This window comes from Haliotis rubra, unplaced genomic scaffold (assembly GCF_003918875.1).
Source record: "Haliotis rubra isolate DU_JTF1 unplaced genomic scaffold, ASM391887v1 Scf541, whole genome shotgun sequence".
Taxonomy (NCBI): domain Eukaryota; kingdom Metazoa; phylum Mollusca; class Gastropoda; order Lepetellida; family Haliotidae; genus Haliotis; species Haliotis rubra.
Genome location: NW_025767237.1, coordinates 48,414 through 117,913, shown reverse-complemented (window position 1 = coordinate 117,913; position 69,500 = coordinate 48,414). Strand labels below are relative to the sequence as shown.

Here is a 69,500-nt window from a genome sequence, read left to right as displayed (position 1 = left end):
CCACCACCACCACCATCATCATCATCATCATCATCACCATCACCACCATCATCATCATCATCATCATCACCATCACCACCACCATCACCACCATCATCATCATCATCATCATCATCATCATCATCATCATCATCATCATCACCACCATCACCACCACCACCACCATCATCACCACCATCATCATCATCATCATCACCACCACCATCACCACCACCACCACCACCATCATCATCATCATCCTTTATTACGTATATATGGCAATAAGGCCAACAGTACAACATGTGTAAAACAGTAAGGCGCACACACTCAGACTGTAGATCTTATTACAACTGATACGATTATGTGTTCACAGAGATTTCTTGGTTCGATCGAAGTACAAACACTTTTTTAAGAAAGTGACAAATTTACGAGTCTATTCTTATCGCTTGGAATCCTTTTCCAGTACTTTCAAGTTGGAAATGACACTTCGGACCATATACATCGTCCTATCATTCGGAATGCTGATGATTCAAGGGGAGATAACCTACTGTCCTTGTGCCAGAATGAGGACAACTCCGGAGGCCAAGACGGAGCAGATCACAACCACCCAAAGCACGAAGGATGTGACTGAGCCAAAACTGAAACCGAACTTAACTTTCTCAGATCGGCCACCCCTGCAGTTTGTTGGGCTTGAAGGAGAAACCCACGAGTTCTTCTGTTCGGGAGAGTCACCAATCACCATGAATACCACGACTTGGCAAGTACCAGATCATGTGACAATCTCCATGACGAACGATACATCAACACTGCGAAGTGGAGTATATATAACACATAATAACTCGATGGTGATATACAAAATGTCGACCAAACACTGGGGGCGTTACATCTGCCGGTTGACCTTCGATGACGTCATAGCTGAAGCTCCGATGCAACTTGTGGTTGTACCGGCGTTGGTGTCGACGTGGACGTCGAGGATGATAATAGGTGCAGCCTCCCTGACTGGATTCCTTGTGACGTATGGTGTGATCCACCTCGGATACAAAGTGTACCTGTGTAAAGTCAGTGGTCAGTATCGTGACCCCGACTTTGGTGCACAAGTGCCTCTGCGACAGTTGTAGTGCTCACAGTTAACCTTGTAATCCTATTGGTTCCCTCAACTCCACACGGGGTATGACATACAGTACATTATACTCCGGCGTCCATGGAGTAATCGTATTGGTTCCCTCAACTCCACACGGGGTATGACATACAGTACATTATACTCCGGCGTCCATGGAGTAATCGTATTGGTTCCCTCAACTCCACACGGGGTATGACATACAGTACATTATACTCCGGCGTCCATGGAGTAATCGTATTGGTTCCCTCAACTCCACACGGGGTATGACATACAGTACATTATACTCCGGCGTCCATGGAGTAATCCCCCTATTGGTTCCCTCAACTCCAACACGGGGGTATGACATACAGTACATTATACTCCGGCGTCCATGGAGTAATCCTATTGGTTCCTCAACTCCACACGGGTATGACATACAGTACATTATACTCCGGCGTCCATGGAGTAATCGTATTGGTTCCCTCAACTCCACACGGGGTATGACATACAGTACATTATACTCCGGCGTCCATGGAGTAATCGTATTGGTTCCCTCAACTCCACACGGGGTATGACATACAGTACATTATACTCCGGCATCCATGGAGTAATCCTATTGGTTCCCTCAACTCCACACGGGGTATGACATACAGTACATTATACTCCGGCGTCCATGGAGTAATCCTATTGGTTCCCTCAACTCCACACGGGGTATGACATACAGTACATTATACTCCGGCGTCCATGGAGTAATCGTATTGGTTCCCTCAACTCCACACGGGGTATGACATACAGTACATTATACTCCGGCGTCCATGGAGTAATCGTATTGGTTCCCTCAACTCCACGGGGTATGACATACAGTACATTATACTCCGGCGTCCATGGGTAATCGATTGGTTCCCTCAACTCCACATGACATACAGTACATTATACTCCGGCATCCATGGAGTAATCCTATTGGTTCCCTCAACTCCACACGGGGTATGACATACAGTACATTATACTCCGGCATCCATGGAGTAATCCTATTGGTTCCCTCAACTCCACACGGGTATGACATACAGTACCTTATACTCCGGCGTCCATGGAGTAATCCTATTGGTCCCCTCAACTCCACACGGGGTATGACATACAGTACCTTATACTCCGGCGTCCATGGAGTAATCCTATTGGTCCCCTCAACTCCACACGGGGTATGACATACAGTACATTATACTCCGGCGTCCATGGAGTAATCCTATTGGTCCCCTCAACTCCACACGGGGTATGACATACAGTACCTTATACTCCGGCGTCCATGGAGTAATCCTATTGGTTCCCTCAACTCCACACGGGGTATGACATACAGTACATTATACTCCGGCGTCCATGGAGTAATCCTATTGGTTCCCTCAACTCCACACGGGGTATGACATACAGTACATTATACTCCGGCGTCCATGGAGTAATATCATATTGCATGAATACGTCGAATAAAGTTCGCTATAACACTGGCTACCTTTCAAAAATGATTTTCTGTGTTTAAGTAATTAGGAATATACATTCATTGGTAAACGATGCAGTCTGAACAGTTATATATGGATCCCAACGCGGTCAGGCTAATTGTCACACGCGCTACACATTTTCTGCAAAAACTTACCCAGTGCCTTTGTTTATCCCGAGAAAACGTGTACAAGTGGAGAATGAACCTAAACTACCCAGCTACACATTTTATTGAACTTTGCAGATATCGATAGAAGAACTGATTACAATATGTAATCCTTATTAATCAGCACTGTGAGTATGACCATTAATACAGTCTACTGAATTTAATCCATATCGTTTTCAAGACGTGTAAATGCCAAATAACGCAAACTCCCAACCCCCCACCCCCAATAATTATTTTTTTTTATTAAAATCAAGAAATTTATTCACCTCTTGGAAGTACACACTAAAATACTTGTAAGTGTATACTACCCGATAGACTTTGGAATCTGATTTTTAGACCTCATCTCATGACAAATGTACTGTAAGCATATTTCATGATCTCTACTAACCTATACTGTATACTGTGACACATCCGGGTCATATCTAGTCACCAGTGTATGTACAAAGGGTTTTAAATTCTAGACGTACGACGTTATATTCTCACTTCGCTTTCCCAACCAGTGCAACCAACATTGACAGCTGATCAAAACCAGTGACTCAGGAAGGAGTTGTGTGGCAGTGATAAGGAAATGTCCCGCTTGTCTTCAAGGCGCCTGCCAAATTAAAAGGCAGAATTTCGGAGTGGAAAAATGCCTCAAAGGCACCTCGGTAACCGAGCTTAGCATGCAAAAATGTATTTAGGATCCTTGTGTTGTGAAGGCCAACACCAAGGAGACGGGAACTGGTCACTTACACACCAGGGAACGTTTCATTGCAGAGAGTGGGTGAGTGAGTGTGGTATTATGCCGCTTTTGTAGCAATAACCCAGCAGTAACACGGCCAATGAACCAGACATAGGCTTCACGTGTATTTATGTAGGGAATCGGGTCTTCAACGTGACGCCACTGGGCCACCCCAGCGCCTGAATGCAGAGAAATCTGAGACGTGACCCCAATAAGTGGAGACTTGTCAGGTGTGGGTAGAGATTGTTGTTGCATATTAACTATCACTGACACCTCCGCGGTAGACACAATGCATAATCTTGGTGGAAAAATGTCTGACTGAATGTGGTTATTATTACACAATGAAACCTCTTTAGTGAAGAGATCTCCTTTTCATGACAGTTATTTGAGAATGTCTGAACATAGTAAGCATACATGTTTGCTTGCTGCAGGTTGGTACCGAGAATCACCGGATCATCTAATGACTCAGGTGAAAGTACATGTGACGAGTTATCTGCAGATCCCAGATAATGGTTTTATTATATGACTCCGATTTTCTGGTACATGGAGGGGATAATCGTGATAAAATGTCCGTAATGGGTATACGCCTTGTCACACAAAAACGTAAGATGAGAGAAGGGTCGAGGAAAGCCGCCATCAGATGCTACTGCTCCAAGACAACGCGCTGTGCATACGTCACTCGTTGCAGTGGGTGCAGCTGTAGATCGTGGTATTGAGTTACCTCCCTTACTCTTCAAGCCCAGCACATATTTGTTTTTAATAGTTACGTTTGTATCTTTCACGAATTCATCAAACCTGCTTGGTAGAGTGTGTACAGTAACCGTGCAATGATTATGGCCGTGGATGACTTTTCGAGTTGACCAAGATAAAGACTTCTATAAGAGAGATCAGGATGGCTTAACAAGCGTTTGAAGTGAAAGATTATATTGAAAAATAAATTTCGGACAATTTTGATGTCTACATGAGGCTACGTAGGGCTACTTCCGGTACTAAGCTGGTTCCCTGTGCCAACTTGCGATGTTCGAGACTGGGCCCAGCTTACTTCCGGTACCAGATGTCCGGTGACAAGCGTATATTCAAGAACCAGTTCAAATTGCGCGACCGCCAAATATGAATTTACTAAATCGACCAATTTTGGGATGGTTAGATCAGAAATTTGTAATTCCTGCAATGATTATCGGTTCCTTACTGTCATCTGACAACCATGAGACCATTCGAAACGGTATGAAACGTCGTTTGTCACCGGAAGTACTAACGTCTCGCGAAGTACCGTGGCCTACTTACCGGCCCTATTCTGAACTGTCGGGAAAGAGAAAAAGGTTGTCAGTGGCAAAAATGAATGAAACACTAAATGCATATTTAGTAATGTATTTGGCCATCATAGTTATATTTAAAACATTGGCTTTGTAGTGTTTCGGCAACATTTTTCAGACTAGTAACTTTTCGATATGGTTTATATTTTTTGGTCAAGACCTGTTTTCAAGTGTGTACTTTCTTTGGCCCAGCAGTTTATATATTGTGTAATGAACATTATCTGTATATTCCTTACACACTAGAATAAAATAAACCCCCCTGAACAGGCACGGGCTGTCAAGTGATCAGAAGAAGCCGTACATCAAATTGGAGAGTTCCGTCCCTTGGCCCCCTTCAGGTTCTCCTGCACCAACAGAATCCGCTGTTGATGGCTCAGTTAATTAACAAAACTGAAATTAGTAGATGATGAACTTTGCTCATTTTGTAATTTAATGTCAGAAAATGTGATACATGTTTATTGGGAATGTGAGTGTGTGAAAACGTTCTGGCCGAAACTGAAAGAATATATTGAAGATAAATCATCAGAAAATTTTACCCTGACAAAATATAATCTTAATTGGCGGAAATAATAACGACCTTATGAATCACAAACTTCTTGCCAGTCAAAAATATATCCATATATCAAGTATTAGAAAAAACTGTTATCACTGGATACATTTGTAAATATATTGAGTGATATTTTCAAGACAGAAAAGTTTATTGCCAGTAAGAATCAAAACATATTACAATTTGACAGAAAATGGTCATCCCTACTGCACACATTCCCAGCTTAATGAAGATTCCAATATGTGTAATGCCAACCCATATGAATTTCTGTTTTACGGTGTACAAGTGGTGTTACATCATGTAGTTTGTATATTTGTATCTACTGATTCTGAATGAATAAAAAAAATAAAAAAATAAAAAAATAATAATAATAATTAACAAAAATACATATTGATCAAATAAAATGATACAATAAGACATGTCCTGGTTGCCTAGGGCGCCAGAATTTGAGTTAAAGAGTTGCTTCCCTTGTCCCACTTGGACCAGACAATCTAAAATGGAGGGACCGAATCACAAATCCACCCTGATAACGTTTCTGGGTTGGGTAGCACCATAGTTGCGGTTGATAGTTCATCAAGGTCTTCCGTTTCCAAGCTGTACATAGTCTTGGACTTTCTCCCACATCATGTTGACGCGTCCTTATGTGACAACAATACTTTTCAAAGCGGCATGAACCAACCTCACTCACTTACTCAAATCCAAGATCACACCCCCAGCCCATCCATCATAGTTCTTAGTTGGTCGTGAACCCCCCACAATTTAAAAACATTCTCTCCCAGTAGAACTACCCGTGAAGATCCGGGTTAGAATTGGTCTTCAGCAACCCATGCTTGTCGTAAGAGGCGACTATGGTCAGACTCGCTGACTAGGTTGTCTCATGTCATCGGGGCCCAATTGCGTAGATCGAAGCTCATGATGTTGATCACTTGCTTGTCTGGTCCAGACTCGATTATTAACAGACCGCTGCCATATAGCCGGAATATTACCGTGTGCGGCGTTAAACAACAAACCAACCCCGTAGAAATGACGCAAAGCGACTTTCAATCCCTAACTCACTCACTCCATATTGTCAAGGAGTATGTCTCAGTGTCCTGCTGCCAGAACACGAGTTGTTGTATTGTTCGTGGCTGCCTTTACACTTCCACTAACAAGTTAACATGGAAAGTGTGTATCGATTCAGCCACTATAGCTGTCAGGTATCTATGGTTTAAAGTTTACACGTGTGCGTGTTTATAGCCTTGAAACTACCGCTTGTGTATCAATGAAGGCAACTTAACAATGGCAGCCGCATAATGCAACACGCTCAGAAATATAAAATCGACATTTCTTGTTCAAACACCTTGCAGCTGGGAAGACATTTAGATTATGGATTTCAACTTGAGGGTTATTGTACAACTCGGACATACGTCGTGAATACATAATGATGTAACAACATGGCGGCCGTGGCTAACAGCTGATGACCTGATAGTGATCTCTATAGCATCCCGTGTTACAACAACAGACTTGAAGCAAACATTGGACGATCTACGGGAGGGAAATACAGGATATATGGCATACTGTCAGCTTGGACAAGGTAGGTTGGTGCGTTGTATCGTGATGTTCTGCTGTGGAACATCGAGAAGTATCGTGATGTATATATCCGCGGGAGATGAAATGGGTTAGGCGGCTGACTTTGTGTGTTGGCGATTGGGTGCCTGACTCTGAGCTGTTCGAATCCCGGATGGGACTCAACGCTAAAACGTTCTAGAATCTGTACTTTACTGAAATACATGTATTATAATCCCAAATATAACATGTGTTACATTTGACCACTTTCTAAATGCAATTGTGTGTTCATTACTTGAAAGTGGTAGAAATGAAATATCTTTGTCCCTTAGAGCATCGTGTCTGATGGCTTTCATAATATTATTTCAAAATGTTACATCACTTTAAACTTGATACGTTTGATGGTCAAAAGAGCGTTCTCAACATTCATAACTTGCACTCCACAGAATTGAACAAAAACATCAATTACTCATTCTTGACTGTACAGCGTTCTTAAAACAGGAAGTTAATGACCTATCAAACGATATCGTCCCCTGCCTTGTTAGCATACACTCTGAGTGATGTGAAGTACACCCTGCCTTGTTAGCATACACTCTGAGTGATGTGAAGTACACCTCCCTGCCTTGTTAGCATACACTCTGAGTGATGTGAAGTACACCTCCCTGCCTTGTTAGCATACACTCTGAGTGATGTGAAGTACACCCTGACTTGTTAGCATACACTCTGAGTGATGTGAAGTACACCTCCCTGCCTTGTCAGCATACACTCTGAGTGATGTGAAGTACACCTCCCTGCCTTGTTAGCATACGCTCTGAGTGATGTGAAGATCACCTCCCTGTCTTGTTAGCATATACTTTGAGTGATGTGAAGTACACCTCCCTGCCTTGTTAGCATACACTCTGAGTGATGTGAAGTACACCTCCCTGCCTTGTTAGCATACACTCTGAGTGATGTGAAGTACGCCTCCCTGCCTTGTTAGCATACGCTCTGAGTTATGTGAAGTACACCTCCCTGCCTTTTTAGCATACACTCTGAGTGATGTCAAGTACATACCCCTGCCTTGTTAGCATACACTCTGAGTGATGTCAAGTACACCTCCCTGCCTTGTTAGCTTACTCTCTGAGTGATGTCAAGTACACCTCCCTGCCTTTTTAGCATACACTCTGAGTGATGTCAAGTACATACCCCTGCCTTGTTAGCATACACTCTGAGTGATGTGAAGTACACATCCCTGCCTTGTTAGCATACACTCTGAGTGATGTCAAGTACACCGCCCCTGCCTTGTTAGCATACACTCTGAGTGATGTCAAGTACACCACCCCTGCCTTGTTGGCATACACTCTGAGTGATGTCAAGTACACCACCCCTGCCTTGTTAGCATACACTCTGAGTGATGTCAAGTACACCACCTCTGCCTTGTTAGCATACACTCTGAGTGATGTCAAGTACACCACCCCTGCCTTGTTAGCATACACTCTGAGTGATGTCAAGTACACCACCCCTGCCTTGTTAGCATACACTCTGAGTGATGTCAAGTACACCGCCTCTGCCTTGTTAGCATACACTCTGAGTGATGTGAAGTACACCTCCCTGCCTTGTTAGCATGCACTCTGAGTGATGTCAAGTTCACCTCCCTGCCTTGTTAGCATGCACTCTGAGTGATGTCAAGTACACCTCCCTGCCTTGTTAGCATGCACCCTGAGTGATGTGAAGTACACCACCCTGCCTTGTTAGCATGCACTCTGATTGATGTCAAGTACACCTCCCTGCCTTGTTAGCATACACTCTGAGTGATGTGAAGTACACCACCGCTGCCTTGTTAGCATGCACTCTGAGTGATGTCAAGTACACCACCCCTGCCTTGTTAGCATACACTCTGAGTGATGTCAAGTACACCACCCCTGCCTTGTTAGCATACACTCTGAGTGATGTGAAGTACACCACCCCTGCCTTGTTAGCATACACTCTGAGTGATGTGAAGTACACCGCCTCTGCCTTGTTAGCATACACTCTGAGTGATGTGAAGTACACCTCCCTGCCTTTTTAGCATGCACTCTTAGTGATGTCAAGTTCACCTCCCTGCCTTGTTAGCATGCACTCTGAGTGATGTCAAGTACACCTCCCTGCCTTGTTAGCATGCACCCTGAGTGATGTGAAGTACACCACCCCTGCCTTGTTAGCATGCACTCTGATTGATGTCAAGTACACCTCCCTGCCTTGTTAGCATACACTCTGAGTGATGTGAAGTACACCACCCCTGCCTTGTTTGCATACACTCTGAGTGATGTCAAGTACACCGCCTCTGCCCATCTTACTGCAGCTGAATCATGCGAAATTTGCTATGTCATGTTACTATGAAGCACACGCTGAGTGACAAAGCGGGTATGTTCACCCCCAGGAATTCCCCACATTCTACGAGTGTGAGGGTGGTCTAGCGGCAGTCCCGGTCAGATGTGACGACGGTAGTACATTGTGTACCGACCTTCTCCAGTAACACCCGGGATAAGCCTGGCCGCTGGACTGTGACACCAGACTCCCCTGTGTTGACCAGCTTTATATCACAGAGTCAAGTTGACCAGCTTTATATCACAGAGTCAAGCTGGCGGTCAGTGGCGAGCGGACGTTTAACGGGCGGAGGTCCATGTGTTGTAGGTGAGTGTTCAGTATGAGGAAATGTTGTTATAGTGTGTTTAAACGAGGCTGGTAATCACTGTATGTCCCACGTATGTTATGTGCATTTGTGTTAGTATCTGTAATTATTAAATACATGTATGTTATAATGCCTTTAGTGGTTGGTTGTGGTAGCGGGAGGCAATAACTGGTTATAGAAAACAACTCCTACCTCCATACGAAGACTGTTCTATACGAAGAAAGTGACTTCCAGAGGTAGGAGAGAAGCTGGGAAGGTCATTTGAATGTGTTTAGGTTATAAGGTTTGAACAAGGGGCCCAGATCTCCCTCCATTTGGAATATTATTGTACCTACACACATACAGATGGGTTTACACCTTATATAATGAAATGATAGCAAACATGCACTATGCATCAACGTATATCTTCAAGTGCCCCCTTTCCCAAAACGCGTTCTAACCACCCATCCCACCCCTTTCGACGTGGATCATCCATCCGTCCATCAACCCACCCATCCACCCACCCCCTGTGCCGGGGAACGCCCACAGACAATGTGAGCATCATGTGTCGCAGAGTTCACTTACAACACTCAGTGTGCCTCAAAACGCGAGTCACATGCATAAACTCCACCAAACAATTACTTTTAAATTTAGCCGTAAAATGAGTAATATCCTTAAAACGCCCCACACGGACATAATTGGTGTACATATAGACACGACAAGGTGTGCATATATTTGCCGAGGCCCACGCGAATCCTGTCATAGTGAAACTGTAGAGGAAGGGCGTTACGTCATATTGGCTGGAGGAAAAGTAGGCAAATAGTTTGATATGACGATTAAATATAAATTACGTATTCAGCGAAGTTGTAATGATAAAAGGTGTTAGTTTCGGTTTTTGTAAATATTTGAAGTGTTTAATCAAAACAGAAAATCTGCATTTTATTTTGCACTGTGGGGTGAGCTCTCTTTAGCACGATAGACTGAGCGACCAAAACCTTCATCCTTCATCTGAAAGCGGAAGGTTAATACTTTCAATGCAGTGTACTACTAAACCGGGTTAATCCGGTACAAATCAAGGTGAAATGCCTGGATTAAAGCGTCATAGTTACATAACAGTAAGTATTACCCATGCAACATGTGTGGCAATGACTTCATGCACCTTATGACGCTGTCTAAATGTGTTAACACTTGTACCATTGATACCGTAACACAAATATTGACGTCATGAGAACACATGCTTACGTAATACAGACACTGTTGATGTAGAGACCTATATATTGATGTTGACGTCATACAGATTCGTGCATACGTTCACCTATGATGACGTAATGTAGACACCATTCACGTGCAAACATATGCACACCTGATGATCTGATACAGTCACTGTTGACGTCGCACAAATACGTGCACCCCTCGTGTATCAACGTGCACCGATGTTGACGTCATAAACTCTGATGACGTCATACCTATTTTCGTGATTATGTTTCCATACCGCACCAGAGTAGCCTATCAACTAAAGGCAACACTACTGGTTATACATCGGGATCTGAACTGAGGCAAATCTCGTGATGTCTATTTGGGAAGCTTATGCACTACTTTTGGCGATGCAGCTGACTTCACGTGAAACACCAAAGTGAACGGACAGTAACATAAAAGCAAATGTTTTTAAGATTCCCGTTTATGTTTGACTGCGTATCAAAAGTGGAATTTTGACAACACAACTATTCATAGCCACGGCTATTGATTACACTGTTGAATTTATTGTTCACATGGACGCATTCGAGCGGGAAGGGTCAGCTACAATGTTTTGAGTATTGATCTGTTGTGTACCTCCCACTGCAAGGAGCGCTTTGATACTATGTATCTTTACAAGCGTATGTCCATTCAAGCCGGAAGGGGTAATGTTGGGTGAGCTCAAGCCACACGCGATGTCTAGCTATGTGTTGTACCGTTCACATGCGATGCAATGATTTCCTCTCTTCATAAAATCGGGTGAATAAGATTTATCAATACATCAATTCAATATTTTAGTGGGATATAAGGTCACGTGACGTGCTCAGTATCGCCGGAATCGTTAAGCGTCTCTACAAGATTAGCAAAGCATTAACGCTTAAATGATCCATCCATGTTTGGAAACGATCCAAAAGATCTGTAGATTGGTGTACTGCGTTCCACTTCTCCGTGATATATGAAGTTCGGGGCTCCCAGTCATCCAGGCCGCCACAATTCGTGCTGATGAGTTGTGTCCCTTGTCTGTGCCAGAAGCCGACGATCGATGTGTTGGAATCCCATTTTCGCTCTGTTTATTGTGTTTTTGTTAGTAACTTCTTCATGCAAGTCGGTGCTTGCTCGTAATATAAATCACGGGTTTGTCAGATTCAGACTCCATTATTTACAGATGTGTTCCTTATGTGTCACTGTGCTCTGTTGTCATGCTCATGTCGTCAGTCATCGGATTATCTGATTCAGACCGGACTGCTCGTCCTGGTATCGCCCAACACGGCGTAAAACAACATGTCTCACCTTTTGACGTTTCGAATGAAAGGAATTAGTTTATATTTATATCTTACATGCCTTTACAAATGTTTTTTTCACACAGTGATACATACAATGATTCAAACAGCACAAGTGCAAGAGAGTCATACGCAACATACTCATTCATTGCTGTAAATGCCTCTTGTCATAATGTAAACAGATTAGGTTTGAGTCAGGAATATACATGAGTACAATAATACTATCCCGTAGCACACTTTCATACTGGACAATGGACGGCATGCGCACACCATTAGTCACCGCGCTGGTTATAACTTTACTTTCAACTGCTTGAAAACATCTGATGATCTCCAGACAACCGGGTGTGTTCTCAATGCACAGCTTTACAACTGCTTCTATATGCGGGTGTTGAGTATGTACTTTGTACACGCATGCGCAGATGCGTGGTAGGATTAGTTGACATTCATGGCAGTGCGTGCAGTTCTCACAGACTACAGCGGTGTTGGCGGATTATTGTCGGTCCACGAGTTCTACTGTGTAGAGTCAGTAAGTTATATATCGCCCTTCATTATCCATCGGAGTACACAATTCATTCAGATTTCTTTATGACAAACACTCTGGACCTTTCTCTGGACTGTTATTGTGTTTTTCGTTGGGTGGGATCTGTCTAGCTCAGTTTTTCAAGTACGGTGTGACAGCCTAACGCTGAAGTAGTGACTAGTTTGTGCAGGTTATATCAATTTACACCCACGAGGACAGGTGCGTTGCTGACAAACGAAGACTAACGAGCAGGGCGCGCCTGGGATTCGAACCCAGGATCATCGGATTCTTGCACGGCTAATCAACTCAAGTCTACATAATGCTAATGGGCTGGACGTAACACTGTAAGTAACGTGTCACAGTTGTCTGCCTTTGTGTGATCAGGATGTCATGTATCTAAGGATGTGTTATATATAGAAAACAAAGCCTTAGTCAGTTCTATGAAGGATGCTTGTCAGTACAAACAGACGTTCGATCTGTTGAAGAAGGAAGACCGGGCTTATCATTGGTGCAGATGCATTTGCTTTCCACTTCCTGCAATTCTCCTAGAGAGACGAAAGTATGATTCAACCAACTTCCTTGTGCAGCGTTGTTGAATGATACCGCCAGACACAGGATATATTACAATAAACAAAGCCGTTTACAGGTCATAACATATGTATCACACCCTTATCTTCCGACTTTCCATGATATAATACAAACAATAAGCGGTTAAAAACTATCATAAATATCCATCTTCATCATCGGGTGTTACTGTTTAACCGTTGAATATGACTTGAAGTTATATGATGTTTATAAGAATACGAATGTTGAAGGAACAGTATGTGTTAAAAATAACACTTTTGAGTAAAAGTTATGTGTTAAACTAAGACTGTTGCGGTAATATTATGTTTTAAACTAAGTGTTGTGGTAATATTATGTGTTAAACTAAGAGTGTTGCGGTAATATTATGTGTTAAACTACGAGTGTTGCGGTAATATTATGTGTTAAACTAAGTGTTGTGGTAATATTATGTGTTAAACTAAGAGTGTTGCGGTAATATTATGTGTTAAACTAAGAGTGTTGTGGTAATATTATGTGTTAAACTAAGTGTTGTGGTAATATTATGTGTTAAACTAAGAGTGTTGCGGTAATATTATGTGTTAAACTAAGACTGTTGCGGTAATATTATGTGTTAAACTAAGAGTGTTGTGGTGATATTATGTGCTAAAATAAGAGTGTTGCGGTAATATTATGTGTTAAAATAAGAGTGTTGTGGTAATATTATGTGTTAAACTAAGAGTGTTGCGGTAATATTATGTGTTAAACTAAGAGTGTTGCGGTAATATTATGTGTTAAACTAAGAGTGTTGCGGGAATTATATGTGTTAAAATAAGAGTGTTGTGGTAGTATCATGTGTTAAACTAAGACTGTTGCGGTAATATTTTGTGTTAAAATAAGAGTGTTGGGGTAATATTATGTGTTAAAATAAGAGTGTTGTGATGATATTATGTGTTAAAATAAGAGTGTTGCGGTAATATTATATGTTAAACTAAGAGTGTTGTGGTGACATTATGTGTTAAAATAAAAGTGTTGCGGTAATATTATGTGTTAAACTAAGAGTGTTGCGGTAATTATATGTGTTAAACTAAGACTGTTGAGGTAATATTATGTGTTAAAATAAGAGTGTTGCGGTAATATTATGTGTTAAACTAAGAGTGTTGTGATGATATTATGTGTTAAACTAAGAGTGTTGTGCTGATATTATGTGTTAAACTAAGAGTGTTGCGGTAATATTATGTGTTAAACTAAGAGTGTTGCGGTAATATTATGTGTTAAACTAAGAGTGTTGCGGTAATATTATGTGTTAAACTAAGACTGTTGCGGTAATATTATGTGTTAAAATAAGAGTTGCGTGCGGTGATATTATGTGTTAAACTAAGAGCGTTGCGGTGATATTATGTGTTAAAATAAGAGTGTTGTGGTGATATTATGTGTTAAAATAAGAGTGTTGCGGTAATATTATGTGTTAAAATAAGAGTGTTGCGGTAGTATTATGTGTTAAAATAAGAGTGTTGCGGTAATGATATGTGTTAAAATAAGAGCGTTGCGGTAATATTATGTGTTAAACTAAGAGTGTTGCGGTAATATTATGTGTTAAACTAAGACTGTTGTGGTGATATTATGTGTTAAAATAAGAGTGTTGCGGTAATTATATGTGTCAAAATAAGAGTGTTACGGTGATATTATGTGTTAAACTAAGAGTGTTGCGGTAATATTATGTGTTAACATAAGAGTGTTGCGGTAATATTATGTGTTAAAATAAGAGTGTTGCGGTAATATTATGTGTTAAACTAAGAGTGTTGCGGTAATTATATGTGTTAAACTAAGAGTGTTGCGGTAATTATATGTGTTAAAATAAGAGTGTTGCGGTAATATTATGTGTTAAACTAAGAGTGTTGCGGTAATATTATGTGTTAAACTAAGAGTGTTGCGGTAATTATATGTGTTAAACTAAGAGTGTTGCGGTAATATTATGTGTTAAACTAAGAGTGTTGCGGTAATATTATGTGTTAAACTAAGAGTGTTGCGGTAATATTATGTGTTAAACTAAGAGTGTTGCGGTAATATTATGTGTCAAAATAAGAGTGTTGCGGTAATGATATGTGTTAAACTAAGACTGTTGCGGTAATATTATGTGTTAAAATAAGAGTGTTGCGGTAATTATATGTGTTAAACTAAGAGTGTTGCGGTAATTATATGTGTTAAAATAAGAGTGTTGCGGTAATATTATATGTTAAACTAAGAGTGTTGTGGTGACATTATGTGTTAAAATAAAAGTGTTGCGGTAATATTATGTGTTAAACTAAGAGTGTTGCGGTAATTATATGTGTTAAACTAATAGTGTTGCGGTAATTATATGTGTTAAACTAAGAGTGTTGTGCTGATATTATGTGTTAAACTAAGAGTGTTGCGGTAATATTATGTGTTAAACTAAGAGTGTTGCGGTAATATTATGTGTTAAACTAAGAGTGTTGCGGTAATATTATGTGTTAAACTAAGACTGTTGCGGTGATATTATGTGTTAAACTAAGAGCGTTGCGGTGATATTATGTGTTAAAATAAGAGTGTTGTGGTGATATTATGTGTTAAAATAAGAGTGTTGCGGTAATATTATGTGTTAAAATAAGAGTGTTGCGGTAATATTATGTGTTAAAATAAGAGTGTTGCGGTAATATTATGTGTTAAACTAAGAGTGTTGTGGTAATATTATGTGTTAAACTAAGAGTGTTGTGGGAATTATATGTGTTAAAATAAGAGTGTTGTGGTAGTATCATGTGTTAAACTAAGACTGTTGCGGTAATATTTTGTGTTAAAATAAGAGTGTTGCGGTAATATTATGTGTTAAACTAAGAGTGTTGTGGTGATATTATGTGTTAAACTAAGAGTGTTGCGGTAATTATATGTGTTACAATAAGAGTGTTACGGTGATATTATGTGTTAAAATAAGAGTGTTGCGGTAATGATATGTGTTAAAATAAGAGTGTTGCGGTAATACGATGTGTTAAACTAAGAGTGTTGCGGTAATATTATGTGTTAAACTAAGAGTGTTGTGATGATATTATGTGTTAAAATAAGAGTGTTGCGGTAATATTATGTGTTAAACTAAGAGTGTTGTGGTAATATTATGTGTTAAACTAAGAGTGTTGCGGTAATATTATGTGTTAAACTAAGAGTGTTGCGGTAATTATATGTGTTAAACTAAGAGTGTTGTGCTGATATTATGTGTTAAACTAAGAGTGTTGCGGTAATATTATGTGTTAAACTAATAGTGTTGCGGTAATTATATGTGTTAAAGTAAGAGTGTTGCGGTAATATTATGTGTTAAACTAAGAGCGTTGCGGTAATATTATGTGTTAAACTAAGAGTGTTGCGGTAATTATATGTGTTAAACTAAGAGTGTTGCGGTAATTATATGTGTTAAACTAAGACTGTTGTGGTGATATTATGTGTTAAAATAAGAGCGTTGCGGTAATATTATGTGTTGAAATAAGAGTCTTACGGTGATATTATGTGTTAAACTAAGAGTGTTGCGGTAATTATATGTGTTAAACTAAAAGTGTTGTGGTGATGTTATGTGTTAAAATAAAACTGTTGCCGTAATGCATGTAGGATGTTTTAGAAAATGACTTGAAGTAATATGATTTGATAAGAAAATGTCTTGAAGTAATATACATGTATATCATGTAAAAAGAATGCTTTTGAAGTATTATCTTGGTATAAAAGTATGATAAAGTAATATCATGACTTTTGAGGTAGTGCCATGAGGTAATATCGTTTTATACAATTATGACTTGAAGCAATAAGATCGTGGCTGCTGATGTTAAATCGTGCTATAGGAATAACTGAGATGAGAATATGCCATAGGAATATGGCTACAGAGGGAATGTCTTATTAAAGAATGTGAACTAAGGTAATATCAGAAACAAAACATCAAACAAACCAGACATTTTACCATTTCCCGAGACACTTTATGGCCAGTTTATATACATGGATGGGGAAATGTGTGTGCCCATGACGTCTAGTTAACGCCCTCCCCCAGCCCGGCGCCATGTTGACATGTACCAACTGTCGCAGAAAGTATACACCCTCCATTGGTGGTGTCTCCAAGTGAAACAAACACAAATGGTTATTCGACCAGAGACCATATCATAGAGCCTCTAGTATATGGTCTCTGATTCCATGGTGATGTTTTTGATCCGGGTGTCATGGAGGTATTTAGAACCTTAAAGTTACAGTGTTTCGGTGACAGTTTTCAGGCAAATGACGTTTTGATAACATGTGTAATATTTGGGTCACATTCAAGTCCCATTTGCATACTTCGTACCGCCCGTCAGTTAAGTATGCGTTTTATGGCAGCTGAGAAGTGACACATTGGTCTGACCTAGGGGAACATGCACTACATCCCCAGTGGTGGGGTGGGCTGCGGAAACACACTGGGACTCATGGCATGCTCATCTTGCTGAGAATCAACCAGCATGCTTCCCCTTAAACTTGGCACCTGTCTATCGACAATGCCGACTGAGACAGTTAAACCAGTTCTAAATGTATCGCAGTAAGGAGTTTATATAAGCAATATAAGCAATGTGTGGAGCTTATTGCGCAACATTCTGCGCGGGCAGAGCCGGAATCTCTCTTAACTAAACAATTGTCAGGCTCCTTTGGCGTTTACTTCCAGTGACTCATTTTCTCCATTCTTTGATTAAACTATTGCCGACTTCAAGTAAGTCGTTGTGTAAAACTGAACCAGTGATACGTGGTTGTGTGACAGGAGCAAGTGATCCGTCAGTTTCCCCCCCGGGCGACAGTTACCCTCCAGAAATGTGACTTGGAACCAGGACATACTTGTGGATACATCTGATAAAAAACCCAACTGTTTTTGTGAAATCGCCCGGTGAAGAGCATCACAGCGGTATGGTATGACAAACTGTCCTACAGATGTTATTCTGTACTAGTCGTTATTACGTCGATATAGAGACTCACAAATGAATGTAAGCTATTTATAGCCATTGTGTCTACAACAGGTGATGTAGATTCTTAATGTCGGGCGCTCGTATACATCACACTCTGCACGTCTTGATAACACTGTTATTACGTGGATTAAACCCGAATTGATCGCATGGCTACAGTAAGGTGAGCTATGTTACTGTATGATGAACTAATAGGTAAAATATTTAGCATTGGGATAGCGCGTTGTCTTTAGCAGTGACGTTTATGTTGCGTCGCACTATTCAGCAATATATGTTTGTATAAAAAATATACAATAGTGTCTACAGGTGTCCCCCCAAATAGTTTGGTTTCATGGTAACATGCTGACCATTCGCTGTATAACCAGCGCCGTATAGAGAGGGCTGGTTGAAGCAGGAAGTGTATAAAGGTTTGTACACTCCCTGGATGCAGGTTTTCGCGGGAGTATACACGCCTACACGTGCTGTGCTATAACTGTTGATTTCTTGCCACGCGCTGCCTGATTTATTTTCGTTTTACATCACGCCTTCGGCTTATAATCTTTTGCTTTTATTTGTTTTGTCAAAGTATATATGTAGAACAGCATGGCTGCCAACTTGGATTAACTATATGATTATCATTGACCACTGAATTTTTTGTACAAACTGACCAGCGTCAACTTTGACCGGTGTCTGTTCGCCATTTTGATCACTTTGAAGAGACCAGGTTAGAAGTCTTTAACAACACATGCTTATCATGATAAACGACTTACGGGATCTGGTTGGCAGACTCGCTGACTTGGTTGATGCATGTCATCGTAACCCAGGAGCGTAGATCAATGCTCATGATATTAATCACTGGATTGTGTGATCCAGACTGGATTATGTGTATACCACAGTAGGTGGAATATTGTGAAGTACAGCATTAGGCAACAAAAAGCTTGCCAGGTCTCAGTAGAACTGAGATTGACCTAAGTAAGAAAAACCCACACTTAGGGACCGTTCATAATTTATTCCTTGGTAGTGTGTGTGTGGGGGTGGGGTGAATGATGATGATTTTAAGGGTGGGGGTGGGTGTCCACCCATTTTATTCTGGTGAGGTAGGGGGTCATCAATTTTGTACACATGTACTGGGGGTCATCAATTTTGTACACAACATTATTAAATGGTTATGCTTAAAAAATATGGGAAGGGGAGGGGGGTCATTGATTTTGTACATGACATGCAGGGGTGTCACTTACTTTGTACATAAAGTTTAGGGGGGTGGGTTCACTCACATTGTAAATGCTTCTCCATAAAAATCATCATCACCACCCCCAACTCCCCAACCCCCCAGCCATAAATTATGAACGGTCCCTTAAGATGATTCGAACTCTGAACTCTGTGTTGGTGTGCTACACATTACCTCCAGTTTCTACGGAACTAATGTTGGGGCCGAATATTGCTTTTAGCGCATTTTCTGTAAATTATCGATCAGGACCATCCATGGGGTCATTATGTTTGCAACCAAGAGATATTGGGAAACGATGTAAGGTTTGACACCCACGTGGTCAAGGTATGGGTAGTTGCTTAAGAAATACATTTCACTCTATCCCCATGCTTGCGTCCGAGTGCTTTAACGTTATAATAGTTCAGGGAAAAAGTGTACTTTATTACGCTATACATGGGGGTAGAGCGAACTGTATTTCTTTTCTAAGATGCCAAATTTAATACTTAAAGACGATAAATCTAAATGATAAACAGTTTGATGACAGTTTACGTTCGGGTTAAATATCTTCTCTAAATTATTTTAATTACATCTGTGATTAACGTATACCATATTGGCCAATATGAACGTCGTATTTCTACTACCAACGTAAGTTTAGTTCAGGACATGGAGATGAACCTGACTTGTCACGCGACATTCCACGGCTGCATTGTGGAAGTGTAAACATTGCGAACGTTGAACTGTCGCCGTTTAAAAATTATATCCGTCGAAATATATTAACGTAATGTTTCCACCAGCGCTGTTAGCCGAGTGAAGCAACTGCAAACCAAGAAACGGGGTGTTACGAAGTAGTTTCCTGCAGGAGGCTGTACGAGGCGATGACAACTGACATGCATCGTGAGTCGGTTACCATACGTTTGATAACAAGGTGTCAGACTAGAATGGCGTAGTTACGTCAATACATTGTGACGTAATTCAAAAAGTGTACATTATCGTCTGAGAAAGTACTATCGGCGCATTTGATCTTTCACCGAAGCATCTTAGAATATTCTATAATGAGAAATATTTGCCTCTTTTGAAGCTGGTGTTTGCTGTTGTTAAAATTTTAAAGCGTTTCAACATCTTAAGAACTATATTCAATTGCGCATATTCAAGAAGTGCAAAGGTTAGTCCTCAACACAATTCTTTATTTCTTTAATTTAGCAACCTCTTTTTGAAACCGGTTTCGTTTGAAACCATAAAAATAACAAAAATAAGCTATTTTGTCAATTTTATGCAGGTAAGACGTGGGTAATAAATAAAATACCACACTCAGTCTCATTACATACCAATTATACGAAACGAGTGTCCTTCCTATAGCTAGTATTCTCTATGGAGGCTTTGTGGTAACTCCTCTACCTTATCGTGACTGTCATCATCACTTCCATACCTTAACATAGACTCATGACTGTCTTAGCATTAAAGTGATCATCACTTCCATACCTTAACATAGACTCATGACTGTCTTAGCGTTAAAGTGATCATCACTTCCATACCTTAACATAGACTTATGACTGTCTTAGCGTTAAAGTGATCATCACTTCCATACCTAAACATAGACTCATGACTGTCTTAGCGTTAAAGTGATCATCACTTCCATACCTTAACATAGACTCATGACTGTCTTAGCGTTAAAGTGATCATCACTTCCATACCTTAACATAGACTCATGACTGTCTTAGCATTAAAGTGATCATCACTTCCATACCTTAACATAGACTCATGACTGTCTTAGCATTAAAGTGATAATCACTTCCATACCTTAACATAGACTTACAACTTTCTTAGCGTTAAAGTGATCATCACTTCCATACCTTAACATAGACCTACGGCTGTTTTAGCGTTAAAGTGATCATCACTTCCATACCTTAACATAGACTCATGACTGTCTTAGCATTAAAGTGATCATCACTTCCATACCTTAACATAGACTCATGACTGTCTTAGCATTAAAGTGATCATCACTTCCATACCTTAACATAGACTTACGACTGTCTTAGCATTAAAGTGATCATCACTTCCATACCTTAACATAGACTCATGACTGTCTTAGCATTAAAGTGATCATCACTTCCATACCTTAACATAGACTCAGGACTGTCTTAGCGTGAAGGTGATCATCACTTCCATACCTTAACATAGACTTACGACTCTCTTAGCGTGAAGGTGGTCGTCACTTCCATACCTTAACATAGACTTACGACTCTCTTAGCGTGAAGGTGATCATCACTTCCATACCTTAACATAGACTTACGACTGTCTTAGCGTCAAGGTGATCATCACTTCCATACCTTAACATAGACTTACGACTCTCTTAGCGTTAAGGTGATCGTCACTTCCATACCTTAACATAGACTCATGACTGTCTTAGCGTTAAAGTGATCATCACTTCCATACCTTAACATAGACTCATGACTGTCTTAGCGTTAAAGTGATCATCACTTCCATACCTTAACATAGACTCATGACTGTCTTAGCATTAAAGTGGTCATCACTTCCATACCTTAACATAGACTCATGACTGTCTTAGCGTTAAAGTGATCATCACTTCCATACCTTAACATAGACTCATGACTGTCTTAGCATTAAAGTGATCATCACTTCCATACCTTAACATAGACTCATGACTGTCTTAGCATTAAAGTGATCATCACTTCCATACCTTAACATAGACTTACAACTTTCTTAGCGTTAAAGTGATCATCACTGCCATACCTTAACATAGACCTACGACTGTCTTAGCGTTAAAGTGATCATCACTTCCATACCTTAACATAGACTCATGACTGTCTTAGCGTTAAAGTGATCATCACTTCCATACCTTAACATAGACTCATGACTGTCTTAGCGTTAAAGTGATCATCACTTCCATACCTTAACATAGACTCATGACTGTCTTAGCATTAAAGTGATCATCACTTCCATACCTTAACATAGACTCATTACTGTCTTAGCATTAAAGTGATCATCACTTCCATACCTTAACATAGACTTACAACTTTCTTAGCGTTAAAGTGATCATCACTGCCATACCTTAACATAGACCTACGACTGTCTTAGCGTTAAAGTGATCATCACTTCCATACCTTAACATAGACTCATGACTGTCTTAGCGTTAAAGTGATCATCACTTCCATACCTTAACATAGACTCATGACTGTCTTAGCGTTAAAGTGATCATCACTTCCATACCTTAACATAGACTCATGACTGTCTTAGCGTTAAAGTGATCATCCCTTCCATACCTTAACATAGACTCATGACTGTCTTAGCATTAAAGTGATCATCACTTCCATACCTAAACATAGACTCATGACTGTCTTAGCGTTAAAGTGATCATCACTTCCATACCTTAACATAGACTCATGACTGTCTTAGCGTTAAAGTGATCATCACTTCCATACCTTAACATAGACTCATGACTGTCTTAGCATTAAAGTGATCATCACTTCCATACCTAAACATAGACTCATGACTGTCTTAGCGTTAAAGTGATCATCAATTCCATACCTTAACATAGACTCATTACTGTCTTAGCATTAAAGTGATCATCACTTCCATACCTTAACATAGACTCATGACTGTCTTAGCATTAAAGTGATCATCACTTCCATACCTTAACATAAACTTACGACTGTCTTAGCATTAAAGTGATCATCACTTCCATACCTTAACATAGACTCATGACTGTCTTAGCGTGAAGGTGATCATCACTGCCATACCTTATCATAGACTCATGACTGTCTTAGCGTTAAGGTGATCGTCACTTCTATACCTTAACATAGACTTACAACTGTCTTAGCGTTAAAGTGATCATCACTTCCATACCTTAACATAGTCTCATAACTGTCTTAGCATTAAAGTGATCATCACTTCCATACCTTAACATAGACTCATGACTGGCTTAGCATTAAAGTGATCATCACTTCATTACCTTAACATAGACTCATGACTGGCTTAGCATTAAAGTGATCATCACTTCCATACCTTAACATAGACTCAGGACTGTCTTAGCGTCAAGGTGATAATCACTTCCATACCTTAACATAGACTAATGACTGTCTTAGCATTAAAGTGATCATCACTTCCATACCTTAACATAGACTCATGACTTGCTTAGCGTTAAAGTGATCATCACTTCCATACCTTAACATAGACTTACGACTGTCTTAGCATTAAAGTGATCATCACTTCCATACCTTAACATAGACTCATGACTGTCTTAGCATTAAAGTGATCATCACTTCCATACCTTAACATAGACTCATGACTGTCTTAGCATTAAAGTGATCATCACTTCCATACCTTAACATAGACTTACGACTGTCTTAGCATTAAAGTGATCATCACTTCCATACCTTAACATAGACTCATGACTGTCTTAGCGTCAAGGTGATCATCACTTCCATACCTTAACATAGACTTACGACTCTCTTAGCGTTAAGGTGATCGTCACTTCCATACCTTAACATAGACTTACGAATCTCTTAGCGTCAAGGTGATCGTCACTTCCATACCTTAACTTAGACTTACGAATCTCTTAGCGTCAAGGTGATCATCACTTCCATACCTTAACATAGACTTACGAATCTCTTAGCGTTAAGGTGGTCGTCATTTCCATACCTTAACATAGACTTACGACTCTCTTAGCGTTAAGGTGATCGTAACTCCCATACCTTACCACAGGCTCGTCACTGTCTTAGCTCTAAGGTACAACGACACCCTGGCAGTTATGAAACCTTAAATTTCCTGTGTAGTTCGCACACATTCACCACTTTGCTGAAAGCATCAGCAGGTTCGCCTCAAAAGTGACCCGTATCATGTATTCGTTGTTTGTTTACGTTACATTATGACGTCACGTGAAGGGGAATGTGTGATAACGGTGGTGTTGTCAGCTGCCTACAGATGAAGTGGGTACAGGGTCCGGGTAGACAGTCCGAGAAACGTCCCCTCTGACCTAATCTTATCACGAACATTGACTCGCATACCGGTGGTGACACCTAGGCCCCTTCCCACAAAGCATCTTCGCGATACGACTGTCCTAAATATTGATATGCAGGCTTACCCTTGTCGTGTATTGTGGATCGGGCACCTGTGCTTAACAGAGTTTTGAGTGAGGTTCATTTATATCAGATAATGTGTAAAAATTCTATTTTGCATTTTTGTACCATGCAGTTTTATCATATTCTGTTATTTATTATGCACCGGGGGTATCACTTCAGTGATATCTTGCCATGAGCACGGCGTGAAACAACAAACCAACCTTTTCCAGATCTATCTGCACTGATCTCAGCGTCACTGAAGATGTCTTTAAGATTCTAGTACAAATCTAAATTTAGTATAGGTCTAAATATACCTCTGCCCCTCACTAACTATGACATGTACATTGTATTACACTTGGAACACTGAACAGTACACTATAACACTGCGACATGGCAGTCGTCTCTCATTACTTTATATAAGTAGCTTTGTGGAGTCTCCTGCACATAAACTCGGGTTTTATGAGTGTTTTTGTCCTGTATCTGTCGGCCACTGTGTCTGTCTGTCCGTCTGTCGACGGCTGTATTTGAGGCACGCTCTGACCACCTGTCCCTAATGACCCATACTGCGAGCCGGGGTACAGAAAGTACCATACGTCAAGTAAGCTATACTTACGGCTGGATAATCTTATTCAGAAACCTGTATAAACAACAACACGAGTGTTATATCAATAACCTTCAAGTATCGAAACATAAGTTATGTTTACTGTTTAAGTACGGCTTAAGTGTCGAAACCTGTGAAACAGATCAAAGTTAAAAAACTCGGCGCATGCGCTGTAAACAGTATATTCTACGATGGCGACACGTCGAGGGGGGTTGTGTTTCACCGAGTTGAAATGTGATCTGTATACCCCTTGTCTAATGTCGTCCTTGACAGTGCAGACAGTCCATTCGGTGGTATTTCAGTTTTCGTTGTTGTATTTATACTGTGGTAATAACGTAACTATTGAAGACCGGGACATGAAACTATGACGTACAGATTTTAGGAAATTTGTAAGAATTCGTTACATTTTCCGGGTGGGGGATCGCGGAAACGTGACCGATTGTGGCTGCACTTTGTAATAGGGAGTGACTTATTTAACCCTACGCTGCCCATTTTAGTTTCGTGTTTATTAAGTTTTTAATATTCTATTTTGTCTTAGCCTTCCTGCGAAGGGAATACTTGTCAGTTGCCTATTCCAGGATTAACAGTTAAGGCGCACCATCTTTCAGATTGGATTTTAAACGCATGTCGCTTAAATCCCGAGATTAGTCTTAAATCCGCACCTTCGTAAAGTATTACGTGTGATTTTCACCGATCCGTAAGGCAACAACGTATGGATTACCCTTACCTATTACAACGTATGGATTACCCTTACCTATTACAACGTCATAGTGTACTCATGTTTTGACTGTAATCTTTGTGGCCACAACTATGTTTATTACACTACACGGCGGATTAGAGACAACGTTACCAGGTTACCTGTAGATCCCACCCACCTGGACCACACCCCTAATAACACGTGGCCATACAGCTTTCAACACAACTGTTGCAAACTGAGATGGTTACTGTGATTTGAAACCCTTGATTGACCAATCAGAATCGAGTGTTTACCAAATTCAGGAAACAATTATCCCTGCACACGTGCACGCTATGGGTACATATTTAATATCACACTGAAGAGTGGTGTTTGAACGACTTGGACCAGAATTACTAAGATACCAACTCTCCCCAGTCTAGTTCCTCTGGATAACTGCAATGTGAGATCTGCGGGTTTACTTACCCAGTAAGTCTCATGTTCACAGACCTGAAGTCTGTAAGGTAAACATTAATAGTTTAAATGACAATGTTATAAACATTATAAATAACTGGGGTGCTCTACTGTCCGCGTATCTAGACTTGCCTCTACGAAAGATAGAAGTACTATACATCCATGGGCTCAGCATTCAGTATAGCCTGGGGCAAGGCTAAGAGACCAGTAGCAGGGGTACTGCAGTGTGAGATGTGGGGTTTACCTACCCAGTTAGTATCATGTACACAGACGGGTAGCAGGGGTACTGCAGTGTGAGATGTGGGGTTTACCTACCCAGTTAGTATCATGTACACAGACGGGTAGCAGGGTACTACTGCAGTGTGAGATGTGGGGTTTACCTACCCAGTTAGTATCATGTACACAGACGGGTAGCAGGGGTACTGCAGTGTGAGATGTGGGGTTTACCTACCCAGTTAGTATCATGTACACAGACGGGTAGCAGGGGTACTACAGTGTGAGATGTGGGGTTTACCTACCCAGTTAGTATCATGTACACAGACGGGTAGCAGGGGTACTACAGTGTGAGATGTGGGTTTACCTACCCAGTTAGTATCATGTACACAGACGGGTAGCAGGGGTACTGCAGTGTGAGATGTGGGGTTTACCTACCCAGTTAGTATCATGTACACAGACGGGTAGCAGGGGGTACTGCAGTGTGAGATGTGGGGTTTACCTACCCAGTTAGTATCATGTACACAGACGGGTAGCAGGGGTACTGCAGTGTGAGATGTGGGGTTTACCTACCCAGTTAGTATCATGTACACAGACGGGTAGCAGGGGTACTGCAGTGTGAGATGTGGGGTTTACCTACCCAGTTAGTATCATGTACACAGACGGGTAGCAGGGGGTACTGCAGTGTGAGATGTGGGGTTTACCTACCCAGTTAGTATCATGTACACAGACGGGTAGCAGGGGTACTGCAGTGTGAGATGTGGGGTTTACCTACCCAGTTAGTATCATGTACACAGACGGGTAGCAGGGGTACTGCAGTGTGAGATGTGGGGTTTACCTACCCAGTTAGTATCATGTACACAGACGGGTAGCAGGGGTACTGCAGTGTGAGATGTGGGGTTTACCTTCCCAGTTAGTATCATGTACACAGACGGGTAGCAGGGGTACTGCAGTGTGAGATGTGGGGTTTACCTTCCCAGTTAGTATCATGTACACAGACGGGTAGCAGGGGTACTGCAGTGTGAGATGTGGGGTTTACCTACCCAGTTAGTATCATGTACACAGACGGGTAGCAGGGGTACTGCAGTGTGAGATGTGGGGTTTACCTACCCAGTTAGTATCATGTACACAGACGGGTAGCAGGGGTACTGCAGTGTGAGATGTGGGGTTTACCTACCCAGTTAGTATCATGTACACAGACGGGTAGCAGGGGTACTGCAGTGTGAGATGTGGGGTTTACCTACCCAGTTAGTATCATGTACACAGACGGGTAGCAGGGTACTGCAGTGTGAGATGTGGGGTTTACCTACCCAGTTAGTATCATGTACACAGACGGGTAGCAGGGGTACTGCAGTGTGAGATGTGGGGTTTACCTACCCAGTTAGTATCATGTACACAGACGGGTAGCAGGGGTACTGCAGTGTGAGATGTGGGGTTTACCTACCCAGTTAGTATCATGTACACAGACGGGTAGCAGGGGTACTGCAGTGTGAGATGTGGGGTTTACCTACCCAGTTAGTATCATGTACACAGACGGGTAGCAGGGGTACTGCTGTGTGAGATGTGGGGTTTACCTACCCAGTTAGTATCATGTACACAGACGGGTAGCAGGGGTACTGCAGTGTGAGATGTGGGGTTTACCTACCCAGTTAGTATCATGTACACAGACGGGTAGCAGGGGTACTGCAGTGTGAGATGTGGGGTTTACCTTCCCAGTAAGTATCATGTACACAGACGGGTAGCAGGGGTACTGGTGTGAGATGTGGGGTTTACCTACCCAGTTAGTATCATGTACACAGACGGGTAGCAGGGGTACTGCAGTGTGAGATGTGGGGTTTACCTACCCAGTTAGTATCATGTACACAGACGGGTAGCAGGGGTACTGCAGTGTGAGATGTGGGGTTTACCTACCCAGTTAGTATCATGTACACAGACGGGTAGCAGGGGCATCCCGCACCCCAGGTACGTCAGTACGACGTTGTGGGTTTCACTGTTATGTCACCGACCGACCCACTGAACCTTCCTTGTCGAGGAATCCATTCGGGATAATGGCTGCATTTATTATCGATGTGTTTACTCATGATTACTGTATTCACAAACACACGTCAGAGGCAGCTAGTTATTACTCGTCATACCACACATGTACACACTCACATATATAGATAAACATCAAGTGACATTATCCGGCATAAGCTGCCCGGCTCTTGCAGCGTCACGGGTACGTGTTATCCGGCAGCACGGCCGACATCACACTCTGATTGCATGTGCTGCACACGTCGGTATGGTACCACCAACCTACCTCTGTATGTATGTTTGTTGGGATTAGATGGAGACAGCGGTACAAAATACCGACATTTCATGGTAAGCCATTAACTTTGACTGCTGTGCGCTGACTTGACAAACATGTAAGTAAGTGTATACCGAAACAGTGGGATCATACATGTAAGTACGTCTGTGTGTCCGCCGTGCCACGCCGCCATCGCAACCCTGACCTCCTGGTCATCCTTCCATGCATGTTACAGACCTCTCTCTCTCTCTCTCTCTCTCTCTCTCTCTCTCTCTCTCTCTCTCTCTCTCTCTCTCTGTCTCTCTCCCTCTCTCTCTCCCCTCTCTCTCTCCTCTCTCTCTCCTCTCTCTGTGTCTCTCTCTCCCTCTCTGTGTCTCTCTCTCTCTCTCTCTCTCTCTCTCTCTCTCTCTCTCTCTCTCCCCTCTCTGTCTCCCTCTCTCTCTCTTGTCTCTCTGTGTCTATGTCTGTGTGTACCCCTGTCTCTGCGTCTATGTACATGGCTGTATATGTGCGTATTGTTGTCGTACGTGTGTGTGTGTGTGTGTGTGTGTGTGTGTGTGTGTGTGTGTGTGTGTGTGTGTGTGTGTGTGTGTGTGTGTGTGTGTGTGTGTGTGTGTGTGTGTGTGTGTGTGTGTGTGTGTGTGTGTGTCCGTCCATACGTCCATACACGTACGACAACAATACGCACATATACAGCCATACACATAGACGCAGAGACGGGGGCACACACAGACATACACACACACACACAGACATAGACACACACACACACACACACACACACACACACACACACACACATAGACATAGACACACACAGACAGACAGACATAGACACACACACAGACAGACATAGACACAGTGGTATGTCGTTGTCTGACTTGTATGCACGTATGGCTAGATGGACTACACACTGACTACAGTCCATCTGATTAGATACTGTACCGATTGCTGTGTACATAACTGTTCATCTGTATAGTGTGTAGGCAGTTTGTCTGTGTTTGTTCTGATGTTTGTTCAGTGTATGTGGCTTTATTCATAGATATGCCTAAAATATGAACAACTTGGGAAAGAAGAAAACAAACCACATTGTTCAAGTTTTCCATATACGTTGTACGCATGTCTAAAACATCATCCGTTTTGATGCCCCCGCCATATATGGCTGATCCGTCCGTCCGTCCGTACGAAACAGGGAATGTATTCTATCCACTTCTCCACAAAAAACGCTCTGTGGAATTCAATGAACTTATACATGGGCTTTCTTGGGACTCTAATGGTGTGCATCTAATGTTTTGTTTTTGTATTTTATTGTTATTTTTGTAAATTAAGAGACATTTGAACTTAGGTACATTTTGCTGAATTTCTCTATGATGATAGTGTAATAGGGGATGAAGTCTATCCACTTCTCCACAAAAACTGCTCAACAGAATTGAATGAACTTCTACATATCTTTCGTAGGGACTCTACAGGTGTGCATTTCATAACTTTTTTATGCAATTTCTTAATTTTGTCACTTTTACAGATGTTTGAACTTAGTTGAATTTGGTTCTATTCATCCTGTTCGTCCCATACAACAGGGGGTGTACTTTATCCACTTCTCCTCAAAAAACCACTTCACAAAACTCATTTAGCTGACATATGTCTTTTATAGAGACTCTAAAGGTGTGCATCTCATATTATTTTTTTTGTATTTTATATTTTTTTGTATGTTTAGAGACATTTGAACTTAGATAAATTTTGTTGAATTTCTCTCTGATGATAGTGAAATAGGGGATTAAGTCTATCCACTTCTCCCAAGTCAAAACATTGACTACAGAAGAGTCTCGTTTCCTGCTGACTGGGTTCCGTCCTGTTGCGCACCTTAGTACAATAACCAATCCAGAAATTTGAGACCAATTCATTCAGCCGGATACATAAATATTTATCAGTATTATTTGATACATCTAAGCACTTGTATATTGCAACACCTCGCTCCGTCTAATCGTTGCAAACACGTCGTGCAGCGTGCTCTGTCGTACAGCGGGCTCTGACAAACGGAAATCGTTGAAATCTCAAAACGAGGCTCTGCAGCTAGAAACGTTTGGCGGCCTAGTATGGACTTGGTATTATATCAATCAGATTGTGCGTTACAAACCCACACCAAATAAGCGCAAAGAACACATAACCGGTGTAACCAGTGAGACAGATGAATTGTGAATCATTTTACGACCTCATCAAACGGGCAGTATGTGACGTCTTAGTTAAGGTCATGCTGCCTCACCATCGCCATAAAATATAGAAATACGAAGTTATTAAAGTTTCAAAATTAACTTGTAAATACCATTTTCTTATGAAACAAGGAATTGGAATTCATTGTAACCATAGTTGTTTGTGGTGTCTCTTTTCACTTTCACACGAGAAAATTCGGATCGGCTGAAAAGTAGGTCATTGTCTGAATAGGTTATGAGACTCATGTTTCGGTTTGCAAAACTGCTCAACAGAATTGATTAAGCTTATACATGTGTTTCATTGGGACTCGAAAGGTGTGCATCTCATAGTTGCATAGATGTTTGTTGAACTTGTTCGTGAATTTTGTTCAATTATTGATCTCTTTAATATGATAATAGGTTGTGTTATCTAACCCCTCAACACATTGTTTTTAGTGTTTTCAAGTACTTCAGTGGGACCCTGAATGTGTGAACTCTTCCTACAGCAGCGGGGGCATCCGTGTCCCTGGACACAATTATTTCTTGTTTATATTTATTCAATTGCAAGCAGTTTCACGATTTTATGATTTATTGACCCGCCGTAGCGCATAACCTCCAGAATCCTATAATCGGTCGTTCGAATCCCAGATTCGCCATATCGTGCTCATGGGTTTTCTAGGTTTGGGAAAAAGTTTTAAACTTTCATCACTACGGGCTCTCGCTCTTCTCTGTTGTTGTCTTCGGATAACACTCAAACATAATCTCAGTACCCAATGTGTCTATATTCTTATGGCTCGCTGTTTGTAGGACATGACGTGACAATGGATCCGACGCACCCCGCCACCATCCCGGGAACGTCTTCCTCTTCCGCGCGACGACGTTGAAGGAGATACTGTACATGTGATCACACAATCAACTGTTACCAGGTAACAATCACAACCGAACGGTAACTCCCTGTACCATCATTAGCAAGGCGAAAACTACGAAACCATCAATCTGTGATCATCGCACAGCTTGTCCTTGGGAATGTCTTTAACCACCAACACCCCACCAGTCCAACCCTTCGGGATTCCTAGCAGGAAATGGCCCCCATCCATCTGTGATCATCGCACAGCTTGTCCTTGGGAATGTCTTTAACCACCAAATCCCCACCAGTCCAACCCTTCGGGATTCCTAGCAGGAAATGGCCCCCATCCATCTGTGATCATCGCACAGCTTGTCCTTGGGAATGTCTTTAACCACCAACACCCCACCAGTCCAACCCTTCGGGATTCCTAGCAGGAAATGGCCCCCATCCATCTGTGATCATCGCACAGCTTGTCCTTGGGAATGTCTTTAAATCCGCTACCTGTCATAGTTTGTCCACGACCGACCCTCAACCATCTCATGTTTTACTGCGTCTGTATCTTATCTGTGTAATGTTTCATATATTTTTTGAAATTATCAATTTGTAATGCCTGGCACATGTAAACATATAACGTGCACTTTTTCATTTGGCTCACTCAGTACTGTGAACTTGGGTAGTGAATCTCCCAACACTGCGTGTGGTCTGTGCTCTCTGTTATGTGTGTGATGCGACTTACTAATACACCAAGGTACTCTTTACAGGGACACAATGGATGCAGATCACATCATGCAGGCAAGTACATGCGATTCTTGTTATACACCACACAGGTGATATGTAGAATATAACTCACCTAGTATAACATTGGTAGGCAAGACATATTTACTCAATCGTTCAAACAGAAGTGTTTTCCAGCGCATTAGTTAAGATACAGGTTGTGGTTTGGAAAAGTCCATGTTTGTCAGACTACGAGATGGTAACACTATGTGTGGGCAGCCTGAATGTGTGCCGTGGAACCCCGAAGGCGTGGTGTGTTGCCCTACTTGCTATCAAAGTCGAGACTCGTATTTACACGGATTGTATAGAGCTGAGAACAAAAACAAAACAAAAACAAACAATATCCAGTCACCACTTATTTTTTATTTGTAATGTAAAGAACCGTAATTTTCCTCTTTGAATTTATAGCTTACCTTTTGTCGAAGTCAGTAACACCCGTGTGACGCCATAATATTGTTCTTACAGCTCCACCAGTTTCAGCTTAGACTCCAGCATGGGGAGCAGGACGTGCAGGGTAGGTAATCCCTGTATAAGTCATCCGCCAGGGGGCATGCTTAGGCAGAGTATAAGTCTTTACAAATGGATGCCAGGTGACCAACGTGACAAGTCAAAACACGCAGTGTGTCAACAAAGTTTGATTTAAATTGTTATTGATAAAGTTACCTTGGAAGCAAACTTTAGACTTTATGTCGTATGTCTCCTGGATAAATGAGACATGATCATATCCTGTCATAATGGCCCCCTTCCCTTACGTCCTCACTAATAGTTTTAAACTGTAGGGTCGAAGACAGAGCTGGACCAGCTGTCGGGCCATAGCTGCAGGTGTATGTAGGCTGACTGGGTGTTTGTTTGCCAGTGTTGACCGTAAAAGATCCCATGTGACTTGTGGATGAACTTGAAATGAGCGGGTCGATATTCAGGTTATGTACACATAACCGGACCATCACCCGGTGATCACCGGTCAGCCACCTGGACATCTATGGTGGAGCCCATCATGATCACAGATGACACGATCCATAACTCGTGATTATAGTAATTTTATACTCTCATCGTTCATCAGCAACCCAGGCTTGTATTCACCCGCGAAGTTACGGGTTAGGATTGGTCTTCACCAAACCATATTTGCTGTAAGATGCATCTCACGTGGTCGGGTGGTCAGGCTCGCTGACTTGGTTGCAGTACCCAGTTGCGTAGATCTATGTCATGATGTTAATCATTGGATTGTCTGGTCCAGACTCGATTATTTACAGAGGCTCGTCATATAGTTAGAAAGACCAAATCCAAAGACCTTTTCAGGTCTCTCCTTAAAACCCACCTCTTCCGCTCAGCATTCCACTAGACTTTCAGGAAAGTGTGTTTATTTGTGCATGGAATTGGTTGTAACTTCATAGCGGCAGTGGGCACCTGTCGATGGATACAAGGCGCTTAAGAAATCAATTCTTGTTTTTCATTATTATTTTGTTGGGGTTGGCGCTAAACAACAAAGTATATAAACAGTAATATTGTAAGTCCGCAGAATGTCAAGTCACAGGTGGTTATCAAAGACAGATTCGTGTGTAATCAAGAGCCTGGCGCCACCAGACGTGGCTTTACGTTGAACGATTTCGTTTCAGTGCATATGTCATCCTCGGTGCGACAGTAAACTGCACTCTAACCACCTTCTTCTCTCACCTAGATACTCAGATTTAATTCAATTGTCTAGATATTAGAAATACCTGTCTTAGAAAAAACGTCCACCGTTCTGAGGGAGACCAATATACGTCCTTGAAGAGGGTCACTGCAGATTTGCCTAGTTCCTCATCATCCCTGTCAAGGGGCGGTGGGGTAGCCTAGTGGTTAAAGCGTTGGCTCGTCACGCCGAAGACCCGGGTTCGATTCCCCACATGGGCAAAATGTGTGAAGCCCATTTCTAGTGTCCCCCGCCGTGATATTGCTGGAATATTGCTAAAAGCGGCGTAAAATCAAACTCACTCACTCATCCCTGTCAATAATGTTCGTGAAATCTTTTGCCAGATACGTCGCCAGACCAAGCAAGTCACGAGCCCGTGGAGAGGTCCGACACTGCACTCCATGTTGCCTGCAAAGCGGGTGATCTGGACAGCGTCCAACAGACCTTGATAGAGGCGGACGTCAACAGTCGGGGGCTTCACGGCAGGACGGCAGTGATGGAGGCAGCACGGAGGGGTCTCAGAGAGATGTTGCATTTACTTGTGAACAAAGGAGGTGACCTGTCGCTGATCGACGACAACGGTAACAACATTCTTCATATGGCGTGTCTGGGCGGAAATATTGAGATCGTTAAGCATGTCCTCTCGCAAGACGTTGTGGACATCAATAGCAGAGGACAGTACGGGCGAACAGCAGTGATGTTCGCGGCAGAGAAAGGTCACTGTGAAGTGTTTGATATTCTTGTGAGTGGTGGTGGTGATGTGTCTCTCGTGGACGGCAGCGGTAACAGCATCCTTCATGTTGCCTGTATAGGCGGAAACGTGGACATGGTGAAGTACGTCCTCTCACAGAACCTTGTAGACATCAACAGCGGGGGACAATACGGGCGGACGCCACTGATGTCAGCGGTGGGGAAAGGGCGAAGGGACGTGTTTGATCTGCTTGTGAGCAGTGGTGGGGATGTGTCCCTTGTCGACAGCAGCAGTAACAGCATCCTGCATCTAGCCTGTATCGGGGGCCACGTGGATATGGTGAAGTATGTCCTCTCACTTGACGTCGTGGACATCAATGTTAGAGGTCAGTATGGGCGGACACCGTTGATGTCGTCAGCATGGCGGGGCCACAGGAAAGTGTTCGATTTTCTTGTGAGTAAAGGAGGTGATGTTGCTGTCGTGGACGATGATGGGAACAACATCCTTCATTTAGCCTGTATTGGAGCACAAGTGGAGATGGTCAAATACATCCTCTCACAGGACGTAGTAGATACCAACAGCAGGGGTCAGTTTGGGAGGACTCCTCTGATGATAGCAGCTGAAAAGGGGTATAGGGTAGTGTTTGATCTTCTTGTAAACAAAGGAGGTGACGTGTCTCTTGTAGATGACGACGGTAACAACATACTTCATGTAGCCTGTATTGGGGGACATGTGGAGATGGTAAAATATGTCCTATCGCATGACCCAATGGAAATCAAAAGTAGAGGACAGTACGGGAGGACGCCGGTTCTGCTGGCAGCAGAGAAAGGTCACAGAGACGTTTTGACTTGCTCGTGAGTAAAGGTGACAATGTATCGTTCACTGACGACGACGGGAACAACATCCTCCACATGGCGTGTATTGGAGGTCAGGTTAACATGGTGCAGTATGTTCTTTCGCTGAACATCGTTGACATCAACAGCAAGGGTCAACATGGACGAACTCCGGTGATGTTTGCCGCGGAGAAAGGACATAAGGATGTGTTTGACCTGCTTGTCAAAGAGAAGGCAGACGCCTCACTAGTGGATGATGACAGTAACAACATATTCCACGTGGCCTGTATTGGGGGCCAGGCGGAGATGGTGAAACATGTCCTAGCCCAGAATATTGTGGACATCCCGATGGATCCCAGACGCACTCATCTGTACGTCAACCCGCGTAAACGATCGGTGTGCTTCTGAGTCATATTTGAATTGCAGTAACTCCTAGATTCGCCCCAGATCATTTCAGCATGTCGAACACACGAGTGTTTCCCGTGGTTCAACCTGCATCAGTAACGGGGCACTCCTTCATCACACCGACATCCTGATGCTATACACAAAGAAGTTAATTAAACACCCCCTGTATTTTTGCAATGATAGGTTTTCAACACGTACATAAAGCTTTTCGCGGTGACTATGATGGAAAAACATGGGTTTTTCTGACCCGTATGATCCTTTGACTCATGAAAAACGACAAAATGATAATTACTTCTTTTAAAAAACCCTCCACACACTGAATTTCATACAAAACCATGTCTGTACAAGTATGACCCTGAAATGTTTAATGTTAAATATATTGGTGAATGTGAACGTTCAGAATGTCATTTTGCGTGTCTTACACGAATCAAGGTCAATACCGAGTGTAACCTCCATGTAACTGTATGACAGCCGGCACCCTCCTCCTCATACTCTCTGCCAGCCTCCTCAAGTCTACGCCATTCCTCGTGTCAAACAGCTTCCAATTGGGCCAGATTATGTCCAGGAGGATCCCTTTATTGCACACGACGACCAATCATGTCCCAGATATGGTCCAAAGGGACAAGGTCGGGGCTCAGTCAATCGTGAGATATGTCAGGGAGTGCTTAACTAAGTTCATTGTGTATATAAACAAGCCTGTCAGCGTGATGTGGTAGAAAATCCCGGTCTGATGTTGGTCGGAGGCGTTTACTCCATATCCGAATCCTTCCAGCACGGGAATGATGCCAAATAGACCTAAAACATCTCAGCGCGATTCTGGGATGATAACCAACGACCATAGGATTCTGGCACGTCTCTCTGCGACATCGTTTCTTATACGACAGGGCCACCCTAGGAATGTCATCCTAAGTACCATGACACGGCAGCCATATCATCTGCCTTGTACAGTCAAGTGCAGCCGAGTCAGTGTTCTTAAGGTCAAGGAACAGATGTGTTAAGATGGTGTTCTATATGATTAATTTATGCAGATATATCCAAAAGTTCATATTTATATTATTGTGTTTTTCTAGAAACACAGGTGGGTATTCCAGATAACAATCAGGTAACAATTTGTCGGAAGAGACGGCTTGGTTGTTCAACTGATTGATTGCATATCCTTGTTACCCTGGATCGTGGCTCGTTATACCCATCACTGGATTGTCTGGTCCAGACTCGGGTTACATAGAGGCCACGGTAATACAGGTACAATATATCTTACTGCAGCGTCACACAATATTTCAGGAGCTCACGCGTCCAGAACCTGAAGTCTTAACAGTCCACCCTTAACAGTCCACCCTTAACAGTCCACCCTTAACAGTCCACCTATAAGTAATTATTACTAATGATAAGTTAACAGTAAATATATATGGTCTTAGCCACTCCTCACCCAGTTTCTATATTCAGACCAATATTTTCATTATCAAATACATCGTTAACATAATTAAACAGACGTACAAATGAAAGTACACACCTGGTGTTTTGGAATTATTTGAAAAGTGTTGTTATTTTGACTGGCAACTTCGCAATTGGACACATCTGTGGTGTTTTGGCAACATATTAGGAAAGTCTGTGACTCTTTAAAAACTCTTTTCAAAACATTTGCGTCGCTTTTTGGAAAGTAATCCAAAAGCCCCGGATGTGTACTTTCTTTTGTACGTCAGGTTATGTATGAAGAACGGGATATTTAAGACGAGTCGTTTTCTTTAAGTCTGAACTGTTTCGTGTGAATATCTGGAACACAAGTCAGCAAAACCTGAAACATTGTTTGGTTATATTACGTCATACATTTTACACTTTGTGAATAAACTGCAGGTAACGCTTAATGAGAATTTATCAACCAACATTTTTAATTGATATTAAGGCTATGAATGCTATTTGTTGAAATAGTTGGCGGGTTTTGTAGATCAAATATTGCCCACGCAGCTAGCGCATACAGGTCTGTTTGTGATACGGCAGATATATATTATCCATGAATTTACTGTATCAATAAAACATGAATGCATTGTTGTCCTGTTTCACGTCTCCACCATTGGGATCGGCATTCTCGCGACACACATGACATGTGGCGCTGATCAACATAACACTGCTTATGTGATGTTAAGGTCAAGGCTCATACAAAGGTGTAAAGGCTGCACATATGTTTCATATTAGCACTGAACACATTGCCCAGATTGTTATCTTGGAGAAGAATGAAATCTCAACCACTGGTGTAAACCCCGTATATACTGTCAACATTAGTACTGAACACACTGTTCAGATCAGATTGTTATCTTGGAGAAGAATGAAATCTCAACCACTGGTGTAAACCCCGTATATACTGTCAACATTAGTACTGAACACACTGTTCAGATCAGATTGTTATCTTGGAGAAGAATGAAATCTCAACCTCTGGTGTAAACCCCGTATATACTGTCAACATTAGTACTGAACACACTGTTCAGATCAGATTGTTATCTTGGAGAAGAATGAAATCTCAACCTCTGGTGTAAACCCCGTATATACTGTCAACATTAGTACTGAACACACTGTTCAGATCAGATTGTGATCCATGGGCAGAATGAAATTTCAACCTCTGGTGTAAACCCCGTATATACTGTCAGAATTGCCTGATGATCCGGAAAAAAGACCCTGAGAGATCAACTGAAAATAACATGGTTAATATGTTCGAACAATTGATGTTTTACGGAACAGGTAAGAATTAGGATGAGATAAATAATCATTAGACGGGATACTGATGCTTGATATCGCAGACTGAATCACCGACTCTGTTTTAGCACCGATTGAAAGATATTTCCGTAATGTCCATGTGTGTGAGCTTAATGTTGGAAGGATGTCTGACGTTTTCGTTATAAATACCTTAGACGTTTGCCACGGCGAGCCCCATTAGAATCGTGCTGACAGACCAAGAAACGTCATCGTTGGAATCTGGGGTTCGAACTCCTCATACTCACTCCTCATGTGCGCCGCTCCATCCAGCGAATGGCAGCGGCCCCGTGTAGTATCACTAAGGCCCCGACTCCGCATCCTCTGCGACTTTTGCGAGTCATGGAAAGCCCAGCAATGAGATGCGGAACTCTGTGCATTGCCCTTCAGGTGCGGTGGGGTAGCCCAGTGGTTAAAGCGTTCGCTCGTCACGCCGAAGACCCGGGTTCGATTCCCCACATGGGTACAATGTGTGAAATCCATTTCTTGTGTCCCTCGCCGTGATATTGCTGGAATATTGCTAAAAGCGGCGTAAACCGCACTCACTCACTCATTCCCCCTCAAAACCACAACTCCGGATTGTCTAGTCCCAACTGTATCATGACAGTGTTGAATCAAGAGTGAGGACACCAGCTGTCACAGCGGAAAGATAAGCCTATGCTGCCCCATCGGTGGCACTCGTCGCGAAACACATGCAAAGGGAAGTCAAGTGCTTATTTAAAAGAACACGTGGTGCAAGTGAAAACTGAGAAATGTATACATATTATCACTACGAAAATGTGAAAATGTCCTCGACATGTCTACCATAAAACCTTCTAAATCCTACAAAGGCTTTGAATCTCTCTCGGCGATAATCGACACTCGTTAGACTCTGACGCCGTTTTACGTTCACATCACTTATCTCCCTTTACAAGATTACCTGAACGAGTCAGTTTCAGCTCAAACAAATGAATGAACACTACACGTTGGGAATCATGAATACTGGGCAGGGTCAGCTGATTATCTTGTTTATGGTTATCAGTACTTGAGATGGACTACACTTAAGTTTACTGTAACAGCATATACCCCTTCCCCATGTGAAGCAGATCAATGTTAGATACTTGATATAGACAGTACATTGACTATTTTCCCTCGCGGATCAATGTCAGTCACTGGTTTGACTGAACAATATTTCCAGGCCGCAGTCAAGATATTGGAGTGCTTCTGAACACGGACAACTGTTACAGTGATTTCCATGGCCATCAATAGTCTGTGAGTGAGTTCGAGGTGGATTTCACAGTATTTCAGTTATACCCGGTGTGTCAGATTGACGTGGGAATATTTCAGCTATATCCTGGTGTGTCAGCTTGACGTGGGAGTATTTCAGTTATATCATAGTGTGTCAGCTTGATGTGGGAGTATTTCAGTTATGTACTGGTGTGTCAGCTTGATGTGGCAGTATTTCAGTTATATCCTGGTGTGTCAGCTTGACGTGGGAGTATTTCAGCTATATCCTGGTGTGTCAGCTTGATGTGGGAGTATTTCAGTTATATCCTGGAGTGTCAGCTTGATGTGGGAGTATTTCAGTTATATACTGGTGTGTCAGCTTGACGTGGGAGTATTTCAGTTATACCCGGTGTGTCAGCTTGATGTTGGAGTATTTCAGCTATATCCTGGTGTGTCAGCTTGATGTGGGAGTATTTCAGTTATATCCTGGTGTGTCAGCTTGATGAGGGAGTATTTCAGTTATATCATAGTGTGTCAGCTTGACGTGGGAATATTTCAGCTATATCCTGGTGTGTCAGCTTGTCGTGGGAGTATTTCAGTTATATCCTGGTGTGTCAGCTTGATGTGGGAGTATTTCAGTTATATACTGGTGTGTCAGCTTGATGTGGGAGTATTTCAGTTATATCATAGTGTGTCAGCTTGATGTGGGAGTATTTCAGTTATATACTGGTGTGTCAGCTTGATGTGGGAGTATTTCAGTTATATACTGGTGTGTCAGCTTGATGTGGGAGTATTTCAGTTATATCCTGGTGTGTCAGCTTGATGTGGGAGTATATCAGTTATATCCTGGTGTGTCAGCTTGATGTGGGAGTATTTCAGTTATACCCGGTGTGTCAGCTTGATGTGGGAGTATATCAGTTATATCCTGGTGTGTCAGCTTGATGTGGGAGTATTTCAGTTATACCCGGTGTGTCAGCTTGATGTGGGAGTATTTCAGCTATATCCTCGTGTGTCAGCTTGATGTGGGAGCATTTCAGTTATATACTGGTGTGTCAGCTTGATGAGGGAGTATTTCAGTTATATCATAGTGTGTCAGCTTGATGTGGGAGTATTTCAGTTATATCCTGGTCTGTCAGCTTGATGTAGGAGTATTTCAGTTATATCCTGGTGTGTCTGCTTGATGTGGGAGTATTTCAGTTATATCCTGGTGTGTCAGCTTGATGTGTCAGTGTTTCAGTTATATACTGGTGTGTCAGCTTGATGAGGGAGTATTTCAGTTATATCCTGGTGTGTCAGCTTGATGTGGGAGTATTTCAGTTATATACTGGTGTGTCAGCTTGATGAGGGAGTATTTCAGTTATATCCTGGTGTGTCAGCTTGATGTGAGAGTATTTAAGTTATATCATAGTGTGTTAGCTTGATGTGTCAGTATTTCAGTTATATCCTGGTGTGTCAGCTTGATGAGGGATCATTTCAGTTATATCCTGGTGTGTCAGCTTGATGTGTCAGTATTTCAGTTATATACTGGTGTGTCAGCTTGATGTGGGAGTATTTCAGTTATATACTGGTGTGTCAGCTTGATGTCAGTATTTCAGTTATATACTGGTGTGTCAGCTTGATGTGGGAGTATTTCAGTTATACCCGGTGTGTCAGCTTGATGTGGGAGTATTTCAGTTATATACTGGTGTGTCAGCTTGATGTGGGAGTATTTCAGTTATATACTGGAGTGTCAGCTTGATGTGGGAGTATTTCAGTTATATACTGGTGTGTCAGCTTGATGTGGGAGTATTTCAGTTATATCCTGGTGTGTCAGCTTGATGTGGGAGTATTTCAGTTATATACTGGTGTGTCAGCTTGATGTGGGAGTATTTCAGTTATATACTGGTGTGTCAGCTTGATGTGGGAGTATTTCAGTTATATCCTGGTGTGTCAGCTTGATGTGGGAGTATTTCAGTTATATCCTGGTGTGTCAGCTTGATGTGGGAGTATTTCAGTTATATACTGGTGTGTCAGCTTGATGTGGGAGTATTTCAGTTATATCCTGGTGTGTCAGCTTGATGTGTCAGTATTTCAGTTATATACTGGTGTGTCAGCTTGACGTGGGAGTATTTCAGTTATATCCTGGTGTGTCAGCTTGATGTGGGAGTATTTCAGTTATATACTGGTGTGTCAGCTTGATGTGGGAGTATTTCAGCTTATATCCTGGTGTGTCAGCTTGATGTGGGAGTATTTCAGCTATATCCTGGTGTGTCAGCTTGATGTGGGAGTATTTCAGTTATATCCTGGTGTGTCAGCTTGATGTGGGAGTATTTCAGTTATATACTGGTGTGTCAGCTTGATGTGGGAGTATTTCAGTTATATCCTGGTGTGTCAGCTTGATGTGGGAGTATTTCAGTTATATCCTGGTGTGTCAGCTTGATGTGGGAGTATTTCAGTTATATCCTGGTGTGTCAGCTTGATGTGGGAGTATTTCAGTTATATCCTGGTGTGTCAGCTTGATGTGGGAGTATTTCAGCTATATCCTGGTGTGTCAGCTTGATGTGGGAGTATTTCAGTTATATCCTGGAGTGTCAGCTTGATGTGGGAGTATTTCAGTTATATACTGGTGTGTCAGCTTGACGTGGGAGTATTTCAGTTATATACCGGTGTGTCAGCTTGATGTGGGAGTATTTCAGTTATATCCTGGTGTGTCAGCTTGATGTGGGAGTATTTCAGTTATATCCTGGTGTGTCAGCTTGATGAGGGAGTATTTCAGTTATATCATAGTGTGTCAGCTTGACGTGGGAATATTTCAGCTATATCCTGGTGTGTCAGCTTGTCGTGGGAGTATTTCAGTTATATCCTGGTGTGTCAGCTTGATGTGGGAGTATTTCAGTTATATACTGGTGTGTCAGCTTGATGTGGGAGTATTTCAGTTATATCATAGTGTGTCAGCTTGATGTGGGAGTATTTCAGTTATATACTGGTGTGTCAGCTTGATGTGGGAGTATTTCAGTTATATACTGGTGTGTCAGCTTGATGTGGGAGTATTTCAGTTATATCCTGGTGTGTCAGCTTGATGTGGGAGTATATCAGTTATATCCTGGTGTGTCAGCTTGATGTGGGAGTATTTCAGTTATACCCGGTGTGTCAGCTTGATGTGGGAGTATATCAGTTATATCCTGGTGTGTCAGCTTGATGTGGGAGTATTTCAGTTATACCCGGTGTGTCAGCTTGATGTGGGAGTATTTCAGCTATATCCTCGTGTGTCAGCTTGATGTGGGAGCATTTCAGTTATATACTGGTGTGTCAGCTTGATGAGGGAGTATTTCAGTTATATCATAGTGTGTCAGCTTGATGTGGGAGTATTTCAGTTATATCCTGGTCTGTCAGCTTGATGTAGGAGTATTTCAGTTATATCCTGGTGTGTCTGCTTGATGTGGGAGTATTTCAGTTATATCCTGGTGTGTCAGCTTGATGTGTCAGTGTTTCAGTTATATACTGGTGTGTCAGCTTGATGAGGGAGTATTTCAGTTATATCCTGGTGTGTCAGCTTGATGTGGGAGTATTTCAGTTATATACTGGTGTGTCAGCTTGATGAGGGAGTATTTCAGTTATATCCTGGTGTGTCAGCTTGATGTGAGAGTATTTAAGTTTATTTCATTATATCCTGGTGTGTCAGCTTGATGTGGGAGTATTTCAGTTATATACTGGTGTGTCAGCTTGATGTGGGAGTATTTCAGTTATATCCTGGTGTGTCAGCTTGATGTGGAAGTATTTCAGTTATATACTGGTGTGTCAGCTTGATGTGGAGTATTTTCAGTTATATCCTGATGTGGGATGTATTTCAGTTATATCATGGTGTGTCAGCTTGATGTGTCAGTATTTCAGTTATATACTGGTGTGTCAGCTTGATGTGGGAGTATTTCAGTTATACCCGGTGTGTCAGCTTGATGTGTCAGTATTTCAGTTATGTACTGGTGTGTCAGCTTGATGTGGGAGTATTTCAGTTATATACTGGTGTGTCAGCTTGATGTCAGTATTTCAGTTATATACTGGTGTGTCAGCTTGATGTGGGAGTATTTCAGTTATACCCGGTGTGTCAGCTTGATGTGGGAGTATTTCAGTTATATACTGGTGTGTCAGCTTGATGTGGGAGTATTTCAGTTATATACTGGAGTGTCAGCTTGATGTGGGAGTATTTCAGTTATATACTGGTGTGTCAGCTTGATGTGGGAGTATTTCAGTTATATACTGGTGTGTCAGCTTGATGTGGGAGTATTTCAGTTATATACCGGTGTGTCAGCTTGATGTGGGAGTATTTCAGTTATATCCTGGTGTGTCAGCTTGATGTGGGAGTATTTCAGTTATATCCTGGTGTGTCAGCTTGACGTGGGAGTATTTCAGTTATATCCTGGTGTGTCAGCTTGATGTGGGAGTATTTCAGTTATATACTGGTGTGTCAGCTTGATGTGGGAGTATTTCAGTTATATCATAGTGTGTCAGCTTGATGTGGGAGTATTTCAGTTATATCCTGGTGTGTCAGCTTGATGTGGGAGTATTTCAGTTATATACTGGTGTGTCAGCTTGATGTGGGAGTACTTCAGTGATATACTGGTGTGTCAGCTTGATATGGGAGTATTTCAGTTATATCCTGGTGTGTCAGCTTGATGTGGGAGTATATCAGTTATATCCTGGTGTGTCAGCTTGATGTAGGAGTATTTCAGTTATACCCTGGTGTGTCAGCTTGATGTGGGAGTATTTCAGTTATATCCTGGTGTGTCAGCTTGATGTGTCAGTATTTCAGTTATATACTGGTGTGTCAGCTTGATGTGGGAGTATTTCAGTTATATCCTGGTGTGTCAGCTTGATGTGGGAGCATTTCAGTTATATACTGGTGTGTCAGCTTGTCGTGGGAGTATTTCAGCTATATCCTGGTGTGTCAGCTTGTCGTGGGAGTATTTCAGCTATATCCTGGTGTGTCTGCTTGATGTGGGAGTATTTCAGTTATATCCTGGTGTGTCAGCTTGATGTGTCAGTATTTCAGTTATATACTGGTGTGTCAGCTTGATGAGGGAGTATTTCACTTATATCCTGGTGTGTCAGCTTGATGAGGGAGTATTTCACTTATATCCTGGTGTGTCAGCTTGATGTGGGAGTATTTCAGTTATATCCTGGTGTGTCAGCTTGATGTGGGAGTATTTCAGTTATATCCTGGTGTGTCAGCTTGATGTGGGAGTATTTCAGTTATATACTGGTGTGTCAGCTTGATGTGGGAGTATTTCAGTTATATCCTGGTGTGTCAGCTTGATGTGTCAGTATTTCAGTTATATACTGGTGTGTCAGCTTGATGTGGGAGTATTTCAGTTATATACCGGTGTGTCAGCTTGATGTGTCAGTATTTCAGTTATATACTGGTGTGTCAGCTTGATGTGGGAGTATTTCAGTTATATACCGGTGTGTCAGCTTGATGTGGGAGTATTTCAGTTATATACCGGTGTGTCAGCTTGATGTGGGAGTATTTCAGTTATATACTGGTGTGTCAGCTTGATGTGGGAGTATTTCAGTTATATCCTGGTGTGTCAGCTTGATGTGGGAGTATTTCAGTTATATACTGGTGTGTCAGCTTGATGTGGGAGTATTTCAGTTATATCCTGGTGTGTCAGCTTGATGTGAGAGTATTTCAGTTATATCCTGGTGTGTCAGCTTGATGTGGGAGTATTTCAGTTATATCCTGGTGTGTCAGCTTGATGTGGGAGTATTTCAGTTATATCCTGGTGTGTCAGCTTGATGTGGGAGTATTTCAGTTATATACTGTGTGTCAGCTTGATGTGGGGAGTATTTCAGTTATATCCTGGTGTGTCAGCTTGATGTGGGAGTATTTCAGTTATATCCTGTGTGTCAGCTTGATGTGGGAGTATTTCAGTTATATACTGGTGTGTCAGCTTGATGTGGGAGTATTTCAGTTATATCCTGGTGTGTCAGCTTGATGTGGGAGTATTTCAGTTATATCCTCCTGTGTGTCAGCTTGATGTGGGAGTATTTCAGTTATATCCTGGTGTGTCAGCTTGATGTGGGAGTATTTCAGTTATATACCCTGGTGTGTCAGCTTGATGTGGGAGTATTTCAGTTATATCCTGGTGTGTCAGCTTGATGTGTCAGTATTTCAGTTATATACTGGTGTGTCAGCTTGATGTGGGAGTATTTCAGTTATATCCTGGTGTGTCAGCTTGATGTGGGAGTATTTCAGTTATATACTGGTGTGTCAGCTTGTCGTGGGGAGTATTTCAGCTATATCCTGGTGTGTCAGCTTGATGTGGGAGTATTTCAGTTATATCCTGGTGTGTCAGCTTGATGTGGGAGTATTTCAGTTATATCCTGGTGTGTCAGCTTGATGTGTCAGTATTTCAGTTATATACTGGTGTGTCAGCTTGATGAGGGAGTATTTCAGTTATATCCTGGTGTGTCAGCTTGATGAGGGAGTATTTCAGTTATATCCTGGTGTGTCAGCTTGATGTGGGAGTATTTCAGTTATATACTGGTGTGTCAGCTTGATGTGGGAGTATTTCAGTTATATCCTGGTGTGTCAGCTTGATGTGGGAGTATTTCAGTTATATACTGGTGTGTCAGCTTGATGAGGGAGTATTTCAGTTATATCCTGGTGTGTCAGCTTATGTGAGAGCATTTCAGTTATATACTGGTGTGTCGGCTTGATGTGGGAGTATTTCAGTTATATCCTGGTGTGTCAGCTTGATGTGTCAGTATTTCAGTTATATACTGGTGTGTCAGCTTGATGTGGGAGTATTTCAGTTATATACCGGTGTGTCAGCTTGATGTGGGAGTATTTCAGTTATATACCGGTGTGTCAGCTTGATGTGGGAGTATTTCAGTTATATACTGGTGTGTCCGCTTGATGTGGGAGTATTTCAGTTATATCCTTGTTTGTCAGTTTGATGTGGGAGTTCTTGTTAGATACTGGTGTGTCAGCTTGATGTGGGAGTATTTCAGTTATATCCTTGTTTGTTAGCTTGATGTGGGAGTATTTCAGTTATATACTGGTGTGTCAGCTTGATATGGGAGTATTTCAGTTATATCCTTGTTTGTCAGTTTGATGTGGGAGTACTTGTTATATACTGGTTTGTCAGCTTGATGTGGGAGTATTTCAGTTATATCCTGGTGTGTCAGCTTGATGTGGGAGTATTTCAGTTATATCCTTGTTTGTTAGCTTGATGTGGGAGTATTTCAGTGATATACTGGTGTGTCAGCTTGATGTGGGAGTATTTCAGTTATAATACAGTGTGCTAACAATTATCATGGGAATCACGATTATCAGGACTGCAATATGCAACTCTGGTAGACAAATGAGCCACTCCTAGTGAGGTTTGACATAAACACAAGAAAACACAAACTACAGCAGGTAACTTCTTCCATCCTTTATTTCAACCATTTAACACACAGCACTATGACGATGGCAGGAGAAGCTCGATAACAGAACAACCATCTGAGCCTCATCCTCAATGATTCCCAGAATGTCGCTTCTTTTGACTACAGAGAATTTACTTAGAGAATCCAGAGACACCATCATCTTCCTCTTAAGATGTTCATCACTTGTTAACCAGAGAGTCAACATTGTAATAACCTTGACTTGAAAGTTTATTACTCTTCTCAATATACATGAATGAACAGCCATGGATATAATGCTCAGAACTTAAATAGTACGTTCGCTTTGTCTGGGTTGTATCCTGGGGCATACTTCAAATCCGGAATCTGCAAAAATAAAATATCAATGACTGACAAATTCTACCAAAACACTCTGGTCGGCTGTAGCTCACACAGCAATTCTGTGTTCTGTTTACTTTTTAAACCAACTGAAAAGCTAATTAAGAGTCTTGTTAAATGATGTCCCCATTGAAAAACTTCTAGTTTTCAAACTATGTTGTGTACACATTATTAAAAAGCTTCCTGCAGCACTAGTTAGTTGGTTTGTTATTGATGCTGCTGCACTCAGCAATATTCCAGCTATATGGCAGTGGTCTGCAAATAACTGAATCTGAAGCAATCCATTGATCAACAACATGAGCATCAATCTACACAATTGAGATACAATGACATGTGTCAACCAAGTCAGCGACCCTGACCACCCGATCATGTTAGTTGCTTCTTACGACAAGCATGGGTTGCTGAAGACCAATTCTAACCCGCATCTTCAGGCGTCTCCTGCAAGATACTTGTCTTGAGGGCTCATAAGCTAATCTTGATCCAAATGTCACTGTGGCGCCAGTCCCATACAATACATTGTGCTATACATACACTATCAATCAGCAGGATAAACTCCCTCAATGCCAATGCCACTGTATGCGCCAGTCCCATACAATACATTGGATAAACTCCCTCCAATGTCACTGTGGCGCCAGTCCCATACAATACATTGTGCTATACATACACTATCAACCAGCAGGATAAACTCCCTCAATGTCACTGTGGCGCCAGTCCCATACAATACATTGTGCTATACATACACTATCAACCAGCAGGATAAACTCCCTCAATGTCACTGTGGCGCCAGTCCCATACAATACATTGTGCTATACATACACTATCAACCAGCAGGATATACTCCCTCAATGTCACTGTGGCGCCAGTCCCATACAATACATTGTGCTATACATACACTATCAACCAGCAGGATAAACTCCCTCAAGTCGTCACCGCTGACCATCATCTCGGGTGCATCCCACGGTGCCGGTATCTGGAACAGGTTCTCGATCTGCCACTTGGACGACATCCTGGAACAAAGCAGGTATTGTCATACTTCACGTCGAAAACACTAGACTGAAAGAAGAAGGCATCAGAAATGTTGACACCTTGCTGAATAAAATTACAGACCACAACGACCACCCAGTGGATGAGGAACTGGAACCCACAACTTGGCAGTGAACAGGTCAAAGTACTTCATAGAACATGGAGACATGTAATTTTTTGATTAAAATTGATATTTTATACTTATCCTGACTCATGCTTAATTGCTTGTCTCTTTCTTCTTGCGAATGATAGTGAAACATTTGAATCCCCTTTTGAAGCTCCCTTAAAAAAAGCGGACGTAAAATCACTCACCCAGTGTTATCACCCTTGTGACTCTTTTGGCAGGAAAATGCGTCACATGATCAGACATGCCCCTCACTCTCTCCTGAATAAGCGCCCGACACCTGGTTTAGAGGGAATCCAGAGTGCCATGAGGGGAGGTTGGGAGGGTTTACCTCATGAGTCAGGATAAGTATAAAATATCAATTTTAATAAAGAAATTACATATTTTTCCTTATCCTGACTCATGCTTAATTGCTTGTAGAATCCACCAGAAACTGTGGTGGGTCAAGCCACTCTGGATTCCATGCTGATTTACACCCTGCATACCCCCCTGAGGGAACTTCTTATAGTACTATGCTGATCCTTCCTTCCAGCTTCCTCTGATGAGTTTGGGGGACCACAACTTGTCAGATTTCCGGAACCGCTTCTCCTGACAGTAACAGTGGATTTACACTACTCCATGATTTGATTCCGCATCAATGGAGAAGTGACTTCGTAGTGGTAACGGAGAAAGTAGTGCTTGAGATATCATTTGTTGTATCTTGAACCAACGCTCCTCTGGGATGACTATGCGATTCAGCGATGTGATGAACCGTATTCCTAGTAATTGCAGATCCTGTGTGGGTTCTAGTTCCGATTTGAGGAGATTTACTAGCCATCCTAGTTGTGTGAGTAGCCTGATTGTGAAGTCTAGTTGCAGTCTGAGTTGACTGGGATCTTGATGAGCTTGAATCCCGTCGTCCAGGTAAAACGCACTGCGTAGACCTCGATGATGTAGATAAGTGATGATTGGCTTTGTCACTTGAGTAAACAACCAGGGGGCCGACGATATTCCAAATGGTAGCACCTTCCAATGGAAGTGACGTCCGTTGAAGAGGAATCGTAGGTATTTCCTTGAGTCCGGATGTATCGGGATGTGAAGATACGCCATCCTGTAGATCTATGCTGGCGAGGTAGTCTAATGGACGTACGAGTTGTCGCAGTTGAGGCAGATGTATCATTCTGAACTTTGCGTGGCTGGGTAGATAATCTTGATTGAATTTCCTCATGTTGTATATAAGTCGGACTTTTCCTTGGAATTTTTCTTTGGTACTAAGAAGATTGGGGAGTAAAAACCGGGTGTGACGAACTCCTGTTTTATTTCTTCGATCGCCTCCTTCTCGAGTAGAGTTGTGATGGCGTGGAGTAGGTTCTCCCTCTGGTCGGCAGCATAGTTGTGGGCCAGAGAGTTGCTTGTCAATGGTGGTACTGCTTGTAGTTGTATCTTGTATCCTCTGCGTAGGATCTGGGATACGTAGTCATCCTGAAGAATTCCCCAATTCTTCCAGTAGCATTGTAGACGTCCACCCACTGTTGAAGGTTGTATGGGAACGGCTGGGGACGGAAGACTCCAGTCGTTCCGAACCCGTCCTTCAGCGTTAAAGTTCCTGGCACCTCTGGATGCCCTGCCTCTTCCGGGGTTACCTCTGGGAGCTCCGGTTGGGCGACGAAAAGAATCCTTGCCTCCTCTGGAACTGCCGTATTTCTTTTCCCTGGCTCTTTGTATTCCTGTAAACTTCGACTTGCCAGAGTAGCGTTACGAGGTCTGACGGATAACACTCCAGTGTGTCGATGGACTTGATCATCATTACCTCTCTTGACTCTTTCGTTACTTCCTTGGCCATGTCCTCAATTTCCCCTGCGAAGATAAATGGTGCTGACCACGGAGCTCTGTATAGTGACTTGGTGAAGCGTTCACTCCACGTACAGGAAGATAGTAATCCTTGTCTTCTTAATAGTGTCAGTCCTGCTGATGTAGATGCCAGATGTTCGGACATGACCTGATGATCGTTCTTCTGAGTTAGTAATGCCGAGTAGATCATTCTATCTTCTTCCGAGGTCGAGGTCCTAAACTTCGCAATGAGGGTTTCTCTTCACCTGGCTAGGCCAAAGAACGTACGTCTGGTAGTTGTGTCTAGTTGTGCCAACTTCTTATCTTCCACTTTGTAAGTCCTGGCTCGGGGGAGTCGTTGATGATCTTGTAATTCCCATCTATCTCTGGGGCCTTCGTGAAGGGTTCCATTTGGTGAAGAGAGAACTTCTTAGCGTTGAATGGTGGGACGCTCTGACTCTGAAACTTCGTTGCTATCCTGAAGGCTGTGCTGAGGTTTCCTGGTACATCTGCGACAGGATCGATGGGTGGAAGAGTAAGTGTATCGAAGTCCTCGTTAGACATCCTGTACGTAAACGCTTCATTATCCTCTTTAGAAGGTGATGTGAGTTCTAGTCCATTTGCCATCCAAGATTTAATTTCTGGATCGGAAAATACGATTCCCCCATCATCTTTGGATTTAGAGGCTTCTAGTTCTGGAGATGGTTGCCATTCTGTCTCTTTCCTGCATGGAGATCTGGCGTGGAGACCTTCGTGGAGACCTGTGTAGAGACCTGCATGGAGACCTTCGTGGAGACCTGCGCGAAGGCGACGAATTCGGAAAAGGATCCTCCTTGGAGTCTTGAGATGTATCTCTGTGCCTTCGCGAAGGTGTAGATTCTCTTCTATGGTGCCTTCGCGAAGGCTCCTGATGGCTGTCCATATCAGAGAAGGATGATCTGCGATACTCCGGTGAACGTCTGGTTCTGTTCCTTATTTTTGTTTTTTTTGTTTTAAACATATTTCATTCATTCAAGAAAAGGATTGGGCACAAGTTATCCAACTTAGAAAAGCCCTCTCCAGATAATTACACAATTCATCTTACAACAAAGTACACAAGTGACAGACATAGGCTAGGATATGTACAACAGATGTTAACTGAGAAAGCGTTTTGTTTGAGAGATATAGATATGTACATATTTGAAAACATTCCTCGAAAACATTCGCGAAGGCTCCTTCGGTGAAGGTGTCCTAGTACGTCGTAGAGTGTGCGATCATTCGCGCAGGCTTCCTTCTTTGCGCAGGCTTCCTCCTTCGCGCAGGCTGCTGTCATCGGTGGGATGTGATCTGCAGGCTGCTTGACCTTCGCGCAGGCTCGATGTAAATGGGGCCTCTGTCGCTGCTTTCTCCTGTGCGAACCTCCGTTCCATCTGGTCCAACATCTGCTGTGTAAACTGCTGGGGTTGAAGGTCTGCAAAGACTACTGCTGCTGCTGCTGCACTGCGGACGACGCATCTGAGAGTACCGAGGCTTCTCCCAAGGACTGCTTCACATGTGACGAACTGCCATCTCTATCTGATGTCTGCGTTGATAAAACGTCTGACTGCGTTGAGATGACTGCTGCTGTTACTGTAGATGAAGACCTCGTCTTCTTCCTCACTGGCACTTCAGGGATGAGGGTGGGTGGCTCGTCATAACTTCTACTCCATCTGCTGGGATGATCTCTGTAGTAAAAGACCTCGTCTTAAACGCTGCCCCATGTGAAGACTTCGCCGGAGTCTTGTTAGCAGATGACTTCTTCTTCTGAGAAGACGATGCCCTCGTCTTCTTCGACTGCGATGAGGTTATAGTTGATGTGGACGACCTCTTCTTGGAGCCGGAGCTGCCATCAGACACAGTGATCTGCTCCGTAGACGCAGCCGGTAAACCACTAGAATGGTGAATGTCAGTAGGCAACAACAAACGGTTATCAACGCAATCATTTGGTTTACACATGACTTGTGAAAGTCGTCTACTCCTGTCCTTGGCACGCCTAAACACGCCCTGGAAAATACATAGTTATTAAATTCAAATTCAGATAAATGCTGACAAAGTTGACAGCAAAAGCTGGAAGAACATGGAGAAGTACAATTAGGACTTATTGTTTTCATCAAATGTAATCACGATGAAAACACATGTCAACAACGTGAACAAATACAGATAATTTTGACAAAATTTCAAACCATATTGTCGGTATATCAATCCTAAAACCGCATACAGCTAATTTAGTAGCAAGGCCTAAAAATTAACAGTGTTCTCACAACCGTCCTCAAGGGCGAAGAAGGAGAGAGTGAGGGGCATGTCTGATCATGTCACGCATTTTCCTGCCAAATGTTTCACTATCATTCGCAAGAAGAAAGAGACAAGCAATTAAGCATGAGTCAGGATAAGGAAAAATATTAGTTTTCAAGTTGAGATAGTATAATTCACCATCATAGGACAAACAGCCAATTAAACAAACTCTAAAAACCTCAGTCAACAAAGCTATTGATGCTCAGGTAACTTGATAACAGTACATTACAATTCATATTGATCCTTCTGACACCATATCTCCTCAGACCGGGAACCAGGACTCTGGATAATGTTTGAACCATAAGCATTTAGTCCTATGTTATCCTCCATATATGAGCAGCTAATAAACTGATAGGTACTCAGTACACTTCCTAGATCCAGCACTAGTTCTATGTAAAATGGTGTTTCAAGTAATTTCTACTTTTCTTCTGTTGGTGTGCTGCCCCAGATGTGTCAGGTTGACTCACAACAAGCAACAAGACACATCACTCTTCACATTAGTCACTGCAGCAAGTCTACATACAGTGTTGTTATACTTACAGGCATCGGTAATGGTTCCAATCATCCTCGCGTGTCTTCATCCAATCCTGGAACCGTTCTTCATTCTCAAGAGTTTGTGTGTCAAGGTCAAGGCTCTCGAGCTCCTCCACGATCTACAAGGACAGAGTGAATTTGTCAAAAAGTAAAAAATCTTTGCATCAAATGAACAAAATTACAAATAGAATTTCTTATACATCTCGCCAATGTTTAACATATCAATACCTTCTGGTGTTTAAAAGAACCAAGTGAGGCTTAATATCAAGTTATAATACATGTCTAGAAATTAATACATAGAGAATCTCACCCGAGTGTCATTTGATATAAAATATATCACCACGAGTTGATAAAGTTACAAATATCCGAGACTTGCCGAGGATATTTTTACTTTTATTAACGAGTGTTGATATATTTGATATCAGAAGACATGGGGGTGAGATTCTATTTATAATCAAAAATCATTCTTCATTAGTTTTAAATGAAAAATGTACATCTCTGAACACAGTACTTCCATTAGACTTACAGTGCAGTGATGTCATAGCATTTGATGTCATCAAGTTCATGATGTCATAGCATTGTCAGGGCATTGTACAAAATCTACTGTTAAAATGATATCTCCAGGGAAATATCGTTTGATCTCACACAAGCAATATCTCCTGTGGAACACACTATTTCCTAGTCTATTTCCTATTTCCAAGATTCTAACTAAGTCAGGCCTTATATTCCATGTCTAGTACTGCCTACTTACTATCTCCCAGTCCGGCAGGTCTGTGACATCATAGTTCAGAACCATGGAGTACTTGCTGCAAAGGAGAAGCAGACAACATCTTTAGTTAATCAGAACATTTCAAGCTGTAAAATGATAGATTATCTCCCACAATGCGTCAGTTCCTGGATGTCTGGAGCATGTAACGCTGGAGGCTATAAATAGCTTGACAGACACACAGATGCCAAACCAAGAGTTTCATGAATCTTCTGCATCACATTCTGTTACCATGGTTACCCTAACCCTGAGAGAGTATGTGGGTGAGTGAGTGAGTGTGCATGTGTGATTGTGAGCGAGTGAATGAGTGAGTGTGTGAGTGAGTGTGTGAGAGAGTGAGTATGTGGGTGAGTGAGTGAGTGTCCATGTGTGATTGTGAGTGAGTGAGTGAGAGAGAAGAGTGTGAGTATGTTTCTATGTGGAGGAAGACTTACTTGTAATATGGGAGGACAATCTTCTTGTAAGTATGTTTCTATGTGGAGGACCTGTAATATGGGAGGACAATCTTCTTGTACTTACCTGTAATGTGGGAGGACAATCTTCTTGTAAGCATGTTTCTATGTGGAGGAAGACTTACCTGTAATGTGGGGGACAATCGTCTTGTAAGCATGTTTCTATGTGGAGGAAGACTTACCTGTAATATGGGAGGACAATCTTCTTGTAAGCATGTTTCTATGTAGAGGAAGACTTACCTGTAATATGGGAGGACAATCTTCTTGTAAGTATGTTTCTATGTAGGAGGAAGACTTACCTGTAATGTGGGGACAATCTTCTTGTAAGCATGTTTCTATGTGGAGGAAGACTTACCTGTAATGTGGGAGGACAATCGTCTTGTAAGCATGTTTCTATGTGTGGAGGAAGACTTACCTGTAATATGGGAGGACAATCTTCTTGTAAGCATGTTTCTATGTGGAGGAAGACTTACCTGTAATATGGGAGGACAATCTTCTTGTAAGTATGTTTCTATGTGGAGGAAGACTTACCTGTAATATGGGAGGACAATCTTCTTGTAAGTATGTTTCTATGTTTCAATATGTTTCTAGTGGAGGAAGAGGACAATCTACCTGTAATATGGGAGGACAATCTTCTTGTAAGTATGTTTCTATGTGGAGGAAGACTTACCTGTAATGTGGGAGGACAATCTTCTTGTAAGCATGTTTCTATGTGGAGGAAGACTTACCTGTAATGTGGGAGGACAATCTTCTTGTAAGTATGTTTCTATGTGGAGGAAGACTTACCTGTAATGTGGGAGGTAAGTATGTTTCTGTATGTGGAGGAAGACTTACAATCTTCTTGTAAGCATGTTTCTATGTGGAGGAAGACTTACCTGTAATATGGGAGGACAATCTTCTTGTAAGCTGCTCTGAACAGTCTGCAGGTACTTTTTCTGTCACAACTTTCCCTTCACCGGACGGCTGCAAAGACAAGGTGACCAACATGTGACCAACATGTGACTACCATTACTACTAATCATACATAACAGATGATTTAAAATCTTGTATCTCCAAGAGTTGATGTAAGTATATAAGTTTTGTGTTTATCATGTTTATGGATTTACATGTATAACTGAGTTTTCACACTGGGTGAAGATGGACAAGAAAATGGGCATTGAATAAATGCTACCCATAGTGGGGAGATGTGTGGCTTTTAAAAGGCATAATATGAAGTTAGGGGATTGGTGTAGAAAGTAAAACTGAATTTGGGCTCAATGGCTTTCTGAAAATGTTTTGTTATATTGAATTCCCAAATTTAAGTTAACAAGTCTCTGCTTAACACAGAGCATACTGGTTTACAGATGTTTACATGGTGCTGAAGATACAAAACCAGCCCAAGTTCAGATTTGTAGTCATCACACAAGCATGTTGGACAAAGGGACATAACTCAACATTACTGTCCCCGTTAACTGTGTCAACTGTGTCGTGTACATACCTGCCCACGTTTGTTGATGCGTTGTTGGACCTCACTGACCGGAGCGTCCAGGTACAGCACTAGATGTGGTTTCCATAGTTCACATATCGTGTTGTCTCGCCACTGCTGATAGTATCTGTAGCCTGGACACACATGCATAAAACCTGGCTGACAATGGGTGAGTGAAGACATCCCTCGTCTTGTCAACATACAACTGTATGACACATTATATACACAATGCTATTTAGAAAGTGGTCACACATGTTATGTTTGTGATTATACTTTCTCAGTAAAGTACAGATTCCAGTACATTTGACCACTTTCGAAATGTCATTGTGTACTCACAGCTTTCAACCGTGGGAACCACACAGATTTCACTTGTTAGAGAAGTACATAAAGTCTGTTATTTAGACTACCAGTCGTCCAACTTCCACTTCTGTTGAAACCACTGTGGCAGAGTGGGTTAGATGGCTAACTTTGTGTGCTGGCGCACACCCCGCGCGCAGGGATGACTTAGCATAACATCACTGCCACAGGCTAATTTGCATATTACGTGACTGGACTTTTCTCTTGTTTGTAAACAAACACGCATATTCATAATAAGTAGAGACTGGCCTTCCGTAAGCTTTTCGGCGCGCTCTTCACAATGTATTACATTGTTACATGTATATTCTTCCACAACTGCGACAGTAAGATTTATGACAGTACATATTTAGATATCAAACTGGCTGCATCGTTTGCTCTCTGTTGGCTTCAAGGACAGCACGGGGAGCCGTACAACCTATGTAAACAAAGGATCGCTACGCAAATCGATATAGTGTTACATGTTTTAGGATATTTTCTCAGTGAAAGTAAACTATTCTATCAAAGATGTTTAATTAGATGTGTAGACTCGTCAAAAATAAAAGAGTTAATAAATATGTAGATTATATTGAATGGACGGTGCAAGATGTGACGAATCGTCACATCTTTCTGGCATGTGGCGGAGGTACTATGCTGGCTTGCCGCAAGGGTAGGAGAGTGGTGCTGGCGATTAGGTGCCTGACTCTGAGAGTGTGGGTTCAAATCCTGGATGGGACTCAACCTAAAATAAGTACTAGAATCTGTACTTCTCTGAGAAAGTGTAATCCCAAATATAACATGTTGCATTACATATTGTTTAATTCCAAATGCATGCTTGTTTACTGATGGAACTATTTTCCATGGTAAATTCTGAAAACTCTCAACATCACTGGGACTATTCAGTAACACTGCATGGAATGATGCTGGATCGTGGAGAGGGAATCTATGCACACTTGATGACCAAGCCGCAAATGTCAGAGAGAAGTGCTTTCACATGTGTATTTTGCAACAAAGGTTTGCAAATTACATTATAACATTTTGTGGGTGTCTCTGTAAGCTATTTGGTGTTGATATCCAGAGGTGGATTGTTGCATGTCAAAACATTACATTAATATAAAGAGAACGGCTAGTCGATTTCTGTGATTTAAGACTTTGTATAAGTAATCATTTTAATTCTATTTCAGCTTTTAGTGTTCTGAAGGATGATGACTTGTTCTGTTTTATAGAAAGTGCAAGAAGTTTTCAGTCTGGCTGTATCTAGAGTTGTGTTTACTGCATAAATCTGAGTCACAGGGCTGGTCTATTTTAGATTTAAGGGTATCAAGTTTAGATAAGTTGGTCTACTTTTTATGTCAATTGTCTTCAGTATCGTGAACAATAGACTTAGTCAAGCTTCTCATTTGATCGGCCCTATTTCAAACCTACATGTCATCCGCCATGATTCCAGTTAGTTGAACCACCATACCATATGAGTACATGTTTCAGATGCTCAATAAATACAACATGGCATTGTCAGCCGTGGTCTCGCTTCACCATTTGCTGTCATGTAGCCAAGTTTCCTCAATGTGTTCTCAAACACAAGGTCACTCCATGGTCCCTCTCAATAACCACGCTTTGACCTGGAACAATAGAACTACTTCTTGAAGCTTTCATTGTTGGACATGTTCCTGCACAGCAACACCACCATATCACCCTAAATTTTAACGATGAGGAAACTTTTCTTTGAATGGCATTTTTAGAAGAAGGATATGTCTTACAGTATGTTCAGATACAATTAATTAAAGTAACATTTTAAAACTCATCCCCCAAGGGGAGGGTGGGACGGGAGAGAGAGAGAGGATTACGGGCGAAAGTCTTTCCCCTCGTACACCCCCAGTTCTACTCCTCTGTCAAACATCCAGCATCAACTGCAGCCATTCCCAACAGCAGGAGTCTCCTTATTCTAATCATGATAAAAAGGCGGCACAAGAACATTGGGGACCACCCGATCCTATTCGTAGCCTCTTATGCCAAACAAGGGTTTCTGAAGGCCATTTGTGACCCAGATTCAAAAGTGAGACTGATTTTGGTGAGACTTGCACCCGCAAGAACATACAAATAATATGACACAATCCCCGAAGAAGTCCAAGATAGGAGATGTGAATTGTAAGATGCTTGTCAAACAAAACACCATGAACTAGCAATCATGAAGGGTTTGATCCCTGAGAGAATGATAACTTGTCCAAGTGTATGTGTGATATGCACTAATCTACTGAAAATATTTACCTTCCTCTAATGTTTGCCATATATTTGGACGACCCTTCCCATGACCTGTTCCAAATTTGTGTATTATTTATTATAACCCTCCTCAAGCTTGACTAGTGACTGGTATTTCATCTAGTGACCTTTATTTGATTCCCTCCTGTAATAAATAACCAGTCCCTAAAGGGACTGCTTGTGACAAGCAAATGGATCTTGGGACCAATTCAAGCATCAAATCGCCATGACTATTGTGTACGTAACTCTCATCATCACAGAGGATGCTTGACTGGAATCCATGGTCTACACAGTGTTGGGGGTTCTGCTATAGCACATATAGTGATGCATGAGATCCTACTGATAAACTGCAGTTTTGCCACAGTGAGAAACAGCATCCTTAACAACTACTTTGAAATTTATAGAATCATGACTAGTGTGTCTTGTACATAAGTTGACATGGGCCATGGCCCGTATTTACCAGTGTTGAGCAAGTGCTCTAGAGCATTGACATAGTTGAGAAATCGATGTCTGTAGATCGCCAGCTGGGTTCTGCCAATAGTTTTCAGTGTAGTTGGGTGTACGTTCTGCATGTGGAACGTTGCTATATCCAGACTCCGGGCTCCGGTGGCAGGCGCTCGTTCAGGGTCTCGGTAATCCACCCTGAATCGGACAAATATATCCTGCTGTCGAGGGGATCTGGGGAAATATTTCATGTCGAATTCGGTTGCAAGTTTTTTCTGCAAACTCCGACTTTCCAGTCGCTACATTTCCATCAACAACGATCACCTTCGAATTGTCATTAAATCGCTTCCTGGTGTGATCAATAAACTGCCAGTACTGATTATATCGCCTGGTTTCATATGGCCAAGGCTTCGCCCGCTGAATTTCGTTTCCATGACTTTGAGAAGACGTCAAGTTTGCAACTTGCACTGCACCAGCGCCGACTGCGGATTGAGCTTTACTGGGGTCTAACAGCCTCGCTCCATTATAACCTGGTCGAAAATTTAAAATTAATTTCTGGAAACGAAATGCCATGCTGGGTGATCTCTAAATGAATCTTCTCCACGATAAATTACTGTGGTATCATTTGGCCCTTCTTGTTTCGGTGAGGTAAAGTCACCTCGGCGAAAGGAAGGAAGTTGGTAGTGCGCAGGTGCGGATACAAATTCCTCACCGCGATAGTTCATTAAATGAAGAACTCACCATGCAATGCGTGGGTAACGAAGGTGTCCCGCGCTGCAATGGAGCTTGATGCAGCGATACTCGCAAGGGGCGCAATTCTATTACACTACCAGTAAACCGAACATTGCATATTTTACGTGCGCTTTGATCTGTAGATACAAGCTAATCGTTATGAACACACAATGCCATTTAGAATGTGGTAAAATGTAACACATATTATATTTTGGGGTTACACTTTCTCAGTTAAGTACAGATTCTAGACTTTGTTGGGTTGTTGAGTCCATCCGGGATTCGAACCCACTACCTCGAGTCAGGCACAAATCGCCAGCACACAAAGTAAGCGTTACTCTGTGTACAGCGGCGATTTTATTCTGACTGTTTACTGAGAAAAGTGTAATCAGATATAACATGTGTTCAAGATATGCGTTGGCAACATCGAATGGGGAGCCCATTCTTCGAAACAAATAAAGCATAATTGAAACACCTATCAAGGCCTTCGTAATTCCCCCGTCCATCTGCTTACTTACCTACCTACAGAACCACCCACCCACTTACTGTAGTTCTAATACGTTGTCAAAAAATAATTAATATGACGTTATTTCATGTAAGCACATAAAAAAGCTATTTGTGCTTTTCATACGTTTTATTTCTTCGAATTGCCCATTTGACCTTGGACTTTGCCCTTTTGACGAGACAGCCTGTGGACCAATTATGGTGTCCTATAATTGACATCGCGTGGCGCGTAAAAAAAGAACTACGTCGTGGGCGACGTCGCCCACGACGTCGCATAAAAAAGACGACGTCGCGCTTTGTAAAATATATTTTGGCTACAAAAATAACGGGCGACGTCGTTGGCGACGTCGTGAACGACGTCGTGGGCGACATCATGGGCGACACGTCGTGAGCGACGTCGTGGTCGACGTCGCAGCGACGTCGGACTATATCGAGTAGTTATCGGCCTCTGAACGTGGCTGACCAAGGTTACGTCTAAAGAACCACGAATCGTTAAACGAAACAGGTTTAAAAACGCAAAAATGCTTCAGTCACTCCCGATAAACATTTCTGTCGACCCGAAAATGTTTTACACCTATATCCAATCAAATACCACCCTAGAAGGCCACTGTTCATTGTATGTAAGGCATACCCATCTGCAAATGAAACGATCTCTTCCCACACTCTAAACATAATCACCGCCACTATTGTTCGGTCCGGCATACCTCGGGCCGTCAAAAGCAACTTTAAACCTCACATGTATCTTGGTGCGTTTAATTCACAGATTAGTATTACATCTACCTATATATCACTTTTCAGCCCTTTCTCTCTCCATTTTCACCGTAAAGGTCCGGATTAGAAAGTGCCTTCAGTAACCCATGCTTGTCGTAACAGGAGCAGGTGGTCAGACTCGCTGACTTGGTTGACATATGCCATCGGTTCCGAAATGCGCAGATCGATGTTCATGCTGTTGATCACTGGATTGTCTGGTTCATACTCGATTATTTACAGACAGCCGCCATATAGCTGGAATATTGCTGAGTGCGGCGTAAAACTAAACTCACTCACTCACTCACTCTCTATTTTTCATAGCCTCAATCAAAGTAAAGAAGTTTCTGTTGGTTACACTTTGCCGGAGCTGTCAAAAGCAACTTAAACCCTCGCACATGTATCTTGAAGTCTCACAGATGAATCTCTAGATTCTGTTTACATCCACGAATATAGTTATATCTATCTAAATACCACTTTATAGACCCAGTTTTCTTTGTAACATCACAATGTGGCATTTAGGTAGAATATAATACTGATCTATGGATTTAAACACATTTCAAGATACATGTGTGAGGTTTGCTATGCTTTTGGACAGCCTGCCAAGTCGGGCCGAACAGACTGAAACACTTTTGATTGAGGCTATTTTGAGGTTGGCAGAACAAGGGCTTCACTTTAACGGAGCAGTTACCTTTACATGTGGCATTTTGTAACATTTCAATGTGATATGTAGGTAGATATAATACTAATCTATGGATTTAATAAATTAAAAGATACACCTTTTGAGGTGTTAGGATGCTTTAGACGACTCCGAGCCAAGCCGGACCGAACGCTTCAGACACAGTGTGTTTGTTCAGAATATATAGAAATGAAGGCTGCACTTCGAGCAACGTGTTTGCTTAAAAAAAAATACTACGCTTTGAGACTCTATAAAAGAAGTATTTAGGTACTAGTAGATATAATTGTACCATTTTGCCTCGTCTGCTATGTACTAGCAAATTTAAGCATATGCATACGCTTTAGCTATGGATTTTGGGCTGGTGTTGTTTTACGGTTTAGAATACAATGAAAACACATAAGAATGTGTGTTTTGTGTAAATGTATACTTTCTTTGATCCTTTATATAACATATTACAAAAGGTTGTCATTTAGTATATTTCTTTTAACATATATAATCACAATCATAATTTCCCATATAACATGGGGAGCAATTATTTCAAGCCATTGAAAATGTCCATGCATCTTATTTTAAAATATTTCTTACAGAAGGTATATTTGCTTCCCAATAAAGCTATACTTGGCGAAACAGGATGCTATAACATGCATATTGAGAGTCAAATGAGAGTTATTAGATACTGGATTAAACTTATAAGAATGCCTGATTATCGCTACCCCTATCAAAGCTGTCAAATATTATTATCACTGGATAAATGTGGAAAGTATTCATGGGCTTCAGATGTGAGAAATATGTTATTTTCAAGCGAGTTTTCTTCATGTTTGATTTAAGCAAAATGGGTGATATAAAAATGTTTTGTCAACATTTAAACAACGAATAAAAGATATATATTCACAGTTGGTACGCATCAGTCAATTCATCGAGTTTTCTTAGTCATTATTCGCACAATGTAAATCGATGTTCGACCTGCAAAATATGTCAGTCAGTTCTTAATGATAAGTCCCTTTTTAAGAATTTTTGTAAATTTAAAAATCTCTTCATGCCTTAAAAATACAACGTTTTTAGAAAAGATAATAATATATTGGAAGATTTCTATCATGTTCTTATTGTTCTTCTGGTAAAACTGAAGACGAACGACACTTATTATTAGTCTGTAAGACTTTCTCTGCCCGCCGAAAGAAGTACTTAGTAATGCACTAATGATGCCCCCACAAACGATATTCAATGCACTTAATTCTAATAATGCTGATATTATTAAATCTGTTGCCATTTTCTATGAAACATTTGATGTCCATCCGTAAATCACATGTGTAAAATCATCATAATTTAATGTCAATGCGACCAATAGTTGTAATTCTTGAGTAACTTCACTGTGTACTCTGGGCCACTGGGCCTTAACTACTGAATAAAGCTTTTCCGTGACTGTCTCGTCTGTCATTGTCCAGGTACTCCATCAATGTCGGGTGGTTATTTTGCAAGCCTGAACTTCAAGGTATCTAGTCGTTCCTCCAAATCTCTTGCACTTTCTATCAGGGGTCAGTCTTTGGCCGGTATTGTACTGAAGCTATCTTTGCCCCTCGTTCAGTCCTTTGTTCATCTCTCCAGGAACTCTGGGCCATCTCGAATAGGGTGGGATGCTGTTTTACCACAACTCTTCATGGAGATCTTAAGCTATGCCACCTCGCAACCCCGGAGGTTGCTTGTTTCAGTGCGGGGCCGTCAGTATTTCTTTTGGCACAGTCGAAAAGATTCACTTTGACTTCGCTGGTGTACAGGGGTCCGGTGGTTGTGGTCCTTTGCGGGTACTTCTGGGAAAATTATGCTGTTCACTGTTAAGACTTGGATATGCAAGCCGTTCTTAGTGCATCTCCACGAGATCCATTTTCCCATTTTCTTCTTTGTTCACAATAAAACATATAACCATTTACATATATGTATGTTCCACCACGAGAAGTATATAAAAGAAATCTATTGTGCATTTTCCATAACTGAATTTTGGTGGAAATGATGATGAAAAACTCGGTCAATTCCAACATTCTTACAGCTTCTTGCACGTTTCTATGTAAGAAATTGAATAACCTACCAATAATGAACTCGAGTGAACTAAACTCAATCCACTCAAACCCGCTGGTTCATTACGTCAACCCGCTGGGTACAAAAAGTCATATTTCGCTTCCCGGAGCGGGAGACATTTTGCCATTTTGTAGGAAACCAGTGTTTTGATCCCTTTAAAACAACACCGTTTTCTACAACATCAAGCATCAACTAAATTTGACATAATTTTTACTTAAGGTGTTCCCATAAAGCAATTTCTTGAATGGTTTACTTAAATAAGCAGGTACTGCTGAACATGAAATCAGTGATTAGAGATCACCAGCAGTATAACCGCACCCACAAAAAGGTTATTCCCCGGATTTTCCAATATAACAATTTCTAAACATCAGACGTCGCCTGCAAGTCGTCGGCGATTTACCGACCTTTGGACAAGTCGTCGGGCGACGTCGCCTTTCGACCGCATCGTGGACGACGTCGATTTTGTATTTTTGTCGCAGATCTCTTGTTGTGGTTTCTGCGCGACGTCGTGACGACGTCTTTACACGACGTCGTATGCGACGTCGTTCTTTATATGACGTCAGGGCGACGTCGCCCACGACGTAGTTCTTTACGCGCCACGCGATGGCAATTATAGGACACCATACCCAATTGACCCGTCATCTTTCGAATCGTTCCTTATTTGCCCTCGGCAAGCATGGATGTTGAGAGTCAACAGATCGCCTTTGTTACTGAGAGTTTGATGAGGCAAACATTCTCACCAATAGGTTAGTCATTGTTGAATGTTTCTATCCGACCTACTTGACTTTCTTGTAATGAAATCACAATGACAAACAACATCTACTGCATGTCTATATCGGTTTATAAGAGAAATATATGTGTTGTGTGAACAACAGCGCGTGATGGGCAGTCTGGCACTGGCGACATCCCAGACATTTAAGATGGTCGGAAATGGTTCACGGCGAAATACCTGTGACGTGCGGCTAATCCTTGCGACTTTAGAACTGCTCTCTATACGGAGTAAGCGCCTCCATACATGCCCAGCATGCCCTGATGTACCAGAAAATAGATATTATATATCTTATGTGTTTTTTCTCTCTTAGCAAGTTCCACTAACCGATCTTAACTAAGATCAATCTTAGCAAGTTACGCCAATTTTACAATCGTCTTAGCTAAAAGTTACACCCGTTCCACTAACCGATCTTTTAGGGGTCGATCGTAGCCTTTGGCCCCAATCTTTACGATCCGGGATCCAAGCTTTAGATTGTTGAGACTCTTTTCAAAGTGAGAGATAGAGGAATGCAAGACACGAGTTATCTCCCTTTGCATAGTCTAGCAAATGATGGAAGTAGTTTACGAACCAACTGGAGTGGAGTGAGTGAGTTTAGATTTACGCCGCACTCCAGCAATCGTCCAGCCATATCGCTAGCGGTCTGTAAATAATCTTAGCCGTAAGATGCATAGCGTCGACAAACATGAGCGTTCGCGTTAACTAGTGAACGCTAAGTGTATCTTAGCTCTAACTAATCGAGTCTGGACCAGGACAATCCAGTGATCAACAGCATGCGCATCGATTCTGGTGCATAGTTGGGAACCGATGACATGAAGTCAACTTCAAGTCAGCGAGGCTGACCAGCACCTGATCCCGTTAGGTGGCCTCTACGACAGGCATTGGTTATTGAAGTTCAACATTCTAACCTTGGCTCTTCATGGGTATTTTTCCAACCAAGTGTAAACGTGGGAGAAAAACCTAGAGCAAAATATTAGGGGTAGTGGAGCACCTTGGTTTCAGGTAAGCAAGGTGTGTGAACGCTGGGCATCAGTACATAATATAACAATAATAAATGCATATTTATAGTAGTCGCCTTTATTCCCACATCCTGGGCATGCTTCAAAGCCCTATGTAGCCAAGATAATGTACACGAGAGTACTTCTACAGCCGAGATTATAAGTAATATACTGAGAACAGGTTTTAAGTCTGACTTACAAAATGTCAATTGTGTCAGAGCTTTTTAATATGTGCTTGACCTTTGGTCAATCAGAATAAACAAGGGCGTGACGAGGCATCCCCTATAACGCATGCGAAACTCATGTCAGTGGTCTTGAATAACATGCGCCCAAGTCCTTTAGAAATTCCCTGCACCAAACAAGCACGTGAAATCAAACATATTTGTATCTTTTTGTTTTTAGAACATTGTCACACTTCACTGGCTGGTCCCTATTCTTTAAACGCTATGCAGACGTGCTGGTAATATTGGTTGTAATAAATGCCGTACACCGACTCGCTCTCGGTTGTGTTCCCATGTCGACAGTGGTCAGACTGGCCTGACATTTCTAAACATTATTAATAATGATATTCCTGCAAATTGCACAGTGTGTAATCAGCTAGATGATGTTGCTCATTTTTTACTGCATTGTCAAAAATATGTAACTCATCGTACGGCGATGGTGGGATCTTTGACAGCGCTTAATATTGACCTCTCCTTGACTGGATTGTTGTGTACAAGTAATATCACTCGCAATGATGTTCAGAATGTCATTCTTGCTTACATTAAAGCTTGTGGCAGCTTTACTACTTTGTAAACATTTATCAACGTAGCAAATCTTTATGATGGGCAAGGTGTAAATGGGCCCAGTTGCCCGAACACCTATCAAACTTTCAATTATCCTCCTCCTTCAGTACAGTGTTTGTTTACATCACAGAAATATACAAATTCATTTCATGGGGGATTCTTAGGGACGTCTCACGGGTGAAATGCTCGCTCTTCATTTTTCGGGTTTACAGAATAGAAAGCCACCATTTTGCTCTCTACGATTGATTTTAGTCATCCGTTGGTCATGAGCAACTTAGGACTTTGAATCTTAACTTCGATTCATTGACTTAGGTAAGATTGGTTAGTGGAACGGTATACCGATCGTAACGTCACGCTAAGATTGATAGATTCCCAGGGGTTTATGATTGGCATAGGCCTAAATGACTTGGTTAGTGGAACGGCACCCTGTATCACTCACGATAAATCTACGGTGGTGTCGTAGAGTCCGGAACTGGAACCTTAGAAACTGGATGCGCGTCTGGTTCAGTGACGAACTCACGATCTCGCCCCACCCGGCGACAGCGAAGCATGCGCGCCTTTACACCGAGAATTGAACATTTGCCCATAATCCCATTAGACAGATCGACAGACTGGTTGGAGAGAGCCATCATGGTGTGGGGTGAGATATCGCTAATTAATATTGCGATCTTCCATCCTTCACCGATGAAGAAGAAATCGTGACTCATCACCGAACCAGACTCACCAACAGTTTCCTAAGGTTCCATGGACTCCTACGGCACCATGGCGACGGTCTGTAAATAATAGAGTCTGCACCAAACAACCTGGCAGTGATCAACACATCATGAGCATCGACCTAAGCAATGGGATATGATGATTGATGTGTCAACTCAAGTCGTGCTTTTGAGCCCGGACCACCCGATCCAGTTAGTCGCCTCGACTTTGCGACAAGCGTGGGTTCTAACCCGGTCGTCATAGATTAGCGCGAATACTTTAACCACTGTGATCACCCACAACATCAGTGTATGGAGCTTGGGAAACAGTTCCCACCAGGACTGGTTGCAGAACTCTTTGTCCAAATACCCGGGATGTAGAATTATCAGGGCAGTCCACACGCACAGTAAGTTGAGAGATATGGTATTACTACATTGCCAAGTGACTCTACTACCTAATTGGATTCATTAAGTTTCCGGAAGGGCACCGGACATTCTCTTTAGCCAACAATCCCTCTAACGACACGCCCCTCCTACAAATGTTAAGTACCACCTCCTCACGTCTCTTGGCCTTTGACCCGGGTCCTTACTCTGGGTAATGCAATACGAAGTCTTCAAAAATCTGACTGATAGGTTTTATTCCAGCCAGAATGGCGCAGGTCATTCCAGAACAGAGGACGACTAGACCGGACAGTCGACGACGTCGGCCATGACCGCCCCAGACCTCCAAACGCCGACGTCGATGATGCTGAACTCCGTGTGACGTCGTGTCAAGCAATGTGAGTGTGACAGGATCTGATGTCCTCTTCAGGAATATCAGCCACTCAATCCCGCTTTGGCATTCTGTCACGTGACTAAGCATTACTTAAAACCAGTTCGGACCTTGTTTCTACCTATAGAATATAACTGACCGCTGTCCCTGACCTTCTGACTTTTGACGTCCATCGTCCGAAAAGCAAACCATACAGAGAGTAGAGAAGTAAGTTTTGATTCTTTACTTGGAAATATTTATAAAACTTCTATGATCTGTATCAGGTCGAGGAAACACAGATCTTCACAGTCCTGTTAAGTTGTATATATGTGTGTCTCGAATTTGTTCGTCCAAATTTTAAACAATGAAACATAACAACGATTAATAGTTACTTAACGGCACGCGTGCGTGCGCATGTGAGTGTGTGTGTTGCGTGTGCATGCGCGCTGGAGATTAGCCTGCCTTAATGTCGGTTTTTCTAGGACAATAAGATAATAGTCAGCGACATTTTAGCATGAATATCCACCACACACCGTATACAGAGTCGTGTCCTTTGTTCCAGTCCCTTTGCTTTCCACGCCAGGCTAGGCTAACAACAAGCTGTAAATTCATCCTGTATTATGCTCTTTGGTCTGGATCGCAGTCGGGGATCGAACCAATGACTTTGTCGCTTCCGACAGACACTGTATCCACCTCATTAACCTACAGAAGTGGGTCTATGTTTGCAGGTTTTAGTGATCGTGCGGACACCTATGTATAAACAACAAGTAGTTCTTAGAAGTTAACATGCAACGTGTGAGTCATTACTGCACAGTTACATTGGGTCGTGTTGACAAATATTCCGTTAAGAAAAACAGTTTACAAACAGCTCCAGACACATACCGCTGGTAACAAGACTGTGTTTTGTTCTAAGGGGAGGGATGGTGAGTTAACATGGTGGAAATCAACATTTCTCCACACCTGGATTGCTGGTATGAATCATAATGGACATAAATTGAAAAATGAAATAAATCTTGCATTGATTTCACCTTGTCTGATTTACCCGGCGTACAGGTGTTGACACAGAGTGATAAAACATGATAGTGCATATCTCCTGTCTTACCCCGTCAACACCATACTCTGTATTGACGTGCTGTTCACCCCCCACTGTAGAGTGACAGGATTTCCCCCGTGTCAGGTCGACTGCGTTTTCACCATACCTTGCCGAGCCTGTGAAGCTAGTCGACACAATACACGACCTGTGTGGACATATGTAACCGGTCTCCCTTAATTCCCTGCACCTGGGATCCACTGGATCGCGGGAACACATAGGCCACCCACTGAAGCACTGCTGAGACTGGAGACAGGTAGGGGTTTCACTTTGTTGGTGCCTTCCTGGATGTAGGTTAGGTAGCTGTAGGTCATATACTGCTAATCAGTTTAGTTTTCACGTCTGTGTGCTTTGCTCTCTGTTTATGTCTCGGTCCCCGTTTGTCACACGGCATTTGTCAGCCTTGACCGCATGTGGGTATATGTACGAGATATTGCAATGGATGAGATCTCCAGTTCAATTCGTTACGGCTGCCCTTTCGTGGGAGTTCAAGGTCACCAGATTCTAACATAGTTATCAT

General features: G+C 42.0%; 3 protein-coding genes across 9 annotated transcripts; 1 reads left to right on the top strand and 2 right to left on the bottom strand.

Annotated features, from left to right (window-relative positions):
• Window positions 1-9,268: 9,268 nt before the first annotated feature.
• On the top strand, window positions 9,269-37,990 carry LOC124253490 (ankyrin repeat domain-containing protein 50-like). Of its 7 annotated transcripts, none has more exons than XM_046687285.1 (5): window positions 9,269-9,507; window positions 31,533-31,651; window positions 32,334-32,364; window positions 32,812-32,860; window positions 34,360-37,990. In XM_046687285.1, the coding sequence occupies exons 3-5, from the start codon at window positions 32,341-32,343 to the stop codon at window positions 35,562-35,564; spliced, it is 1,278 nt and encodes a 425-aa protein (XP_046543241.1). In that variant the 5' UTR covers window positions 9,269-9,507; window positions 31,533-31,651; window positions 32,334-32,340; the 3' UTR covers window positions 35,565-37,990. The 7 variants fall into 7 exon arrangements, with proteins under 7 accessions (XP_046543241.1, XP_046543242.1, XP_046543244.1 ...); XM_046687286.1 differs by lacking the exon at window positions 9,269-9,507 and adding an exon at window positions 12,409-12,523; XM_046687288.1 differs by lacking the exon at window positions 9,269-9,507 and adding an exon at window positions 12,538-12,861.
• A 9,299-nt stretch (window positions 37,991-47,289) lies between these two features.
• On the bottom strand, window positions 47,290-54,878 carry LOC124253496 (NADH dehydrogenase [ubiquinone] 1 alpha subcomplex subunit 10, mitochondrial-like). Its single transcript, XM_046687294.1, has 5 exons — window positions 54,851-54,878; window positions 54,202-54,256; window positions 53,457-53,569; window positions 48,543-48,657; window positions 47,290-47,638 (listed from the first exon to the last, which is right to left on the bottom strand). The coding sequence occupies exons 2-5, from the start codon at window positions 54,244-54,246 to the stop codon at window positions 47,573-47,575; spliced, it is 339 nt and encodes a 112-aa protein (XP_046543250.1). The 5' UTR covers window positions 54,247-54,256; window positions 54,851-54,878; the 3' UTR covers window positions 47,290-47,572.
• Window positions 54,879-56,109: 1,231 nt separating this feature from the next.
• LOC124253470 (NADH dehydrogenase [ubiquinone] 1 alpha subcomplex subunit 10, mitochondrial-like) lies at window positions 56,110-59,872 on the bottom strand. Its single transcript, XM_046687254.1, is given in 4 exon segments — window positions 56,110-56,267; window positions 58,000-58,036; window positions 59,151-59,441; window positions 59,443-59,872. Coding segments are annotated over 4 exon segments (768 nt in total). The 5' UTR covers window positions 59,740-59,872; the 3' UTR covers window positions 56,110-56,124.
• Between the last annotated feature and the right edge of the window lie 9,628 nt (window positions 59,873-69,500).

Coding starts and splice junctions, on each gene's coding strand:
- LOC124253490 (XM_046687285.1), top strand. CDS start 32,341: ATGGATGCAGATCACATCATGCAG. Junction 32,365..32,811: donor ATGCAGATCACATCATGCAG/GCAAGTACATGC, acceptor TTGTTCTTACAG/CTCCACCAGTTTCAGCTTAG. Junction 32,861..34,359: donor TGGGGAGCAGGACGTGCAGG/GTAGGTAATCCC, acceptor ATCTTTTGCCAG/ATACGTCGCCAGACCAAGCA.
- LOC124253496 (XM_046687294.1), bottom strand. CDS start 54,246: ATGGTTCTGAACTATGATGTCACAGACCTGCCGGACTGGGAGATA. Junction 53,570..54,201: donor ACCTGCCGGACTGGGAGATA/GTAAGTAGGCAG, acceptor CTGTCCTTGTAG/ATCGTGGAGGAGCTCGAGAG. Junction 47,639..48,542: donor TTATCCTGCTGGTTGATAGT/GTATGTATAGCA, acceptor TTATTTTTGCAG/ATTCCGGATTTGAAGTATGC.